The 71,626-nt window shown below is 45.0% G+C and overlaps 1 protein-coding gene and 1 long non-coding RNA gene across 4 annotated transcripts; one reads left to right on the plus strand and one right to left on the minus strand.

Annotated features, from left to right (window-relative positions):
- Positions 1-2,060: 2,060 nt before the first annotated feature.
- On the minus strand, positions 2,061-30,393 carry FBXO28 (F-box protein 28). Of its 2 annotated transcripts, XM_040636144.1 has the most exons (6): positions 30,094-30,393; positions 18,475-18,584; positions 15,116-15,254; positions 8,570-8,765; positions 7,700-7,778; positions 6,514-6,750 (listed from the first exon to the last, which is right to left on the minus strand). In XM_040636144.1, exons 1-6 carry the CDS (start codon positions 30,358-30,360, stop codon positions 6,657-6,659), a joined length of 885 nt encoding a protein of 294 aa, XP_040492078.1. In that variant the 5' UTR covers positions 30,361-30,393; the 3' UTR covers positions 6,514-6,656. The 2 variants fall into 2 exon arrangements, with proteins under 2 accessions (XP_040492077.1, XP_040492078.1); XM_040636143.1 differs by lacking the exon at positions 7,700-7,778 and having other exon boundaries at positions 2,061-6,750.
- Positions 8,792-15,106, plus strand: LOC121103998. Of its 2 annotated transcripts, none has more exons than XR_005836344.1 (3): positions 8,792-8,901; positions 9,721-9,817; positions 11,146-15,106. It is a non-coding gene; the product is annotated as an uncharacterized LOC121103998 (long non-coding RNA). The 2 variants fall into 2 exon arrangements; XR_005836345.1 differs by having other exon boundaries at positions 8,792-8,885.
- Positions 30,394-71,626: the final 41,233 nt, after the last annotated feature.

Here is a 71,626-nt window from a genome sequence, read left to right on the forward strand (position 1 = left end):
GTCAAAAATGGAAAGAAATTTGGGAAACTCATTTTTTGTGGGAATTAACCAACACAGTCCTAAACAGCCAGTGGGTCAAAGACAAACTCACAAAGAACATCAAAAAATATTTGAGATGAATGGAAATGAAGACACACTACACCAAAAGTGGTGGGACACAGCAAATCAGTCCTTAGAGGGAAATCAAGCTGTCGGCCATCACCACCAGCCATTTTCTAAACCGTTTCCCTCTTGCAAAACTGAAACTCTCTGCCCCTCACCCCTCTAGCCCCAGCCCCTGGCAGCCATCATTCTACTTTCCATGCCTGTGATTGTGACTAATCCAAGTGTGTTATGTAAGCACAATCACAGCACTTGTCTTTATGTGACTGGCTTATTTCACTGAGTAGGATGCCCTCGAGGTTCATCCATGTTGTAGCAGGGGTCAGAGTCTCCTTGCTTTTGAGGGCTGAATATATTCCATGGTACGCACACCCCACGTTCTGCTTCTGCACTCATCTGTCAGTGGACGCTTGGGTTGTTTCCACATTTCAGCCCTTGTGAATAGCTTCTGTGGACATGGTGTATGCATCTCTCTTGAAGACCCTGCTCTCCAGTTCTTCTCTATACCCAGAATTGGAAGTGCTGGATCGTGTGATAGTTCTATTTTTAATTTTTTAGTGTGTGCTAGCTTATTAAAGGATATGACGAAGGATAGGAATCAACAGCCAGATGGAATTGGTGCACAGGGTGAGGTAGGGGAGAAGGGCTTGGAACTTCGGGACCCCTCCAGGCACGTGACGCTCCCCACATCTCTACGGATTCATGAGCCCAGAAGCTCTGATTTTTAATTTTTTGAGGACTCAACACACTGTTTTTCACAGCAGCTGTACCATTTTATATGACCGCCAACAGGGCAGAATAGTTCCAGTATCTCTACGTCTTCGCCAGTGCTGTTACTTTCTGGGTTTTTTTGTTTTGTTTTTTAAATAGAGCGGCCATCCTAATGGTCGTGAGGCGGTATCTCCTGGTAGGTTTGATTTGCATTTCCCTAACGGGTGGTGATAAGCATCTTTAATGCTTCTTGGCCGTTCGATTATATCCTTTGGAGAAATGTCTATTTAAGTCCTCACACAGTTTTAAATCGGGTTTTTCGTTTTTCACGGCTGAGATTCAGGAGTTCTCTCTACGTTGTGGATATTAACCACTTATCAGATACATGATTTGCAAATAGTTACTCCCATTTTGTGGGTTGTCTTTAACTCTGATAGTGTCTTGCAATGCACAAAACTTTTAAATTTTCATGAAGTCCGATTTGTGAGATTGATTTGTATGTTTTCATTTCATTGAAATTCTGAACATTCCGTTTTAGAGCTGGAGGGAATGTTGAAAAGCGGACTGGTATTCGTCCCTGACAGGGCAAAAGAACTGGTGGTGGTCACTCTTGTGAATTGACTGGCAACAACTCTGACAGTAAGGCAACTATGGACTTGTCTTAGTGGCCTCAGACCCCATCTACTGTTAGGACTGCCTTATATAGGATTACAGGTCCTAGGAGTCTTAAACATGTTTTACCTGCATGCTTAGGGTAAATCCATTGCCAAAAAACTTCAGGACAAAAGTCGCCTTCTCCAAGTGCAGCCTTTTTGTGTGTTAAGTTCTGTGTGTTCCTCAGCATCAGCAGCTTTGTCATTGACTACTTCTAGTACATGTATGGAATGTTCATCTATATATTTATTATTAAACTTAGAATTAATGTAAGCTCGAGTCTCAAAGCTCCCAGCTGGTTCAGAATGTGGTACAGTGTAGCCGGAAGCACCCAAGCTTTGGAGGCAGGCAGGTCTGTGTTCAAATCCCACTTAGGCACTTGGTTGTCTAATATGGTACATATGCTGCTCGACCTGTGTGTAAGTTCCCTAGCTAGGGTGCACCTGCTTCCCAGGGCGGCTGTGAAGGCCTGAAGAGCAGATAGGAAACACACCCAGCACGGTGCTTCCGGCGGTGTAGCTAGTAACACAGGGTTCCTTAGAAGTGGAGCTCCGCCGTCTTTTGTGCACGAAATACAAAGAAAACAAGTAGCACTGGTTACAACACATTTATTTACGTACCCTGTTGTGTGAGCGGGAGGTGCTTTTCACTTCCAATAATTGAATTAGGTTATAACAATTAAAATTCCAGAAGGCAAACTAGGAATTTATTGGTGCTCATGAGCATAAGTAAACAGACACGGTACCACATAAAGGAGTTTCAAACACTTCTAAACTTTTGGTATAGCTTTGAATATGGACCGGTATACTTTGGCAATGGACCTAATAGATTTCCAATAAGCTTCTAAATCCCATGGTTCCCTTCAGACACAACAGGACAAATTTGGACTTAACTTTTGAATTTTAGGAATTTAACAAAGATTCTTAGGAAGCTGGAAAAGGCCAACGTTACTTAAGCCTATACTTACCGCGAGTACAAAGTACTGCTATTAAAAAGGAAATGGTGGGTAGCAGTCAACCGATTGCTAGTTTCATTTTTTAGATTGCTTTAGTATTTTTGGAAAAGAATTGACCTCAGATGGAGGGCTACAGAAGCTTGTTATTTCCGAGGAGTTTTAACTTAGTAACCTTCCGTGGACTAGTTTAAGGGACTCAGGTCTCAGGAAATTGGACGGCATTATCAGATCGGACTTTATGTTATCAATAGCCAGTTCTGAGAGACTGCATCATACAGGACGTTTACTTTTCAGGATGCCTCTATTCCTGGCTTCAGATCATACTTCCGTGATATTTTGAGAGGTTTGGATAAGTGTTAACAAATGGGTACTCACTGCTAGGGCACGATGTAAGAATGTGCTGATCACCAAGGATGAGATTTTACATTACGTTAAATTAAAATTTTATACTGTTGGAAACAGACAAGATCAGGAGTTCCTAGATCCTAGAAAATATTATGGCTAAGGAAATAGAGAACTCAGGAAAGGGATCCACCTCCAAGAAACTCTTTCAGTAAAACAGAATTAAGTGCCCTGTCTTAGGAAACACATCATATGTCGTTTCTTTGGAGATTAAAGTGCAGGCTATGAAATGGCATAGAAAACAATGCATAAAATAGTGCAATCTCAAGGTGCCATGGTTTTTGCTTCTCACACATAGCCTCTGTTCACATGTCCATCTTTTCTTAAAAAAAAAAAAAATCCAGCTATAGTGACACCTTTAGCTTATTTATTTAGGCATGACTCATACTGTTTTACCCACCTTTGGGGCTACACAGAATATGTCAACATTTTAACAAGTAGAATGATAGCGCATACACCTTGAAACTACTAAATAGAGATTAAGGCAAGCCCCTGTAAAGTTCAGTACTCCAAAAAACACGTTTTACAAAAAAACCAAAAAAAAAACAAAACCAAAAAAAAAGCTGCTTCTAAAACCAGTGGCTTTGGACCAGATGGCACCCCAACAGTTTTTAAAACAGTATGATGCATTACTGTGACTGTGCGTCTGCCCCGGTATTTCCAGGCTCTGTACAGAAAACAAGGAGCTTGAAAAGCCGCATGTCCTGAAAGAATTCATATCTCAGATTACGTGGAAACTGAGCCGAGTCCGTGTGGGAGAGATGCGGGGGGCCCTGGGCAGTGAGGCGGGGCAAGTCCCCGTCCTTCCTGACGCCTCTTCCCCGTGGGCGCTGAGTCATCATCGATTCACAAGTGGGAGTGACCCGCTAACAGAGAGAAGTCTCCTCTGAGAAACGGCCCAGGAAGAGGACCCGAGCAACTCATGCCATCTCGTTCCAGGACAACAGAACGCTTGCACACGGCGCCAAAGCCGCCGGTGTCTAACCCCAAGCGAGACGGTTCCCATTAGGGAGGCTCGTCTGCAACATTCCCGTGGCGTGTCGGTTTCAGCTGATGGAAGGGATTGGTGATCTGTCGAACCCTAAATGCCACTATGCTATCCAAAAGCAAGTGTAACAGCTATCACATTGGTCAAGGCCACAGCCTAACGTGTTTTTTAGCAAGATGTCTTAGGTAAGACTTTAACAGAAAACTGAACTGTAGTGCTTTCTTCACCTACTCTTGTGGAACATTCGTGCATGGACAAGAGCAACTCCTGGGCCTTACGGACAGACAGTTACGAGCGAATCCTGTAGAAACTGGGATTTTGAAACAGAAAATCGACCTTCTGACAGTGTGGATGCTTCCTACAAAAGCCAAATGCCCATGCTAACTAATGGAAGACTCTACACACGTTTAGGGTGTCTAGGTGTAGTTTAAGAAGAAACCCAGGAAACTTTAAATAATTAATGAACAACTGCTAATCATCTGAGGTTGTATCCCTTTGATGCATAAGGATCCTACTTTGTAAACCTGTAAACATGTTACCTGGTTAAAGAGTCTTCCTATTACCAGGAAGGCAGACTATTCACGGCCATGAGTACTCCAGGAGGCCTCCCCAGAGTTAGGACAGTATGGCTGAATCCTAGGATTACAAAAATGACACCTGCCGAGAAAACAAGTTCCAGACGGGGACTTTTATGGATGACCTTGGCTGACAAATGTTTTTTGGAAATTGTTTATTTTAAAATTACCTTCCCAACAAACCATGAAACACTTGGATGTTATATGGTGGGTTTTTTTTTTCATTGAAAACATACTACATTGTAAATGGAGTTTCCAAGTCAGACAGAGAATTGATCAAAATCTAAGGACAGTATTATGGAAGGACAATCTTAAAAATGGGTAAGAAAAAGGTTCGTTTGGTGAGGTTAAAGGATGCATAACCATGTCACGGTGGACGGGTAAAAAGGGCGATAACCTTGTGCTTTTATTCAACTAAGGTACTTACCAAAACCTTAGGTTTTATGCAGGTGTCCGACTCCCACCTGGACAGGGATCATTTTTTATATTACACCTAAACCTATTTTAAATAACTGAAGCCCAAGGCAACAGTTGTTAAGAGTTGATAAACGAACTTATCAGTCAAATAATAACTACATAATTTAGTACATTAAAATAAAACGAGGACAGTAATAGCTGAAGGTCTCAAAAATATACAACTGGGGAAAGTAACCACTGTACACAATTTGGAGGTTGTTAAAGTGACCGCTTAGAAGGGTGAACAGTGCAAGACATGCTTTTCCAGTTACACGCTCAAAACAGGAGTGCAAACGAAATTAAAGCTTTTGTTTAAAGTTGTAGGATAAGGAAAGCTTGAAATTAACATTTAAAAGCTTCCCTCAGGTCATCCCCCAGAAATGAAATGATCGAAATGCTTTTTCATAGGATTTTCTTCAATGAGCCTTCTTTCATGGCAAAACTGCACCCCACCAGTGGGTCCCCCGCTCACAGCCGTGGTGATCACCACACTGATCCACGAACACACACGGTGGTGAGGAAGGGCCACTGCCAGTCCCCAGAGGTCCGACACTGAAAGAGCCTTGGAGTTTGGGGTTCTGCCATGGCCACTGTACCTGAACCCTACAGAGAACAGAGAAAGCGATGGGCTTTAATGCTCCCTCGTTCCCCTAAAACTGGAGGACAAATGGACTAATTCCTCCCTGGAGGCAAGCTGTCGTGGTGGTGGAAGATGTTAGGCTCTCAAATAAACTAATGCTGCTCTAGAAAGTGGAGAAGTAGAGAGGTTCAAGGTCAGTATCAGTGCAAGAGCTTTTTACGTGAGCTGACTAGGCGATGCGTGCATGCATCCATGCAAATGCAGGGCGTGGCCCCAGAAGAGAACTGAACACATGTGGAGAACAACTGGATAAGTCCCTTGCCAGTAGTTTATAAAAATATATAGTCAATACTGTAGGGGCCCCTCCTACAGTCAATACTATGGAAGTCCGTGTTAGTTACCCATTACTTCGATACCAAAAAGCATTTACTACTTTTCAGACATTCCAGACAAAGGTCACTTATAACAAAAAGTCAACTTTTTTTTTTTTTTAAACAAGATACTGTCCATTTAAAAAGTAGGTCTTTTCTTTCAAGTGAAACAGGACATTTTCTGTATTCAACTTAACTTCTAGTCTGTCCAGACTGGTTTGTTTCAGATCCTTCTGTAATAATGTGCATATATGCAGGAACAAATAAACTTACTTTAAACATTATCTGCACAGAAAAAAAGTTAACTCCTCAAAACATGATAGGACAGGTCTGGTTAGTACAAATCTATTGCAAAGTAAAAAGATTCTGTGCATCAGTTCAACCAGGAGAAGTGGGAGAAGACTGTCCCAACCGTGAGAGTCCGAGTTGAAGTTGTGTTCCTTCTGAAAGCCCAGGAGCCTCAGGGGTGCCGTGTGGCCCCTGGCGTCCTGATGTGCGTGAACTGCTTCAGCTGCTAAGCCGCGTCTTCCTCCGGAGCTAGAAACAACCCCCTCTCCCCCTTTACTTTCTATTCCGGAGCCGCTTGGATTTCCTAAGGGAGTCTATGGCTTCTGCTGCCTTTTTCCGTTTCCGAGGAGACTCTTCGTTCTGCCCAGCCCCTGAGGAGTTTCCCACCGCGCTCTCCATGACCTCCCGCAGTTTGCGCTCCAGCTCCGCCAACCGCGCGTTCTGCTCGCCTATGATCTGGGTCTGCTCTAGCAGTTTCTGGTCCTGGTCTTGAAGCTGCTTCTGCTGTTCCTGCACTTTGGTGCGAAGCTCGGAAATTTCACGCCTGAGAACAGTCACACCGGCACCGTTTGTCTTAACCTGCTGCTGGAGTTTGGTAACCTCTTGTCTTGAAGGGTTTTGCTTGGAGAAGAGCTGCATTGTTGTGAGGGCTGCGGAAGGTCCCGGAACTGCGGAGAAATGGTTTTAAATGGTCAATTCATCACTTAAAATGTCTCATTACCAGTAATACTTGATTAAGCTTCTTTTGAAACAAATATTATAATATCACTTCCGATAATTTTCTCTTGGCAATATACTTGGTTGAACGGATTAATCAGACACCCATGTCTTAACAGTAAATGAGTCTGAATTCTGATGCTCGGGTTCACATGGCAATGTGTGATCACCAGGAAATAGAGAAGGGCATTTAACAGCATAAACCTGTACTAAAATATGAGAAGACATTTTAAGACCTACTAAGAAAATGCAAGCAGTAAAACTAGAATAGTTCTATTTTCTATGTTCTTTCACAAGAGCAAATGTTAACATTCGAGTTCTAAAAGTACAGGCCTATCATATTTTTAAGTTCTCTCTGCACTTAGTTTTATGCAAGAGCTCCCACGTTAGCCAAGAGGGATACCACCAAAAAGTGGGTCATATCACACACGATGATCATGAAGAATTTCTGATGTGATGTAGGAAGATGGCTTTGGAATCATTCTGTTTTAGGAATACTGTTAAGGTAATATTGGCATAAAAATCACTATCGTAAACTAATAACCTCCTTTTTAAAAAATGTTATCTCTTAAAGGTTTTCTAAAAGGCCTAGATGGATACATTCCTACCCTAAACTCGTCATGACTATTTTCTCCTTGTACATACACTTAATAACCAGAACATTTTCCTGGACTGATGCATTCTTCCTTCTCTCTCTGCTTACCTTTATCTAATTTCCACTAACACATCAAGCCTTAGATCAATTCTTACCTCTTGTGAACTCTCAGGCAGACCAGTCAACAATGGTTCTATCCTCCTTAAGATCCTGTCTCTGCTACTCATTTGGCATTGCAATGGACCCTTCTTTAAAATATTTCTCTTGCCAACGATAATTTAACTGTGAGTCTGGATATGTCTTACCTTTTGACATAGTAAGATCCTTGAGAGCAGACACCACGTATTACACTTCCTTTTAGTCTCCACAGGACACAGTACAGTGCTGTGCGCATAATAGGTACTCAAATAAATAATTGATGTATTAACGCTGAGATGTCGTAGGCTTTATGATTCAATTACAGACAGCCACTCGGTTACCCCACTCAGCACTCCAGGGAGCTAACTCATCCGAACAGAACAAAACGTCTTACTAAAAATGCTTTCCTGATTTAAAGTATTTGCAAGGGTTGAAGATACATGGAACAATTTGGTCTTTCAGCAGATAAGGGCACAAATCTCTCGGATTGGATATGATTTTGCAAAACAGCTACCACAGATGCAGTGATAGGGTTCAAAATAGCCTTACGCACCCTGTTTTTTAAAGTAGTAGCTAGATATTCTAGGGGCTGAAATAATTAAGTGAATATTCCATGGAGAATTTTTTGGGTTTTATCTGGTATTTATTTCATTCTGTTTTAGCATAATGGATATTAACTGGTCAGAAACATAAAACAAAAACAAAAACAAACCCCCACAAACAAAAATACGGCATTTTACCCAGGAATTCTAATACACTTATTGTATGTCAACAGTTGTGGGTACGTACAAAGATGTGCTACCAGATTGTTCTTCAAAGTGTATTTAAATACTGCGGAACGAGAGACAAATGTGCTCAACAGCAGTGGATTAGTTATACAAGTTATGGTCTGTGATCAATGTGCCATTAAAAATCATGTCGCACATACTATTTACAGACACTGAAAAGGTCACAATGTAGGATTAAGTGTGGGGGTGGGGAGCAAGTTAGGGAAGGGGGTCTGGGTGTTACTTTACACTGAGCGTATGAAGAGCTACCTGGAGGAGAGCCCATGAGTCTTCCAGACACATCTGATCCTGGTAACTTCCTCTTTAGAATGGGCACGATCTTCTCATCGAAGTACTCCATCGCCATGGACGAGATATCCCTTAACTCTTGAAGTACTTCATGAGCTCGCTGAGGGGCTCTGGTAGAATTGACGTATCTCAACACACGGTAAATCTCATCAATCACCTAAAATAAGGAGTTCTCATTAGCACTTTCCATTTTGTTTTTAAAAGAAAACGGCTCAACGGAGAGAATGACCACCTGTTGTGCAATCTGGGTGAAGACCTACGGGGCGACGGGACTGAGGTGCTGGCCGCCGGTGGTAATACCGTCTGTACCGCATGGCTTTGGGCTTATTACAATCCTTCATGTGTTTCATACGCACATTTATTAAGATTTTCTGTACCAGGTGCTAGGGCTAAGGAATCAGGATTAATAAAATACAGTTCTTGCTCTGAAGGCAACCACAGGGCAAAAGACGTGTAAATAAAGGCTAGGAAAAGGGATATACAAACTGCTAGAGAAACCAGAGGACTAAACTATGACACTGAATCTGTCCGCGAGGAGGGGTAGAGGAATTGACTCAAACCCACTTCACTCCAGCCTGACGGTTTCCCAAAGCCCTGGGGACCCAGCCTGACTTCCTGCTCTGGGACCAGGCGCTCTGTCCTCAGAGCTTTGGTTTCTTCTTAAACCTACTATGGGTTGGGATGAGGTGTCCTCGGATCCCCCTCTCCCGCTAAAGGGTAGTAAGAGACCCTTTCTCACTTTAAGTGTAATTGCAATGGAGAGACACAGACCTAACATACATGGTGAAGAAAAAAAGTTCTGACCACCCTAGCTCCTAATCCTCCTGCTGGAATGGCAGCTGAACCTTCTTTAGGCATTTAGGGCCTCAGCTCTAATCCCTAGAACTAACTGATAAATTGCACCTGTAAACTAACTTGTACTACATTACCACCTTTACTGTTTTTGGTCTTTGAGATAATAGTGTGAAAGCAAGGTCTCTCTCTCCATTTGCTCAAGTCTTCCATTAGGAAAGGTAACATTTCTAAATTTCACTATAGAGAGATTATGTTACTCAGTGGGATAATCCACATTTTCAATAAATTAAAACCATTCTCTTTCCTCTGTCCCAAAGTTACGTGCGAAGGACAAGATGAAGGAGAGACGACTCACACTGCTTCTACCATTCAGAGTGACCGGTGGCTGCAATGGCGCATATTAGGAAAAGCATGGTATTGACCCAATTTTCAAAATATTCCACCCTCCAAGTGGGTTTAATTACTTTCTGAAAATAACTTTAGCAGCAAGAATGTAACAGCATGAGAAGTCTTGAGGTCTACTGGAAAGATCACAGGCCTTAGGCTGATCACTTAAACTTTTATTTTTTAAACTTTTTTTTTTAATAGCTTGTAATTTTCTACTTCTCAGCAGATCATTCCTTCAATCCTTTTTATTTTTTTTTTTAAGTTTTATTTATTCTTTTTAATAATGCCTATACCCAACGTGGGCCTCAAACCCAGGACCTGGAGATCACATGCTCCACTGACTGAGCCCGCCGGGCACCCCTGGTCACTCAAACTCTCAATGACTGTTTATACAGCTTTCAAATATGCTGCATGCTGAATCCCACCTGAGCCCGAGGTGATAAGGTAATATTTTACAAAGTATGGTACTGACCAGATACGGTGCGTCTCTAATGCTCGCAGCATGTGTGAAACTGGCACCGTAATAAATGACACACTCCTGACTGGACTGGAGCCTGTGGACTATTGTGAGAGAGAATTTCTATCTTGTGAAATCTGCGGAGCAAAGTTCCTATTAGAAAACTGAACCTCGGGGTGCCTGGGTGGCGCAGTCGCTGGGCGTCTGCCTTCGGCTCAGGGCGTGATCCCGGCGTTCTGGGATCGAGTCCCACATCGGGCTCCTCCACTATGAGCCTGCTTCTCCCTCTCCCACTCCCCCTGCTTGTGTTCCCTCTCTCGCTGGCTGTCTCTATCTCTGTCGAATAAATAAATAAAAATCGTTTAAAAAAAAAAAAAGAAAACTGAACCTCCACGTCCTAATTTTTTCTCACATTCCTTCTTTTTGTTCTACTTGAGATTTCCTTAACTTTCTCTTCCACCCCTTTTAATTAAACGCTTTTTCTATATTTAAAAAATTTAAGAGCACTTAAAAATTTCTGATTATTTCTATGTGGCATGTGTTTGACTCTTTTTTTATTTCTCTCAGAATATTAATCATATTCTTTTCTAAGTCTTATATTTTCATGTGTTTTCTCAAAGGTATTTTCTCCCATTTGTTTTATTCTGTGTTTCATATTAGTCTGATGAGTCGCTGCTCTCCGCTCATATTTAGGAACCCAGCACGCAGACAGCTCACCAGAACCCCCCTGCTTAGCCCAGAGGGCAGGAGGGGTGGGGGGGAGGGAAGAAGGGAGGGGAAGGGGGGAGGGGGGCCAGGAAGGGGGGAAGACAAGGGGGGGCAGGGTGGGGACACCAGGAAGGGGGGGCGGCCACAAAAGTCAACGCAAGAACAGATTGCTTCTTTTTTCATTTTAAAGGTTCAAGGACCATATATACTTATTTTGGGACAAGCACATAAAAAGAAGAAATGTTCCCAAATAATACTGATTTCTAAGAACATCGTCATTTAGAATCGATTTTAAAAGAAACAAAAAGCACAACATTCTGGAAACATTCAATAAACTCAAATTGAAGAATATTTCTCAAAATAAGAGACCCATGTTCTTCAAAATTTAAGATCAAGATACACAAAGGAAGCCCGGAACTGCTGCACATTCAGGCGGTTACAGAGTCTAGCGTGACCATGGACTGGGCTCTGGACTGAGAAAAAGAGCAGCGAGGACGAGTGTCACCGCTCAGTGGTGAAAGCTGATGTGGGCTGTCAGTGAGAGAGGCCACTGCACCAAAGCTACATTACCTGATTTGGTTAACTGTGCTGTGGCTCAGAGAATGCCCTTTCTCAGGAAATACATCAGAATATTTCAGAATAAAGGGTCACAGTATCGCCACTATTTTGAAATGGTTCAGGAAAAAACAAAAAACAAAAAACCCACCACATACTTAGAGAGTAAAAGCAAACGGGACAAAAGGTACATAACTGCAGGATCTGGATAAAAGACCTACGGAAGATCCTTATACGATTCTTGCAACTTCTGTGCAAATGTTAAATTGCATCAAGACAGGAAGTTACCAGAAACAAAGAGATTACAAAATGCCACACCGCCATTTCTCCCGCCGCCTTCCTGGCCAAAACATTAAAAACCAACCAACAAAACCTAATTCGAAGATTTTAAGTTTGTTCAGAAAAATCTAGCATTTACACTGAAAATCCTGACTTCTGGGAAGCACTGGGTTTCAATAAGCACAGAACCGTTACCAGGGCCACTAACGACACCTTAATTAAGAAGAGGGACTCAACCCATGTCTTTCTTCATGATTATATTTCCAAGAATGGTCAGTTGGCCTCTGTTCACCTGTGTGTTTCAGTATGTGTGAACTGCCAACATGGACCCTGAACTTACTGTATAAAGTGTGACTTCTCTATGTCAGAAGACTTGGAAAGTGTCCAGAGGAGTGAGCCCGGCACCTACAGTCTCTTAGTTCTGACAGAAGATGGACGGAATATCAATACAGTGGTCAGGGTCGGCAGCTGGGGCTGTTTCTGTTCATAAAGTTTTATTGGAACACACGCGTGTATTTCCCACATGCTGTCCGTGGCTGTTTCTCAGAGCTGAGGAGCTGAGAGAGACCACGTGGCCTGTAAAGCCAGAAATGCTTACTATCTGGCCCTGTTTGCTGATCCCTTTCCAGGATTGACAGTGGCAAACTACCAACCAGTCTGAATTCTTCAGATTTTAATGTCCTTGTGATCTGTGTGGTCTCCCTGTCCAGAGACCCTTTAAACCCCTTCCGTGAGTGACCTAGTTTTTCACTCAGTAGGAGGGCAATGACCTAGCTGTTTGAAGTTGGAAAGGGGGCCTGTAGGTTTAAATCATTTTTAAATACAGAGCTGCGACCCACCGCCTGTGTCAGCCCCCCTCTCTGCAGTGCTTGGAACTTTCTAGAGGCCAGCCCTGCAGAGGACGCTGCCTCCCAGCTCCCCCGCGGCCCGTCTAGGCTTTAACTTCCTCAGCTCCGCTAAACCACCTACCACTTTCCTGTGCACTTTCCAGCTTCCAGAATTTTGTTGCTGCTGCTCTCCTGACTTCACTCTCATGGATCTCGGTATTTTTTTTCCTTTTTAAAATCAGCTCCTTTACTAGAAGAGCAAGCTTTGGGAGGAATTCGAGGTAAACATGTATTCAATCTGCCACCTTTAACCTACCACTTGATTTTAGGAGTAAATTTGATTGCTCTTTCAGGAATAATTTTATTTTTATTTTTAGAGGGGGGAGGGGCAGAGGGAGAGAGAGAATCTCAAGCAGGCTCTGTGCTGAGCGTGGAGCCTAACATGCAACTCGATCCCACGACCCTGAGATCACAACCTGAGCCGAAATCAAGAGTCAGATGCTTATTAAGCAACCGAGCCACCCACATGCCCCAGAGAATAATTTTAAAAATGCTTTTTTCCCAAGTGTTAGTTTAATATTCCAAAATTTTTGATATACATCAGGCATTCCAATTTAAACTATAATGCTGATATTATCCAGGTTCACTTAAGTAGCTTGTGAGAGTAATCTGCGAATGAAATGTTTACTACAGACATGAATTCTAACAAAACCATAAAAATGAGTTCTTTTATGAAGTATGAAAGTTCCTGAACTTTTAAGTAAAATCCAGAAGCAGGATCTAGGGGAATATAAGAATAACCTAATATAGGGGTGCCTGGGTAGCGCAGTCGTTAAGCGTTGCCTTCGGCTCAGGGCGTGATCCCAGCGATCTGGGATCGAGCCCCACATCAGGCTCTTCTGCTGGGAGCCTGCTTCCTCCTCTCCCACTCCCCCTGCTTGTGTTCCCTCTCTTGCTGGCTGTCTCTCTGTCAAATAAATAAATAAAATCTTAAAAAAAAAAAAAAAAGAATAACCTAATATAGCATATATTCCAGATCAAGATTATATGTTATACTGCGAGAGAATTATTATTATTTTTTAAAGATTTTATTTATTTATTTGTCAGAGAGTGAGAGAGCACAAGCAGAGGGAGCAGCAAGCAGAGGGAGAAGCAGGCTCCCCGCTGAGCAAGGAGCCTGATGCAGGACTTGATCCCAGGATCCTGGGATCATGACCTGGGCTGAAGGTAGATGTGTAACCGACAGAGCCACACAGGCGTTCCTGAGACAGAGAATAATTTTATAGAATGTACTCACTTAGGCACGTGGGGATTAAATGCCACGTCCTTCAGTTCTGAAGACAGACTGTGAGGAGTTTAAGGCTGAGAAGTACAAAAGGGGAGCAATCATAAAACAACCCCAATACTGCAAAGTGTGTTAAGTTAGTCGTTTTTGTCTAAGCAAGCTAAAAAGTACCAGCTACATGAAAATAAAAAGTAACATTCTGAAAAAAAAAAAAAAAAAAAAGTAACATTCTGGGTGGTGCCTGGCTGGACTGGTAGGTACAGCAGGCAACACTTGATCTTAGGGTCATGAGTCTGAGCCCCATGCTGGGCTCAGAGATTACATAAATTAAAAAAAATAATAATAAAGGAAAAAAGTCATAGTCTGAGGATACAGAGTGTTTGTTGTTTTAGGCAAAATATAAGCTATAACGAAGGCACTTTTAAGAAACAAAGTAATTCAAGAGGAATTAAGTGTGATAAGAAAAACAAAAATCATTTCTGGTTTTTTGTTGTTTTTTTTCGGTGGGGTTGTTTTTCAGGTTTATAGGAGAGAAGTTAGGGTGAGTTTTTGTGGAGACACGGGTACTATTAAGGAAAAATCAGAAGGCTGGTGCGAAGCTTCTGTCAAACACTGAGCCTCAGCGTTCTTATGAAGGGCACAGGAATAGACCTTGCACAGCCGTGATGGAAAGGAAAGGTGTTAATCTGTGTTCAACAGCACTGTTCTTGTGCTGCCATCCAGGAACTACCTATTCTCGCCAAATCTGGAAGTATCTGTCTTCATGAAACGCTTCTCACACAAAACAAAAACCAGCTGGTCCCTCCCACTCCACCTCCCCCAAATCAGAACAATCTTGAAGGCAGGGACGGTACCTATCTTGTTTGCTGTTGATCCTGAACAAAGAGTAAAAGCCCACATATGTGTTTTTAAGCAGGAACTCCTTTTTTTCTTCCTATTTATGGAACTAGTTTGTTAACTCGAGCTGAGGATGAATTCCTAACAAGCTTTTCTGAGCAACAGCAGATCTCCTACTGTATGTTTTCAGAATGAGACTGTTCGACATGGAGATCACGTGTGATAAGGATTTGTATCAGTTACTGTACAGAAGCTGAACAAATCCACTCACAGGACTCATTGCAGAGAGGCGGGTCCAACTCTGACATTTAAACAATCGCTTTATCATAATTTAAGCAACTCGATCCAGCTGTCTTGGCTAAGCAGTTCTATTTTACCTTTCCTGGGATGAAGCAACAGAGATTGGAATCCACATACTTCATGAAAGTCATGTTTAACAGTGAGAGCCTTGTTTCCACAGCAGCAAGGATGTCTGCGTGACGAGCTAACGAGTGGTTTCTTCTTTCCGACTCCCTCCTAGAATAAGAAGAAAAGCAAGCGTGAAAGAAATACTGTGAACTAAATGGTAAGCACTGAAAATGCCTCAATGGGATTTCTAACAGTCTAACATTTACCTGTTAATTTGATATCTACAATTGGGTCAGAATTTAACCATAATCATCAATGAATTGCTATGTCCAGAAATCCCTGCCAAGGACTAGTACTCACTGATAAATTATTTGGAAGAAAAATCAGTTTTTTTTGTTTTGTGTTTTGGCTGTATCAAGCCTAATGGCCATTTGAATCAAAAAAATCAACAGAAATGAAAGAATTACACAGGGACACGTGGACAAGGGGCTGTGTTTTTACCCATAAAATCAGCTCCCTTAAACTTTTATTTTAAAAATATTTTTTAAATTATTTATTTATTTTAGAGAGAGAAAGAGACAAAGAGCAGGGGTTGGGACAGAGAGAGGGAGAGAGAAACTCAAGCAGACTCTGCGCTGAGTGGGGAGCCTGACACGATTCGATCTCACCCTGAGATCATGACCTGAGCCAAAACCAAGAGTCAGGGGCTTAACTGAGCCCCCCAGGTGCCCCTAGCTCACTTAAACTTTTAAAGTTTTATTGAGAAATAATTCATATAAAATTCACTTTTAAGGTATAGTAACTTCATGGTTTTTAGTATATTCACAGAGTTGTGCACCCACTATTACCATTTAATTTCTAAACATTTTCACAACCACAAAACGAAAGCCCATAACTATTATCAGTCACTCCCATTCCCCGCCCTTGGCAACCACTAGTGTAGTTTCTGTTTCTATGGATCTGCCCATTCTGGACACGGCAGATAACTGGAGTCGTATGGTATGTGGCATTTCGTGTCCGTCTTCTTTCATGTAGCACAGCTCTCAAGGCTCGTCGTGTTGAAGCATTATCAAGGACTCCATTCCTTTCTACTGCCCACTAACATTCTATCATATAGACGTGGCATCATTCTGATGATCCGATCATCAGCGATGACTTTTGGGCTGTTTCCACTTTCTGACTATTATGAAAAATGCTGCACAGAACACTTATGACTCATGTGCAAGTTTTTTTGTGTGGCTCTATCTCCATTTCTTTTGGCTATATACCTAGGAGTGAAATTGCTGGGTCATTTGGTAATTCTGTGTTTAGCCTTTTGAGGAACAAAGTGTTTTTCTAAAGTGGCAGAACCACTTTATAATCCCACCAGTCATTTATGATGGTTACGATTTGTCCACATCCTTCCCAAGATTTTCTGTCTTCTTTACTCTGGCCGTCCCAGTGGGTGTCCAGTGCTCTCTGTGTTCTGCTCTGCAGTGCCCTGGGGACCACTGATGTTGAGCACCCTGTATATGCTCGCTGGCCTTCAGTTCTTCTTCTTTGGAGAAACGTCTATTCAAGTCCTTTGCCCACTTTTAAACTCGGTTCTGTGTCTTTTTATTGTTGAGTTCTAAGAGTTCCTCACATGATCTGGATCCAGGTCCCTCACCGGGTATTTGAGCTGTTAACTATTTTCTCCCTCGTGTGGGTTGTCCCTCTGCCGTATTGACATCGTCCTCTGCGGCACAGAAGTTTAAATTTTGATGAAGTCCAGTCTGCCTCTTTTCTTTTGTTATTCATGCTTTTGGTGTCATAGGCAAGGAACCACTGTCTAATCCAAGTTCCTGGAGGTCAGTACAGTTTCCACGTAAGGGTTTATGGTATAGCCCTGACAATCACACTTCAACCTATAGTCTATTTTGAGTTAGTTTTTGTAGGTGGTATGAGGAAGGAGCCCAACTTCATTCTTTTGCATACAGACACCCAGCTGTCCCAGCATCATTTGTGGAAAGCATTATTCTTTCCCCATGAGTTGTCTTGGCATCCTGGTTGAAAATCAACTGACTAAATATGTAAGGATTTCTTGTCCATACCCTTGGTTCTACTCCCTCGGTCTACACATCTGTCTTTACGTCCACACCATGCTGCTTTGATTACAGTAGCTTTGCAGTTAGTTTTGATATTGGAAAGTGGTAGTACTCTACCAACTTTCTTGCTCTTTTTCAAGACTGTTTTGATTATTCTGAGTCTTCTGTATTTCCTTAGGAATCGTAGGATGAGCCTGTCATTTTCTGCAAAAACCACAGCAAGGATTTTGACAGGGATTGCACTGAATGTGCATATCAGCTTGGGGAGAACTGCCACCTTCAAAGCAAAAAGTCTTCCCATTCATGACCATGAAATGTCTTTCCATTTAAGAAGTCTCTTTAAATTTCTTTTACCAATGTTTTGTAGCTTTCAGCAGACCAGTCCTCTGTTATAGTCATTACTAAGTATCTTACTCTTCTTGATGATAGTGTAAATGGAATGGTCTTTTTTTTTTTAAGTAAGCTCTATGCCCAATATGGGGCTCGAACTCACAACGCCGAGATCAAGAGTCACATGTTCTCGTGGCTGAGCCAGCCAGGCCCCAGCCCCCTTTTTAAGTCCAGTTGACACACAAGGCTACATTAGTTTCAGGTGTACAACAGAGTGGTTCAGCATCTCTATAACTTACGCCATGCTCACCCCAAGTGTAGCTGCCATCTGTCACCATACGATAGTATTATACTACCATGGACTGTATTCCCTATGCTGTACTTTTCATCCCCGTGACTTTTTCATTCCATCACTGGAAGCCTGCATCTCCCACTCCCCTTCACCCGCCCTGCCCATCCCTGCATCCTGGAACTGCCTTGTTTCTGGGTTGTATATACAATTACACAACTCCTTTAGGCATATTGATCTTGCATCCTGCATCCCTGCTGAGCTTATTTATGGGCTCTAACAATTAAAGGACTCCTTATGTATATGATCACATATATCTGAGATCTTGTCATCCATGAAGAAAGAACACAAATTCTTTCCTTCTAATCTGGAAGCCTTTTATTTCATTTTCTTGCCTAACTGGTGTGGCTAGAATCTCCAGTATAATATAGAACAGAAATGGTGAGAGTGGATGATCCACAGTCAAAATCACCTATTGTGATCTGGGTACCCTTCCCTATAAAAACTTAGAAACCATTTAATATGTAAACTTACCCAAATTAAAAAAAACAAAACCAAAAACAACAGGGGTGCCCCATGTCGGGTATAGCCATTACTTAAAAAACAAAAAACAAAAAAAAAACCAAAAAAGCAAAAACAAAACAACCAAGAAACAAAGAAACTTCCCATTTGTAAATTATTGCCACCACTAGACACAACATACCTTGGAAGTTGTGCTTTAACTTGTTTCTGACATAGATTGTGGTATCTCTCCACTTTTAGAAATCCCTGATTCAACATTCTCTGGCAGACCAAGTCCATTCTTTTACAAACCTACAGGAAAAAGGAGGAGAAAGGAGAATTTTAACACGTAAAACCCAAAAAACAACAGACAATTAACTTAGACTCCTGTTAGCTGAAAGTTGTCAGTACTGTTCCCCAGCCTGCTGTCTGAATCTCTAAACCAGTACACACAGTATATGTGTATATATATGAGGTGAACCCCTCATGCTCTATAACTCTTGCAGCATTACGTTAAGAAATTAATACTATGTGTAGGCAAGGAATACTCTACCTTTATTTTAGGTATCAGTTGAATGTTCTGAATGTATCCCCACTACTATGGTCAGAAAATGTGGTGCTGAAGATCAGTACAACAACATATTCAAAAAGGTTTTTAATGGTTTGGGAAAAGAAAATTCTCCGTTAGCTCAAAATGTGTATTCAAACTTAAAGCCCAACCTCTCACAAAGTTTATATGGATCTATAACCAGAATGAGAATCTTATTTATTTCTACTAGTCAGGGTTAACTACAGTTACTCTATACTAGATACTGTCCTATCCTCCACAATATAAAATATTTTAACATATGTAGCAGAATCTGGACTATTTTGAATCTTTAAGGAATACTGTTTTTATACAGTAAAAGTAGAGGATAGTAAGACAGAACACCTGAATTTGAACCAAACTTACACATTCTTGAGCAAGTCAGCTACCTGAAAGCCTGAGTCAGCCTTCTGTAAAATGTGGATACTAACTCACTCATAGGGATATCATTAGGATTAAATGATACAATACACACTAACATCACCTTGATAAACTCTAAAGTGCTCTGTAAAAATTATGTTAAATAAGTTGTTTAACTTAGTACTAACTGGAAAACCTTGCTCCATGGGTGCTCTATTGCTGAGACATGCCAGCATCTTTGTTATCTTAATGAAACCCAGTGCACAAAATCCTTTTGTTCTTTGATCCCTGAGAATTCTGCAGTGACGCAGAGGCGTCAACTTGAATGTCAGTGCTCACTGTACAGATGTGGATGTTGAAAGTGCAAGACAATGAAATAAATCTAGATCAGGGCCAAGGCGGTGATTAGGCGGGGGTTGTCCTATGCTTCTATCTCTCCTTGCACCTAAGCACAAATGCTTGACAAATACTTGTTGAAATTGAAATGCTGATGAAACTCTTAATATAGTTGCTTTCTCCTGAGAATACACAGACACAAATTCTGGCAAACTGGATTGAGGCTAATGAAAGCTGTAATACTCTAGTATTAAATACCATGTACTTCCTAAATCATAGCATGCCAAATGAAAGGTATTAAGGAAAACACTTCTTTCCCATTTGAAAATAAAAACATAGCCAATTTTAAGTAATGAAACTAAGAGTAATGCCTAACGATATTTTAGCATTTAGTGGGATCTATTTCTAACTGAACTAAAGCAGTTGTCAACATATGCTCAAGGTCTATTAAAAAATAACAATAATAAACTAATACATACCAACATAATTTTTAAAGTTTATTTATGTTTTTTAGTAATCACTACACCCATCATGGGGCTTGAACCCACGACCCCAAAATCAGGAGTTAGAGTTGCACACTTCCCTGCCTGAGCCAGCCAGGCACCCCAACATAAATAACTTTTAAAGGAAAAATAACTCTTCTAAAAATATTAAGTTACATTTTTGCAAATATCTTTGATATGTAGTATTAGAGAACAGAAATGAATTGCCATATCTGCTTTTGCATTCAATCTACTTAAGTATTACCTTAGAAAGTTCTAGAAAAACATAATACACAAGTACACATTTCATGAGCTATTGGTATGCTGACATCATCACATGTCACAGAGCTCCTGGAAAACTCCACTGTCCACTTGTGAAAGGCAGAAATAACAACTTAGAACTAATGAAAATACTTTAGATCTTACAACTCCCTGAAAGGGCATTGGGAACTGCTCTGGGAGCCCGAGACTAAACTTTAAGAACCAGTGCCCCATTCCTGAATAAATATGTTGTCACAAATACTGGTACTGAAACTTTTACGTGAGGAGAAAGAAAAAACCTTTTATTATGTTACTGAGTTATTATGTCTATATGGGTGATGACGGGAAATACTCATCTTTCACAGTAGAAAGTCAACAGATAATATCGAAATAATATCAGCCCAAAGACTTGAAAGTGGCACCTCTGGGGAATAAGAACTGAAGGCTATAAAAACAATTTTTTGTCGTTGCCAAAATTATTTGAGGTGAAGCACGTTCTAACACAATCTGGTAGGAAACACATCTTGTCATTGTGGACTCTGCAACCTTTTTGATAATTTCTGAGACGGAATAATAGAAATAATTTCTTAGCAGCAATAAATTTACAGAGAAAAAATTAAGGTCAAATATTACTGTAATAGTTTCGAAGGTACTGCCTAAATTACTTTATTATTATACTAACATTTTGCTGCACCAAATCCACTAACTACTAGGAAATAGCCATCTTCCAATAATCCAGAAACTCAGCTCAGTGCCTGAGTAATGACCAGTACGAGTATCTGAGTAGTGGGTGATGAGAATGTGAATAAATAAGCAGATAGGGTCAACCAAGGAAGACTTCACATGATACAAGATTTGAATTAGCTTCACAAGGAGTACAAGGACTGCCAAGTTAGAGGTGTGGCCCGTGCAAAGGCTAAGAGTCTGGAATGAGTAAACCACTGGCAAGCAAACTACTTCTGAGCATAGATCAGATGAGCAAGCAAAGCTGAGTGGAATAAAATCTCCCATATTTTAAGCAGGGAAATCAGATGGTAATGAGAAATAACTTTAAAAAGATCACCAATTTTTGAAAGATCTCATATAGAGAGTTGGTCATTTTTCTGTAAGAAACTATAATATTAGGACTAAAGACTTGGTTCTGGAAATTTCACATGGGGATAGCTGAAATCAATGTAGATGAACCCCCAAATGAACAAGTGTAACATAAGAAAACAAAGGCTTATAAACAGAGTCTCAACTGACATTATCGTTAAAAGCTGGTAAAAAGAGAAAACAGGAGGTCACAAAGACAGACAAAAGAGACTAGCACCATAAAAGCTGAAGTCAAAAATATTTAAAGCATTAATCAATATTGTAAGAAAAGAGCAGCATCTAATTTGGTATTCTTTCTTTCCTGGATGTTCAGTAAACATTGATTGACCAATAGCACAAAAGCAAAGATATGATAGGTCATATATCTTTGTTTAGAATTCAGAAAGAAGCAAAGTGACGCCTGAAAACAGAAGTAGTTGACCCCTGAACAGCACAAATTTGAACTGCACGGGTCCACTTAGAATGTGGACTTTTTCTGAAAACAGTCCAGTTCTGTAAACGTATGTTCTCTTATGATTCTCTTTCCTCCAGCTTCCTTTAAGAATACAGCAGATAATACATAGAACATACAAAATATGTTAATTCACTGTTTAGGTTATCAGTAAGGCTCTGGTCAATAGTAGGCTGTTAGTTGAATTTTTGGGGAGTCAGGAGTTCTATGTGGATTTTCAAATGCATAGTGGTTGGTGCCCCTAACCCCTGTGTTGTTCAAAGGTCAACTGCTGGCACGCCTGGGTGGCTCAGTTGGTTAAGCGTCTGCATTCAGCTCAGGTCATGATCCCAGGGTCCTGGGATTGAGTCTCATGCCGGCCTCCTTGCTCAGCAGAGAGCCTGCTTTTCCCTCTGCCTGCTGCTCCCCCTGCTTGTGCGCTCTCTCTCTCTCTCTGACAAATAAAATCTTTAAAAAACAAACAAAAAACCCCCACAAACAACAAAGGTCAACTCTACACTAATTTTCCCAATGGTGAGTTGTTTGTTTTTTTTTTTAAAGATTTTATTTATTTATTTGACAGAGACAACAGAAGAGAGAGAGAACACAAGCAGGGGGAGCAGCAGAGGGAGAGGGAGAAGCAGGCTCTCCACTGAGCAGGGAGCCTGATGTGGGGCTCCATTCCAGGCCCTGGATCATGACCGGAGCCAAAGGCAGACGCTTAATGCCTGAGCCACTCAGGAGCCCCCCTATGGTAAGCAGTTTAATGATAGCTGCTGATGATGTATGCTATCCTGCAATGTAAAATTATCTCATTTAAAATGTAGCTTTATATATCTATAGGTATTTTAAGAATTTCCCAAAGCTGACAGGAAGAAATTTTATTTTCCTTGTTATTAAAATACAACAAAAATCCTAGCAATTTGGTCATTTATCCAAGATAGTAACATAAAATTCTGGAGTCAAATATACAAAGATGATGACTATGTCAAAAACTATCATTGCATTCAGAGATTAGCAAAAATAGACACTTATCAACATACCAGGGAGCTGATGGAATACATCAGTCTCCAGAGGAGACGTTTAGCTTGGGTTCCTGTTACTGCTGTTCTAGTTAGAAGAGATGTGGTTTTTCTTTGTTAATTACTTCAAGAGTTAAATTGCCATGTTTATCCTTTTCCATCGTTTTCTGACATAAGTAGTAATGAAAATTTTTCTTCGCTTTGTTTAGGAATCTTTTCTGATTTCTTGTGTCACCATGGTCCTTCTTAACAATGCAAGACGCCTATGCCATAAATTTATGAAACCTGCAATTTTCCTGCGAAACCTAATCTTAGTATCAAATCTTGGTTGATTCTAAGATGCACGTTTTTTCAGATTTTAACATTTGACATCGGAATGGTCTTACAGTTATAACTGGCAGCATTTCTTTTTCAGATGGCTTAGATGCTGTGAAATACAAAGGGGTGGACTTCTTTGATTTTATTTAAGATGCTGCAGAGACTTAAAGATATTACTAAATTCAATAAAAGCTCTTCTGGGAGAAAAAAAAGCGCTGCTAGAATAATACACATCCAAGTTGATCAAGATGCATTCTGATTTCAAGACTGTTAAAACACAAAACTGTATCTTAGAATCAAGGAACTACTGTAACGGAACCAGATATTTGATGTATGTATTTAGTGCTCTACAGTTTCCAATGAATTGAATACTTGATGTTTTTCTCCAATTAATCCAGAAGCTATTATCAAAAATTAGGCTGCTTATCAATTACCCTCAAACTGGAAGGAACTTAAGACACCAGAACCTTTCTTTTTACAGTGAGAACATGGAGGCCTTAAGAAATTATGTAATGTGTACAAAGTCAATCAAACTATTCAGTGGCAAAAGTGAAATTAAGAATTCAGGCTTCTGATTAGTATCTTTTTAAATTTAGTGATCTGCAGCTCTATAAAGTGAAACCATTATCGTAACTATTCTCAACTGATTACAGTCTCAACTAATACTTTGCTGCTACAGAAAACTGTTGGCACAAGTCTCAAGTAGGACTTCTTGAGGCAATATGAAATTTTAAGGACATCAGTGGGTGTTCTCACCACATTGCTAAAGTTCAGAGAGATGGCGCTAGACCAAAATCTTTCTAGAATTCTTTCAAAGTTCAAAAATCAGAAGTCAATCATGAGGAAACGATGAGACAAATCTGCATTGTAGGACATTTTATAAGCCATCTGCCCAACTGCACTGAAGAATGAAAAAAGTAGGAAGAATGTTCTGGATTAAAGAGACAAATGTTTTACTAGATTCAAAAGCCTTATCCCCCACCAAAAAAAAGCTATAAAGATATTTTTGGGATAACTGAGAAATTAGAATATAAAACGTAACATTAAATCTCTGGGAAGTGATAATACTGTGATTACGTAAGGGACAAAACTGTCATTATATTTGCATTTTACTTTCAAATGGTTTAATGAAATAAATAATCTGTGTGAAGGGCATAAAACACATTTAGAGAGGGAAAGAATGAGCATACAAGTGAAAGAGATAAAGCAAATGTGGCAAAAAGTTAATGATGGGTGATAAAATCACTTAAAAAATTCTGTCTACGCGGTGTGGATTGTCTAATATGTAATACCATATACAGAGAGACACAGAGTTAATTATCTGCAGGTAGAATTACAACAAATTTTAAGACTCTGGACTATAGGTAACAAACAGGGTTGCTAGAGGGGCATTGGGTGGGGGGGATGGGGTAACCGGGTGATGGACATAAGGAGGGCGCTTGATGTAATGAGCACTGAGTGTTACACGCAAACTGATGAATCACTAAATTCTACCCCCGAAACTAATAATACAGGATATGTTAACTAAATTCAGTTTAAATAAAAAATTTTTAAAAAAGAATTACAACAAAATTTAAATTCTCTGGGTATCCCCCCACCAGATGTTCACTTGGAAAGAAAATATAAATTTATTTTATTTTTAAAGATTTTTATTTATCTATTTGAGAGAGGGCAAGAGTGAGAGAGATCACAGGAGAGGGACTGGGAGAAGCAGACTCGCCACTGAGCGGAGAGCGCGATGCAGGGCCTGATCCCAGGTCCCCAAGATCATGACCCGAGCTGAAGGCAGACAGACGCTTAAGCAACTGGGCCACCCAGGCGGCCCTGTAAATTTATTTAAATATTAGCCTGAGCAAAACAATTAGGAAGAAAAAACTGTTCCCAGGATTTCTATAATACAGCCCAGAAGCCAAACAGAACAGCTTTTCTGATTATTCTGCTTTTGATGATCTGCACCATCACTCTCCTCACTAATATGGGGATGGAGTGTTACTTACAATGCAGCCGGACGCACTAACGCACACAGCTACTCTTACTCATCACAGACGAGCTTCACATCACCTTATCAATTTTCATTCTCATTACAAGGATTTTTCTAGTCACCCAAGCTTCTTAAAATAGTCTTAAATTAAAAAAATTCTAATCTCCTCTGTTGGAGGTAAATATGAAGCAGCGCATTTTCCAGCACTACCATAATGTATACAGAAAACACATTTATTTCGCAATGACATTTCTTTTCTATCCTTTACTTGGAGTAGTGTAGTGTTTTTAAGAACTACTTCGTTTATTCAACAAACACTGAATACTCCTATTGAATCACAGACTATGGAAGGCCATCGGGATTTCTGATGAAAGGGTCCAAGGAGCCTATATTCAGTGCCCAACTGGCCCCTCCAAAGACAATTCCGATAGAACCTGGAAGTACAACCACGTTGCACGGAAACTCAGAAGTACTACCCAGTGAGGTTCAGAGTCACAGAGGCTACAGTGACGTGGTGACACTGAAGGTGTATCCTGAAGGAACAGATACTCTCTAGGAGGGGGAGACAAAGGAGAGGCTGCACGCAGAAGCAGCACCTGCTGTGAGAGGCCTAGGATGTCTGGGAAACTCAACAGCTTGATGATGCCAGTTTCGATCAAGCTTAGGTCCAAGATGCTAGAAGTAGGTGGTTGGGAGAAACCTCAATCAAGGGTTATCTTTGGCTCTAGTCTCAAACATCGTGAGACTGGATCATATGCACAGGCCATCCTTGGAAGCTAGGACCTTCTCCGGCACCATCTGAACCCTCACTGCTCTGCTGACCAGGGGATGCAGGCGCATCTGGTCTGTTAGGAAATGATGATGACATTAAGAGGGGGAAGTTGTTTTTTAACATCCTTACTTGCTCCCCCCAGCAAAAGATGTCAACCCTGTAGGTTCTCAAAACAGTTTCTTAAATCTGGCCAGTCTGAGAAATAAAAAAAGGTGGAAAGGAGGGAGTCTGAGCACTGATCTAGGACATCTGACACTTCAGACCATCACCTCATAGCTCTAATTAGTCACCCTGCTCCAATCCCTGCACTACATTATGCATCATTTCTTTTCTGCTGGGAATGTTCTCTTGCCTTTACTAAGGATAAACTGGATAAAAACTCATTATCTTGAGGAAGCCTCTCTGATTAAATGCTCCCAATTAACCTCAACAGTCTTGTATTTCTTATCTTTGTATTTGTTATCCTGGTGCTTTCTAAGTGTGCTCAAGGAAGGTGTGTCCATTCTGTCTTCTTGACATTCAGGGCAGGGTTACTGGTTGAACCCCTTCACTTTAGGACTAGAATCTGCAGGAAAAATGAATTGTCCCCTAAATATTATAATCTCCTACCTGTACTTACATACCTGTTAATAAAAATAACCCAATGATGAGATGGTGGGGAAAAACCACAAATCATCAATGCAGAGAATATATTCTCCACCGCAACAAAGAGCCGTGGTTCTCAAAATGTGGTCTAGGGACCCTTGGGATTCCCAAGATCCTTCTGAGAGTCTGTGAGGCCAAACTATTTTCATAATACTAAGACGTTATTTGCCATTTTTACTCTCATTCTTCCATAACATACAGTGGACTTTTCCAGTGGCAACGTGAAACATAACATTATTTTTCTGACAACTAACGAAGTATGTACTGTCTCTTCCCGTGTCTTCTAGAATTTTCTAAGGTAAGGTCTTAGGGTCCTCAATAACTTTTAAGAGTGTAAAGATGTCCAGAGGTAAAAAAAATTTTTTTTGAGAACTACTGGCATAGAGCAAGAGATACAAGGAAGACAGCTTGCTTACTAAAAAAAATGGTTTCTCATTTTCCTTCATATTTCCTACCAAACTTCTCTATAAAATTTTCTAACATATTTGAACAAAAAATGTAAAAGGAACTATAAATGGGTAAGAGATTTAACTAGCTAGAGTGCTCTAGAGAAATATCTTGGGATGAAAGTATGTATGTATTTTGTTACCTACCAGAAATTTCATTCCAGATAATGAGCAAGACTTCTGAATTTAACCTTCAGTCATATTTATGTCCTGAACTACTAACAGGATTCCATTAAATTTATAGAAGCTCCACTCAAACAACAGAGGAAAAAATTTGATTGGATCCCTCTTAAACAGCTTTTAAAAAGCCTTCCACACTCATTTTTCAGTGAGTGAGACCACCATGCTCACAAGTCAAAGTCAAACGCTCAAACTTGGCTTAGATACACTCCCGAACTGGGGGCAGGACCTCACTTCTTAACCTTTGCCACTTGTTTCAAAAACTCTCACCCCATCAAGAGGGCCTAGGTGACAGTCTAACGCTGCATCAGCACAAATTTGTCTGATTTACTGGATAAACAACTCAAAGTACAAGTTTTGTCACTTCAAAAGCTGTGTTCCACCAAATAACTTTAAATACATTGAAAGAGTTAAATATTTAAAGAACTATTTCTGTGGAACCAGGATTTCTAGGCTCTGGGTACATTTCTGGAGCAATAGTCAATGGCAGGAAAAACAAACCAACCAACCAACAATTCAATAAGGCATTTGGACAATCCCTTAGAAAGAACTGGAGAGTCAAATTTCAATTATTCATGGCAACAGGAAGCAAAGACTATCATCAACTAAACTGCACAAAGAACTGAAAAATGTTATTTTAGCAATTTCAACCAAGAGCAAATCTTTTAAAGAAAACACAGAGTAATGAGTACATGGCTTGTGTGCCCGTCCTCTAATTTAGGGGCTAACCACTAGTTACAACTGAGGTCCTAAGAAGGCAAGTAAACCAGGAAGAAAGAAAAAACCCAAACATCCGAACAATACGTAAACTAGTTCATCAACCACTGAGTAGTTGATATTTTTAGCTTTACAGAAACTTAATTCCATTCTTAATTAATAATATCACTCTCTTCCAAGCAGATCCAGCCTTAATTCCACTAGGAAAAAAAAACCAAAAACTTAAAATGAAAAGAGCTGTGTAATGTATACTCCAGAGAGCAGCATACATACTGAAGTGGCTTGATTTTTTGGCAAATAGCCCCTTAGGTATAAGTAAGCACCTGCTGGGCACTGTTTCTACCCTGCCAATTTCATTAAAAGACCACAATTAAATTAATGCTGACATCTAGTGGCAAGAGAGAACATCTTTCTTTTATAATGGTACCTGAATTGAATTGTACCTTATGACACCAAACCAATCAATCTGAAACCAAAGACACTTTCAAATGACCACAAAATTATCCACTTAAGAATTATCTGTTAACCTTAAGCAAACAAAAGAATAAGAAAATAGTTCCCCATTACTAAACCTGAGGGAAAAGACCCATTTTGAGACATAAATTTGATTGCAGAATCTTTTGGGGGGTGGGGAGGGGAAGAGGGTGGTGGAGCAGGGGATGGTAAGGGGCTCCTTATGAAAAATCTCTTTGAAACTACAAATCTGTAACCTAAAAGGCCAGAATAGATGACTGCTTTAAAATTAAGAGTGCAATGGAATATTTCACTTGAAAGAGATGTCGTTTATTAATAAACTGTAGGATGTCCTAAGAAGCTCGTTTTCCCCCTTAAAAAATGTTTTTAATTTTTAAAAAAGTAAACGGCTGACGAACAAAAAACCAGTTTTCCCCAACACTTACAAAACAGAACTGTGAATATTCCAAGCTTTACAAAGCCATTGTCTGGCCGAGAGGCTCAATTCAACAAATGTTTTATGCCCAGTTTCCAGACACTGTGAATGTACAGCATGAATCTTGATCAAAAACCATCCTTTATAAAAATCGGAAGGAATATTTAAGATTCTATACGGAATTCTAGGATGCCATGTTTGGGGAATTCAGGGACAATCAATTTTGAAATATGACTTTTCAACTGAAGAATCTTCCATTCTGCAGACTGGCGTGGTAGAACTGCTGGGCTGACTAGAAAAAAAAAAAACCTGGTCATCAGTTTGAATCAAAATTCATAAACTTTCTTTTAAAAGTATGATTTCCTTTCCAAAACGCAATTAGAATCAAATTGAAACCGGAGGTGTAAACCTAAAACGTGGCACATCAACGAGAAAATGCTGTACACACTACATTCAGAAATTCGTCTTTGTCTTCTTAAAAGCAATCCCAAGCACAGATTTAGCTCCTGCAGAGTCGCTTGCAATCACTTCAAAATGTCCACCTCCTTCAATTTCCTTCCCACTTAAAGATAAATTCCCCGACAGGAAGCAAAAGATCTTACTGAACTAAGACATTCATCAAACCTTCAGTCCACGCTGTGGAGCGAGGTAAATTCCTCCTTTCTATAAATCATTAAACTACTGTGATTTGAAGCTGGCGGGTGGGCGTAAGTCACTAGTTAGAAAATGAACTGCAAGAGAAACCAACCCTGTCCAGGGGCGAGGTGCTCCCCGAGGGTGGGAAGTGTCGGGGCGAGGCCGAGCCGGACGCACTCTCGGTGGGCTCTACTTTACTGGTCACCTGGGGAGCTGGGGCCACCAAATGGCGTTCACGCCCCTCGGAGCCCCCACCGGGTTTGGGGAGGCCTCCCCGACCCTACTTCATCTTCTCCAACCGGGAAACCTGGGTAGGGGGTGGGGGGGACTCAGTGCGTGATTCCTGCAAACCGACCAAACCTGGCTGGGCCCGGCCGGGGTCTTGGACGCTGGTGCACAAAAGGCGGCGACCGAAGCCGCGGGGCCGGCGCTCAGGCCAGGCGGCCCTGGGACGCCCAACTCCCGCCGCCGCCCCGCTTCCGGGCCGGGGCAGCGAGCCCCCCAGCCCCGCGGCAGGAAGGGGGGGACAACCCCGCCGCCCGGCGCCGGGACTCCGCGTCCTGGAGCCTGCTGCGGCTCCCTCCCCGGGGGACGCGCTCCCCTTTCCGCCCCTCCCCAGACCTCGGCCGGCGGAGGGGGCGGCGGGGGTCCCGCGGGGGCCTCACCAGGCGGAGCTGGCTAATTTCGTCGTAGGACATAAAGCTGAGGATGTTCTCGATGGCTACGATGGGCAGCGCCACCAGCGTGTTGTTTTGAGGCAGCTGGTCGGGAGCCAGCGCCGGGGCTGGGGGCGCCTGGGAGCCCGGCTGCGGGGCCGGGGGCGGGGGAGGGGGGGGCAGTCGCTGGGCAGAGCCGATGGCCGAAGAGGGGCCGCCGTCGCCGTGGCCGCCGCCTCCTTCCTCAGCCATCCGCTCCTCCGACGCCGCCGCCATCTTGGGGGTTTGATTCCTTCCCCCCACTCCAAGGGGACCAGGGGCGCTTCCGGTGCGTCACTTCCGCCTCGGGCCGCGGGGCGGGGCCCCGAAGGGGCGGAGCCTGCGCCGTGGTCCGCGGCGGGATCAGCTAGGGGTGCGAGTTGTCCCAGTAGTGGTGCGACCCGGAGGTGTCCATCCCGGACAGGCGACCTTTGGAGGCCCTCTGACCCGAGGCCGGCAGGGACCGGAGGGCGAGGGAGCCCTGTCCGTTATAGTGCAGTCCGCCGGCGCGGTTTTCTTGGCTCGCCTTCTGACGCGGGCCGGGGAGAGTAGTGTTGCCTGGCGAGTGTGGACGCGACGTGTTTCAGAGCGTCGTCGTTTGTGGAGAATCAGGTAATGGTCCCTTTGGGCGAATGACGAAGAGTGAGGTACTGAATAAGAGTACCGTGTGCAGGAACCTTGAAAACTTCGTGCTAAATGAAAGAAGCCAGACCCAAAGGACAACATTCGTCTGGGGACCTCTGCAGCCGCCTAAGAGGTGGAGGGCGGAGGGCCGAGGCGCGGTTTTCGGGGCTCCCTGGGACGGAGGGGAGGGAGAAGGGTCCTGCTGCGGTGCCGGGGTCCTGCTGGGGGATGGAGGGAGTGAGAGGCGTCCTGCTGCGGGGCTGGGGGATGGAAGGAGGGAGAGGCGTCCTGCTGCCGGGCTGGAGTCCTGCTGGGGTGGTGAAGCGGAGGGCGGAGGTTTGGTGGGGTGTGTGGGGGGGAGGGCATCCTGCCCGGGTGAAGATGCTTGGGGTTAGAGAGCTTGCGTGCACAACCTTGTGAGTGCACTAAAACCAGTATGTTAAAGTGGTTGTTACACTACGTGAATCGTATCTCAATAAAAACTTTGATTTAGGCAAGAGTCATGAAAAAAATGCTAAAAGGAGAAAGTAACGGTATGATGTGAAACGTAAAATTTAGGTAGTCTCAAAATAACTCCCCACAAATTACATGTTAATTACAAAAATAAATTAAGTTTTCAGTAGAGAAATTTGGTGGACAACTACCATGATCAAATCATTAACACTAATATCAAGCGTTTTAAGAGGAAGAAACATCATGTACCTTCTGATATGATATGCTCAAAAGAACCTGACACAAGATAGTATTCCTGAAAGAAGAAAAAAAAAAGCATAACCTTTATTTGAGGTAGGCAAATCTGGTTAATTGTTCCATGCTCTTCAAAAACATTATTGTCATGAAAGACAAAGAGTAAGGATTTGTGCCAGATTGGAGACTAAGTAGGTAAAATAACCACATTCATGAGTGATCTTGAACTGGATCCTGGATTAGGAAAAATAGCGAAAAAGAACATTATTGTGACAATAGGCAAAATTTGAATATGGATTATATATTAGATAATACTGTAATCATTACATTTTTTGATTTGGATAATTTTGTGCTCTTGTAAGAGAATGTCCTTATTCTTAAGAAATACACACTGAAGTATTTAGAGGTAAAGATATCTCAATTTGATCTCAAATGGTGCAATAGATAGAGAATGAGATTAATAAAGCAAATGTGATAAATGTTAACAAGTGGTGAATCTGGTCGAAGAGTATACAAGAGTTCCTTGCACTATCTTGAAATTATTTCAAAATAAAAACTTCTTAAAGGTTGTGTTTGTGAAAATCAGTAAAGGGAAACCTCACCAGAGTGGATTCGGGATGCAGAAGGGGAGGCTGGAAGGGGAAGCTGCATCACTCAAGGTCAATCACAGACCCAACAGAAAAACCCGCCACAGGGAAGAATCCCGAATTACAGGCCCCCACCGGGAAATATGGGCACCGTATCTCCTGCAGGAAGTGAGCACCCCAGCAGCCTGGCCGGTGACAAACCACCATCACCCCGAACTCCCGTTTTTCTCCAGTGGACTTTGCTTCAAAACAACCCTCCCAACTTCCTCCTTCTTGTCCATAAAACCACGTTCCTCTCCTTCGTGTGTTGGACTTGCCTGTGGTCTTGTCATTGCTTGCATGTCCCAAACTGCAATTCTCTGCTATTCCCGAATCCACTTTTGCGGGGAAAGTAACTAACTTTTATTTTTAAGGTTAACACTTAATATTTCCATATTTTTATATCCTCATAATATCCTATAACAAAGGTAATAGTGCACAGATGACTAAATTTTGAAGCTTTGTCTTCTTAGTCCTGGGTCTTAATCTCAGTCTCCAGTGTGTCCCTTCTTTTGCAGGTCTGGTTTGGAATCTAAGGGTTGCAAAGTAGATGCAGAAACTGCAGGAAAAGCTAAGCGTGAGTAAGGACTATGGCAAGGGGGCAACTAACGCAAGGAGGTTAACTGGGAGTGGGGGTTCGCTGGTCAGAATGGGCACACTTTCAGGTGACGGATATTAAGGAGGGCATGGGATGTAATGAGCACTATGTGTTATATACAACTGCTGAATCACTAAATTCTAACCCTGAAACGAATACTTCACTATTTATTAACTAATTGAGTTTAAATAAAAAATTTTTTAAAAAAGAATTGGCACACTTTCCCCTTTCACAAGCTCTTAAACAACTGGATGCTTTACCTATCTTGTTGCACACTGTGAAACCCTTTGAAGTTATTTCTTTAGTTTTCCTGCCCTCCCCCCATATTTAGCATTCCATAAATGCTTTATGCCTAAATGTTCGTGATACACTTGCAGATTTATGAAATGTTTGTTTCATCGCCTCTAATAGATTGTTAAGTTCACTTTTTTACTTAGGGTATTATTCTCTATAAAACCTATTACAGTTTGGTCTGAAATGAAACCTCATTTTATTCAAGTTTGATACTTTTTTTTTTAAAGATTTATTTATTTATTTATGTATTTATTTATTTATTCGACAGAGAGAGACAGCCAGTGAGAGAGGGAACACAAGCAGGGGGAGTGGGAGAGGAAGAAGCAGGCTCATAGCAGAGGAGCCTGATGTGGGGCTCGATCCCATAACGCCGGGATCACGCCCTGAGCCGAAGGCAGACGCTTAACCGCTGTGCCACCCAGGCGCCCCTCAAGTTTGATACTTTAAAAAAAAAAAAAAATTTTATTTATTTGAGAGACAGTGTGCCTGCATGCAAATAGAGGGGGGTGGGGCGAAGGGAGAGACTCCTCAAGCAGACTCCCCACTGAGCACGGAGCCCCTAATAGGGCTTGATCCCACCACCCTGAGATCACGATCTGAGCCAAAACCGAGTCCTACGCTCAACCGACTGAGCCACCCAGGCACCCGCAAGTTTGATGCTTTCTTAATAGACTAGATTGAAATCGGACTTCTATAAATGGAACTATGCTTTATTTTTTTTTTATTTATTTTTTTTAAAGATTTTATTTATTTATGTGACAGAGAGACAGCCAGCGAGAGAGGGAACAGAGCAGGCGAGTGAGAGAGGAAGCAGCAGGCTCCCAGCAGAGGAGCCCGATGTGGGACTCGATCCCCGAACGCCAGGATCACGCCCTGAGCTGAAGGCAGACGCTTTAACGACTGCGCTACCCAGGCGCCCCTGGAACTATGCTTTAAATACATTATGTAACTCTCATTATAAAGGAAACCCATAGAAAATCCTTTAAAAAGTGAATCATCACTCCCTAACTTAATTTGTTTGTTCTGTAAATCCACTGGTTACATCCAGTTTTGTTTCTCTTGAAATGGGTGTATGAAAAGCCTTTCTGCTCCCTTATCTCCCCATCTGTGGTCAACTAGTTAACCTAGGGCCCACTGACCATGGATCTGCACAATGGAATACAACTTTGGAAACAATGTAAGCCACTTCCTGCCAGTAAGCTCATTTAAACTATCCTCTGTTTATGGATATTGGATCTGGTGTTCTTATAGTCCCTATACATTTTTTTTTTTTAAAGATTTTACTTATTTATTCGACAGAGATAGAGACAGCCAGCGAGAGAGGGAACACAAGCAGGGGGAGTGGGAGAGGAAGAAGCAGGCTCATAGCAGAGGAGCCTGATGTGGGGCTCGATCCCATAACGCCAGGATCACGCCCTGAGCCGAAGGCAGACGCTTAACCGCTGTGCCACCCAGGCGCCCCCTTATACATTTTTTTTTAATAGAGAAAATTCCAAACACATGATTTCTTTGTTTCAATTATTGAAATCAGTGCTTGCTTTGAAGAGCTTTCCAATCAAAACAAATACTTGTCAGTAAAGCAAATATTTGAACTTTCAGGAGTTCTGGGTTCTAAATGAGGCTTTATGCCAGCCAAGTACTGTAGGACCTTTGCAAGATAGCGATCTCTAGTGTAGGATGGAAGTATGGATCTCAAGATCTATGTGTTTCTGGTTTCATATTTATATGAGAGGATAGCATTACCTTCTTTCTTATATCTCACAAAGATGAGGATGAGCTGATAACAGCAAATGGGTGGAGTTTTGAATGCCTCTGATTAAGTCAACTTACTACAATGCAGACACTGTACATTATGTACGTTATTTTGGTCCCCCTTATCCATCGGCCTTCCTGGTCAGGGTGTGTTGGCTTGGGTGCAGTCAGGTGTGGTGAAGAGTGGTCTGATCTATGGCACCTCCACAGGAAGTTTATATACGAAAAAGAGGAAACCCAAACCAGACATTGATTCTCCTATTTGTTAGTAGGTTTATAACATATAGAGAAAGAAGGATGAGCTCATAGAATAACTAAAAAGAGGTTTGGGGCACCTGGGTGGCTCAGTTGGTGAAGCATCTGTCTTCTGCTCAGGTCATGATCTCCGGGTCCTGGGATCAAACCCCAAGTTGGGCTCTCTGCTCAGTGGGGAGTCACCTTCTCCCTCTCCCTCTGCCCCTCCCCCCCGCTTGTGCTCGCCCTCTCTCTCAAATAAATAAATACAATCTTTAAAAAAAGAGATTTGAGAGTTTCTACAGATTGTTATTAGCTATGTTTTTCTCTTTAATTAGAGTAAGAATGACAATACCATCTTAAAAAAACAAAACAATTTGCCATTTTAACCATTTCTGAGTGTTAAGTATACTCACACTGTTGTGCAGCCAATTCCAGAAGTCTTTCATCTTGCAAAACTGGAACTCTACACCCATTAAACAGCACCCTTCTCTGCTGCCCCCCACCCTTGGCAGCCACATTTCCACTTTCTGTTGCTACAAATTCGACTACTCTAGATGCCTCATCTAAATCATACTAGTATTTGTCGGGTTTTTTGTTTTTTGTTTTGTGACTGGCTTATTTCACTGAGCATAGTGTCCTCAAAGTTCATCCATGTTGTAGTGTGTGTCAGAGTCTCCTTCCTTTTAAGGGCTGTATAATATAATAATCCTTTGGAGCCATACACAGCAGTGGGATTCCTGGATCATGTGGTGGTTCTATTTTTAATTTTTTGAGGAACCGCCATACTGTTTCCCATAGCAGCTACACTGTTTTAGTTTTATGTTCCCACCGGCAGTGCGTGGGGGTTCCAATTTCTGGCTGTCCTTGCCAACACTTGTAATTTTCTGTTTTTTGGATAGTAGCCTGTGGTTGTTAATGTGAAAATGTTGGGGTTCAGAGTGAATGGTCAAGAAAGAATTCTCGAGATGTCTTCGGTGCAGAAAGGTGGTTTTATTAAAGCATGGGCACAGGAGCCAGGGCCAGAAAGAGCTGCCCTGCACTTGAAAAGAGTGACTGATTATATACTTTCAGGTTGGGAGGGTGGTAAGGACGTAGGGATGACGTCAGTCTCTAAGGGATTTGGAAGCAAGGTTTCCAGGACCTGGTGGGGCTAGCTGTTAGGAAAAGGTCATTTTTTACTGTCTAGTAAAACGTGAGTCATGAGACCCTTCAGATGTATATCGGAGGCTCATATGCTTGGGGGATGATTGCCAACATGTACCTTGTGGGGCAGAGATAAAGGAAGTCTCCAGGGGAATTTTTATATGTTACAGTAGACTCACAGGATCCTGAGGGTCGGGCCAAGATTGCCTTTTGCCCTTAGCAAAGAATTAACATCAAGCAGCTGAGCTCCTAGAGAAAGGTCACTCTGCTTGTCTCAAGGATTTGTCAATGGGTTGTAAATTGCAAGGAAATTTAATTTTTTTAAATATCTCTTTTACCTTTGTTCTCCACATCAGTTTTGATTTGCATTTCCCAAATTATTAGTGATGTTGAGCATCTTTTCACATGTTGGCCATCTGTGTCATCTCTTTAAAAAAAAATGTCTGTTCAAGTCCTTTGCCCAGATTTTTTTTTTAAGATTTTATTTGTTTATTTGAGAGGGAGAGAGAATCTCAAGCAGAGTCCCTGCTGACCACAGAGCCCAAGGCGGGGCTAGATCCTACGATCGCCAGGTTATGACCTGAGCTGAAACCAAGAGTTGGATGTTCAACTGGCTGAGCCACCCAGGCGCCCTGCCCAGTTTTTAATTGGGGTATTTATTTTGATGTTGCTGAGTTGTCTGACTTCTTTATATATTCTGGGTTTTAACCCCTTATCATATACATGATTTGCAGATAATTTCTCCCATTCTGTAGGTTGCCTTTCCACTCTGCTGATGTCTCCTTAGATGCACAGAAGTTGTCAAGTTTGATGTCGCCCCATTTGTCTGTTTTGTCTTTTGTTGCCTGTGCTTAGGTGTCATATGCAAGAAATTGTTGCCAAATCCAGCGTCATGAAGTTTTTCTCTATGATTTTTTTAAGGAGAGTTATAGTTTTAGATCTTTCATTAAGGTTTTTGATCCATTTTGAGTGAATTTTGTATATGAAGTGAGGAGGGGTCCAAGGGACGCTTCAGGCATCCACGTGTGTTTGTCCAGTTTTCTCAGAGCCATTTGTTGAAGCACCTGCCCTTTGTCCCTTGGTCTTGGCAACCTTGACAGAGATCATTTGACCATATGTATGAGAGTTAATTTCTGGGTGTTCAGCTCTATTCCTTCAGTCTGTATGTCTTTGTTTTTTTTTTTTTTTTTTTTAAGATTTTAAAAACAAGTGGGGGGGTGCAGAAGGAGAGAGAGAAGCAGACTCCCTGCCAAGCGCAGAACCCAACTTGGGGCTCGATCCCAGGACCTTGAGATCATGATCTGAGCCAAAGGCAGATGCTTAACCGACTAAGCCACCCAGGCTCCTGTATGTTTGTTCTCACACTTGTACCACAGTCCACGATGTTTTGATTATTATAGTTTTGTAACATTTTGAAATCAAGAAATGTGAGGCCTCCCAACTTCGTTCTTCTTGAAGTATCTTTTTTAGGACCCATCCTGTGACCAGATGAGAAGTTCCCTGTTATGGCCACTGCCTGAAATGCTGTCATTAGATGCTTTCTTTTTAGTTCGAAGCTTCGACTCTACGGAAAGATAGCCCACTAACCTTCAATTCAGCCAGTGTTTATTGGTTGCTAAACCGCTAGGGCGCTGGGAAGACACCAAGATAAGTATGTTTCCCACCCTCAAGAGGATGGGGATCTGGCTGCAGTATTGACCCCACCAACCAGGCAGGCTGGCCCGGTGCCTCCTCATTTCCTCATACACAGTCTTCCTAAAGCTGTACATTCGGAAAGATGAGCTGAATTTCCTGGACTGTTCTGCAGACCAAGAGACTCTGCGAGCTGTGCCCTCCCGCCGCTCGCCGAGCACGCAAACAAAACTGATGGGAACATCTAAGTAGGAGTTGTTACTTCCCAGCTGAAGCGCCAGGGAACACTTCACAGCAGAGGTTACGGGTCAGCCTGGCCTAGAAGGATGGTGGTGTTGGGGTGCTTGCAGAGGCGTTCTTCATGAACAAGCGAAGGAGGATGTGAGGGCATTTCAAAGACAAGGACCAGTAAGAGCAAATAGTGTGAACCATGCAACAGGGGAAGGGTTGCTTGCAGGCTCCTCAGGGCACCAGCTCCTGTGGTGCACGGTCATCGTCGGCACCCAGTAGCCAGCGGCCTCCCCTGGCACCTCCTGCTCCCTTGAGTGGTTTGTGCTGAAGTGCCTCTCATGGGACCCCTCCCCAAGAACAGCCTTCCGTGGTGCCCTGGAGAACAGGCTTCGGTAAGTTCCTGAGGGCGGATTTCCAGCCCGCCCTACCAGCACTGCCCCCCAGCCTCCGAGCCACTGCTGTGCCCTGCAAGGCTCAGGTCTCAGCCCTGAGGGAGCCTCTCCCTTGGAGGCTGTATCTCAGCTCCAAGGCTGTGGCTGTTCCTTTTATTTGCCATGCCTGCATTAGAGTCCTCTTTGCTGCTTACTAGCCAGTATCTGGTTCCCATCCACTACGATGGTTATGAAATCTCAGTGTTTGTGTGAACCAACTGCCGCCATCTTGAACAAATCCCCCCCATCATGGCCACTCTCATCAGAAACCTTCCAGAGCACAGTCCCCACCCCATTCTTCCCTTTTGTTTAACCACACCCGTCCCTCTGCCCTCGAGGCACAAGTCCCTGCTCTCTGGAGGGATCTGTGACACACACTGATTCTTTTTTTTTTTTCTTTTCTTTTTTATTATGTTGTGTTAGTCACCATACAGTACTTCATTAGTTTTGGGTCAGACACTGATTTTTAAGCCCCTCCCCCAGGTGGTCCCCAGGCGTACTCCCAGCCTCTAGGTCTGTAAAGGCAGGTCCTGAGGCATCTGGGGTTTGGAGATCTTATCTGGGGGCAGCCCAGGAATCGCTTCTTCCCTCAGTCCCCTTAATAAGCCATTTCTGGTCAAGCTGGACTTGTCAGCCCTTGGTTTCCATCTTACAGCTCCTTTGGCCTCTGGAGGTCATTTTGCACCTATGCTCCCCTCCATGGAAGGATATTAAACTCTCCCTGTTCAAATTACTGTATGGTTTCTTTCTCTCTATCGGACTCCGACTGATACAGTGGTGAAATCCTGTTTTTACAGTGAAAATCTTTCAAGAACTCTACTACAGACCTTGTCTGGTAAAGCCAGGTGGACGGCCCAAGACTCGCCCACTCAGTCTCCCTCTTGCTCCTTGAGGCAGCTTCTTTAAAACCAAACGCCATTTGGAGGTAGAGAAGTGGTTGGGTCAGTTGTGTGTTTTGGGGGAGTAATTCTGGTGATAACAAGACTAGCCTGGAAGGCAGCTGGTGCGGAGACATGCCAGTTAGGAGGGTGGTCAAGGAAAAATAAGGCTTCAGATTTGAATTAGAACAGTGACTTTTAGAGTGGAAAAGAGAAATGCACACAGTTAAAACTTATTACAATTGACAGGCCTGAAACCAACAGTACTTAATGACTGGGTGCTGGAAATACTGTACTGGAGGAGTTAAAGACAACACTGTCCTACAAATTCAGCAACAGGATTGTTGTAGGAAGATGTTGGGGTCCAGAGCCATCGGCCAAGAAAGAATTCTTGAGATGTCTTTTGTGTAGAAAGGTGGTTTTTTTTTTTTTTTTTTTAAAGATTTTATTTATTTATGTGACAGAGAGACAGCCAGCGAGAGAGGGAACACAGCAGGGGGAGTGGGAGAGGAAGAAGCAGGCTCCCAGCGGAGGAGCCTGATGTGGGACTCGATCCCGGATCGCCAGGATCACGCCCTGAGCCGAAGGCAGACGCTTTAACGACTGCGCTACCCAGGCGCCCCAGAAAGGTGGTTTTATTAAAGCATGGGCACAGGACCCATGGGCAGAAAGAGTTGCTCTGTGGTTGTGAGGAGTTCTGATTATATACTTTCAAGTTGGGAGGGGGTAGGGATAACATAAGTCTCTAAGGAGTTTGGAAGCAAGGTTTCCAGGACCTTGTGGGGCTAGCTGTTGTTAGGAAAAGGTCATTTATTACTGCCTAATAAAACCCTACTCATGAGACCCTTCAGGTGTACATCAGTGGGTCATGTGCTTGGAGGATGATCGCCAACGTGTATCCGGGGAGGGGGGTCCAGATAAAGGAAGTCTCCAAACAAATTTGTACATGTTAAAGTAGACTTACAGGATTCTGGTGGTTTGGGCTAAGATTGCCTCTTGCCCTTTGCCAAGTATTAATCAAGGCAGTTGAGTTCCCAGAGGAAGGTCACTCTGCCTGTTTCAAGGACTTGTCAGTGGGCTGTAAGCAGTAAGGAAATGTAATTTTTTCTTTTGCCTTTGTTTCTCACATCAGGATGACTGATGTGCCATTGAGGGAGGTGAGGGTGATAGGAAGGGGCTCAGGTTGGGGGTGGGAGGAGAGAAAATGAGTCTGATTTGGGCCATCCAGAGAATGATAACCATAGCTCTTATTTATCCAATAGTCACTATGATTCCCTGATTCTCTCTTTATCCTCTGTTTTTAAATGTGCCCAGGATTTTGTGTTAATCAGGTAAGACGACAGACAAAGAGACAGCCGGTTAAAGGAAGCCTTTGCCACCTGTAGTTCCCAAGGGCAGTGCCACACCAGGCCAGGCCATGTGGGGGAGTAGGGGAAACGGGGAAAGTCTGGCTCAGAGCCTTCACGCAGCTTTCACAGGTGAAGCAGGATGGGCAAGTTGACCAAGTGTAGGGTTGCCTAGTTTGATTAATTTTGGTGGGCTCTGCATTACAGGAGGGTCTAGTTGTCGAGTACCAGCCTGGGGGTGATTTAGGGCAAGGGGACAGTCTTCCCAGCCGCCAGAGGCTGATAAAAGGAGGTGGGTGGAGTCTGGTTTGGTCTGCGTCTCAAGGACAAGTTCAAGGGCAAGTTATTTGCGCTCTCTAGGAACGTGCTGACCCTCCCCCAGATTGGCGAAGCGCCAGACACCAAAGCATCATAAATCTAGAAACAGAGCACATGACCTCACGTCCCTCTGCTCTCAAGGATCCTCTCCCTTCGGTCTTAGCTGCTCACACCATGGTCACTTTCTGCTTGCAACTTTCTGTCAGACATGTTCCAGGTGTCTGTCTCTGGCCTCCTCGGTCTTTGCAGTTCACTCTCTTACCTCGATGCTAATCATCCTCTAAACCCCAGACCTACCCTCACTGCTCCCACTGGCTTGTTTACTGCCCCTCGTCTGGCTCATAGCGCCTTTCTAACCCCATACTTCAAGCCCCGTGGACTCCTTACCACTTCTCCAGGCAGGGGACCTCAGCTCTCTTGCCCTTCTTGCTTTGGCATGCTTCTAGCTCAAACGTAGTTAGTATGCAGTCAGCGCCAACTGTCTACTTACCGCTGCCTGCAGCAGCGGGCTGAGCATGGCTGCCACCAGATACGCAACTGTGCTAACCGTTCTCACTTTAACTGTGCGATCTCCACCCTCAAGTGGGCCTGCTGCTGCTCTGCAGTCACTGTACGTTTCCCGCGTTCACTCCGCCCACCGTTTTCCTAAGTGATTATTTCATACTCTCCCTTCTGTTCTCAGATCTTCCATACTACTCCCCCCCCAACCCGACTCCAGTGGTGACCTGGCTTCTTACATCAATGACAGACCGGATGCAGTCAGGAGAATCTCCACCAGTTCCCATCCCACCTTGGTCTGCTGACCTGCACCTGCCCGTGTGCTCCGCCTTCTTTGTTTCTTTAGCGCACTCGGCTGGCTCCCAGCGTGGCTGACCTTCCGCTTACATGCCCCATCTCACCTTCTCTCTGCTGCTCCAGGACTCACTCCAGCAATCCTCCTTTCTCACCTTTACAATTTCTCTCTTTACCTTATATCTCTGTTTGGGTATGCTCACGCTGCCGGTTTTCCCATCTTTGAAGACTCTCACCACCTCGCCTGCCCTTCCAGCCACTGCTCCACCTCCCTCCTTTCCCTCCCCGCAAAATTTCTTGAATGAGTTGGCTGTGATTCCGCCCCTAACTTCTCATGTTCTCTCTTGATCCTTTTCCAATTGGGCTGTTACTCTGACCATACACCTCCAAAATTGCTCTTATTAATGTCTCCGGGACTGACACATTGCCAAGTCCAATGGCCGATTTTCAGTTCTCATCTTATTTGACTTGTCAGGAGCATTTGATGCACTGATGGCTTTATCTCTTTGGGACACTCTGTGTACCTGCCTTCACGTCACCTGCCAGCTGGGTTTTCTGTCTACCCACTCGTCTCTTTTCGTCCCCCTGATCCCTTAACAATGGAGTCCTCAGAGCTCAATCCTTGGACTTCCTCTCTTTATTGTCTACACTCGCTGATCTCACCCAGTGCCTTTAAAATGAGAGTATCTCCAGCCTAGTCCATGTTGTGAATCTGAGATTCAGATATCCAACAGCCTAAGGAATGTCTCCATCTGGATGTGTAACAAGCATCCCAAATTTAGTAAGTCCCCACATTGCCATATCCGCAGCTGAGCTCCATCCAGACCTGCTCTTTTCACAGACTTCCTCATCTCCAATCATAAGACTTCACTCTTCCTATCACTCAGGCCTCAAAACTTGAAGTCATTCATTAAAAAAAAAAAAAAAGAATTTTATTGAGATATAATTTGAGTATCATACAATTCATGCATTTAAAGTGTACAACTCAGGGGCTTTTAGTGTATTTGCAGAGTTGTGCAACCAACACCAGTCAATTCAGAACACTTCGTCACTCCAAAAAAGAGACCCTGTGCCCTTTGTGGAAGCCATTCTTGACTCCTCTCTCATGGCCCACATGGAATCCGTCCGCAAGCCCTGTGGGCTCTGCCTGCGGGATCATTCTGAATATTCCACCCCTCACCACCTCCACTGGAGTTCCTGCACCCTCCCTGGCACCCCTTCAGAATGTTCTAAACAGCAGCTACTGCGACGTCCCAAGGCAAACTACATCCCTCTCTGCTTAATGGTTTCCACCCCACTCAGGAAAGCCAAAGTCCTTGCAATGGGCTGCAAGACTCTGCAACCTTGGGCTGTGACAGCTCTGATGTCACTATTATCACCCCCCCCCCCCGGCTTCCATCACTCTGGCCCCCACCCCAGTCCACACTGCCCTCTCACGGTCATTCTCTCTGCCTGCAGCGTCCCTCACCTAGATGCTCCCATGGTTCACTTCCTCACACAGTGGACTTGCTGGAAAACAAATGCAGCTCAAACCTCACCCTTCACTTGCTGCTTCTCTCATGTTCCAAGAAGCTTCTAGTGAAGGCGGATGAGGGAGGAGGGGTGGATAGCAGGGCAGCTGGTTATTTGAATCTCAACATTCCAGGTACATCTTGCGACAGCTAGGCATGGCCTGCCCTGGCGCCTGTCACAATGGGTCAGCACATCTCCAAACTGGTCAGAATCCTGGATTGGAAAAAGCTGGAGCATTGGATAAAAATGAAGATTCCTAGGCCCTACCCAGGATCTGCCAAATCAGAAGCTCTGAGAATCTTTATTGTCAATATGAGCTCCACACCCATTTCTTTTTTAAAAAGTTTTTATTTTAATTCCAGTTAGTTAACATACGGTGTAATATTAGTTTTAGGTGTATAATATGGTGATTCAACACTTCATACATCACCCGGTGCTCATCATGACAGGCGCTCTCCTTCATCCCCATCGCCTGTTGCACCCATCCTCCCACCCCCTCCCCTCTGGTGACCAGCAGTTCATTCTATATGGTTAAGGGTCTATTTCTTGGTTTCTCTCTCTCTCTCTCTCTCTCTCTCTCTCTCTCTTCCCCTCCTCCCCTTTTCTCCCTCTTTGCTTGTTTGTTTTACTTCTTAAATTCCACATGTGAGTGAGATCATATGGTATTTGTTTTTCTCTGACTTATTTCACTTAGTATTATACTCTCTAGCTCCATCCCTGTTGCTGCAAATGGCAAGATTTCATTCTTTTTTTATGGCTGAGTAATATTTCATTATGTATGCCGGTTATTTATTTATTTATTTATTTATTTGCAGGGGGGGGCGGCAAAGGGAGAGGAAGAGAGAATCCCAAGCAGGCTCCATGAACAGCACAGAGCCTGACACAGGGCTCAATCTCACAACCCTGAGCTGAGATCATGACCTGAGCAGAAACCTAGAATTGGATGCTTAACCGATGGAGCCAGGTTTCCCAATACACCACATTTCCTTTATCCATTCGTCACTTGATAGACACTTGGGCTGCTTCCATATCTTGGCTACTGTAGATAATGCTGCTATAAACATCAGGGTGCATGTATCCCTTTGATTTAGTATTTTTGTATTCTTTAGGTAAGTACCCACTACTGCAATTGCTGGATCATAGGGTAGTTCTATTTGTAATTTTTTGAAGGACTGCCATACTTTTCCAGAGTGGCTGCATCAGTTTGCATTCCCACCAACAGTACACGAGGGTTCCACTTTCTCCACATCCTCTCCAACACCTGTTGTTTCTTGTGTTGTTGATTTTAGCCATTCTGACAGGTGTGAGGTGGTATCTCACTGTGGTTTTGATTTGCCTTTCCCTGATGGTGAGTGATGGTGAGCATCGTTCCATGTGTCTGTTGGCCGTCTGCACGTCTTCTTTGGAAAAATGTCTATTTATGTCTTCTGCCCATTTTTAATTGGATGATTTGCTTTTTGGGTGTTGAGTTGTATAAGTTCTTTATATATTTTGGACACTAACCCTTTATTGAATATGTCATTTGCGAACATCTCCCATTCTGTTGGCTGCCTTTCAGATTTGTTGTTTCCTTCACTGTGCAGACACTTTTTATTCTGATGAAGTCCCAATAGTTTATTTTTGCTTTTGTTTCCCTTGCCTCAGGAGATATATCTAGAAAGAAGTTCCTATGTCTGATGTCAAAGAGGTTACTGTTTGTGTTCTTTTCTAGGATTTTATGGTTTCAGGTCTCACATTTAGGTCTTTCATCCATTTTGAATTTATTTTTGTGTATGGTGTAAGAAAGTGGTCCAGTTTTATTCTTTTGGACATTACTGTCCAATTTTCCCAACACCATTTGTTGAAAAGAGACTGTCTTTTCCCCCATTGGATATTCTTTATTGCCTCGTCGAAGATTAAATGACCATTAGTTGTGGGTTCATCTCTGGGTTTTCTATTCTGTTCTAATGATCTATGTGTCTGTTTTTGTGTCAGTACTATACTGTCTTACTACAGTATACTTAGTATACTTAGTATACTGTAGTATTACTACAGCTTTGTAATATAATTTGAAGTCTGGAATTGTGATGCCTTCAGCTTTGCTTTTCTTTCTCAAGGTTGTTTTGACTCTTCAGGGTCTTTGGTGGTTCCATACAAATTTCGGATTATTTGTTCTAGCTCTATGAAAAATGCCATTGGTATTTTGATAAGGATCGCATTAAATCTATAGATTGGTTTGGGTAGTAGAGACATTTTAACAATATTTGTTTTCCCAATCCATGAGCATGGAATGTCTTTCCATTTCTTTGTGTCCTCTTCAGTTTCTTTTGTCAGTTTTCCGGATACGAGTCTTTCACCTCTTTGGCTAGGTTTATTCCTATGTGTCTTATTATTTTTGTCCACACCCATTTCCTGGGCATGTTATAGGGTTTGATTGTGAGGAGCTGGTTTTCAGATTGTGTGAAGTTCAGGGTACTCTGGAACTCGGATTTTCTGGTCAGTTAACTATTTAAGAACTCTTTTTCCTTATTTTCCTCTGAGGCACTGGCCTCTACTTTAGTGATTTTCCTACTTTTAGTGATTTCCCCTTGCGGGGAATAGGCCATCCAACTTTTTTTTTTTTTTTTTTTAAATACTTCTCCTTTTTTTCTTCCTGAATTTGCATCTGCGATTCTTTTCAAGACAAAACTTGTCTCATTTATCTCCGTGTACTTCGAGTACCTGGCGTGGTACATTGGCACAGGAGATGCTGACAAGTCTCTAAGGAATTCGATTACGTGATAATGATGCAGAGCGAGGGCTATTAATAGCTATTAGTCATTGGAATGGGTGGGCGGCAGCTCTTTAACCTGCTCTGTCTGCAGGGGTGGGCATCAGCAGTGTGAGCCGTAGCAGGTCTGCAGTCTGAGAATCATCCTCCAAATCAAATCCTGATCTGCCTAGTTTCAGGGTCAAATGTGGTTCTGATTCAAGACTAACCAGAGACTCCTGCCTGCAGGGTCTTTGGCAGAAATTATGCAGATGACGTGGCTCATTAATAACCGCTTTATATTTCTCCAGTCTTCGTTGGAATGTGGTACCCTGGTCTGGAGTCCTGAGCCATAAACAGCAAGACAGGATGATTCTGCAGCTTTCAAGAGAAGAAAGGCCTGCAAACTTCGTAAGGAAACAACATATGGCCTTTCAAACATCTCTATTGTCCCCCCTGGTCATTGTCCTGTAGGCACAGGAGGGGGCACATTTTAGGGCATCGGTAGTGGAAGCAGGTGTAACAGGAGTACAACACGACCAGATTAGGAAGTTCAGGGAGTCGAGAAGCAAAGCCGATTTATCGTATGTCAGCAAAGAAGATGCCAGCAGCGGAGGGTGGACCACAGAACCAGAGGCATGGAGAGGGGGCCAAAAGGAGATGGCAAGAGCCGCAGGCTTGGGGTACCTGGCAGACTCCTGAACTAGCATTGTGGTTCAGATCCCACCTGCTGGTTTCGAATGCATCGCAGAGAGCTGGAGGCCAGTGAGAAGGGCTTTTAAAGAGCAAAATGCTTGTCTTCCTGCTCAGGTTCTGAGGCTCTCAAGGCATTATGGTGTCTGAAGGAAATCAGAAATTATCACCTCTTTGAAGGTGTCTTTGTCCTTGGCCCTGTTGCAAAATGTCAGGTGCATGCAAGTAGCCAATGTCCTTCAGCGTCATTCAGATACCCTTTGAGTATCAGTCATCTGTCCTGCTGACTCGAGTTTAGTGTTGAGGGCTGGGATGAAGGACACTAGGTGGGACCAGAGCTAGAGAAACTGCCCCCGGAGACGGGATAGCCAGCGGCCCATTACCCCAAGCTTGGCGAACTGTGCCATGAGCTTCTCAGCAGAGGACATTTTGTCTCGTGGGCTGGGGCAATATGTGGCAGAACTGTGGTTCCAAGAAATCATCTCAGAGCAGGGGGTGCGTGGTGAAGGGCTTGTGCAAGGCAGCTGTGTGTCAGAATCTCTAGCTGAGCGAGTAATGTTCTGAGCTGGACTCTGATATGAGTGTGGACTTGCAGAGCTCAGTGGGAAGCCAGGGCGACCAAGGACCTGCTCTTATGGGCTGATGGACGTGATGCACAGGAGGAGGAGGCTCGAGTCCAGTGCGGTGCAGGGCACTGAAGAACTCTGCTCCCCTCACCATCAGAGTTGTGCTGCTGCCAAAAAGAGAGAGCACATCCATTTAAGGACCAAGCCTTGAGCCAACACACCTGTTTTGTGTTTTGTTCTTTCTCTTGACTCCTCTGCTACGTATCCCCACAGTTCATTTGACACATTGGGAATGAATCCAGGAACACCACCTCCCCCTGGGGAACGTCTTCATGGCAGTAAGCCTAGTAAAACATGGGCTGCATCCCTGGATAGGGGACCACCTGGGCCTCTTGCCCTTAGCCTGGGCCCAGGGTGGGGAGGAAACGAAGAAACAGGGGCACCTTTCCTTCCAACCATAGGAAGCTCTGTTTTGTGTTCCTATTCGGTTCCTCTTCCATTATCATCCTGCCCCTGAACTGTCATCCCAATCATGTTAACGCCCCCTGAAAATCATGGCTTCCTCACCCCAATGTTTACTGCAGCATTATCTACAACAGCCAAAATATGGACACAGCCCAAGTGTCCATCGACAGATGAATGGATAAAGAAGATGTGGTGTATACACAGTGGAATATTACTCAGCCATCAAAAAGGATGAAATCTTGCCATTTGCAACAACATGGATGGAACTAGTGCGTATTATGCTAAGTGAAAGAAGTCAGACAAACACAAATACCATATGATCTTACTCATATGTGGAATTTAAGAAACAAAACAAATGAGCAAAGGGGATAAAAAGAAACAGAGAGGCAAACCAAAAAACAGATTCTTAACTCTGGAGAACACACTGATGGTTACTAGAGGGGTGGGGGGTGAGCGGATGGGGATTGAGGAGTGCACCTGTTGTAATGAGCACCCCGTGTCCTATGGAAGTGTTGAATCACTATAGTGTACGCCCGAAGCTGGTATTACACTATATGATCACTAACTGGAATTAAATAGAAACTTGAAAAACCATTATATCTTGAAAAACAAAACAAGACAAAAAAACCCCAACAAAATGGGGCACCTGGGTGGCTCAGTCAGTTGGCATCCAACTCTTGGTTTCAGCTTGGGTCATGATCTCATGGGTTGTGGGATCAAGCCCTGCATCGGGCTCCATGCTCAGCAGGGGGTCTGCTTGAAAGATTCTCTCCCTCTTTAGCCCCCCTGAAATAAATAAATAAATTTTTAAAAAACAAAAACCAAAACTCCATAGTTTCCTTTCCTCTGTCTCTGGATCTCATAAACAACGCACTGGTCTACTTTCTACCTGTAACTCACTCAGTGACTCAAGTCAGGCTTCCTATTTCTTTTCTGTTACCATGTATGGCCTGAGAACGTTGCTGCTTCATGAGGTCACAGAGCAAGTAGCTTGAGAGGCTTGTTGAGATGGTTCTCTGAGGCTCCTTAATGAGAGCAGATGAGGAAGGATGAGCAACATATACTTATGGATGGGACAAATCAATTAGTGGCCTGAAAACTACACTGGAATCTTTTATGTCACAATGATGCTATTCTCTGCCCTAAATTAGTGGTTGCCTAATCATCAGTTTTAAAAATACAGCTCCCTGGGCAACTCCTCTGGAGACATGGGCTCAGTGGACCTGGGCACAGGGCACCTGCATTAACAAGAACTCAGCGTTCCTCAAAAAGCTGAAAATAGATAGAGCTACCCTCCGACCCAGCAATTGCACTAATAGGGATTTACCCAAAGATACAGATGTAGTGATCTGAAGAGGCACCTGTACCCCAATGTTTATAAGAGCAATGTCCACAACAGACGGTGGATAAAGAAGAGGTAGTATATATATATACAATGGAATATTATTCAACCGTCAAAAAATGAAATCTTGCCATTTGCAATGACGTGGATGGAACTAGAGGGTATTATGCTAAGCAAAACAAGTCAATCAGTGAAAGACAATTATCATATGATTTCACTCATGTGGGATTTAAGAAACAAAACAGGAAAAAATAAAACAAGACGATATCAGAGAGGAAGATAAACCATAAGAGACTGTCAGCTATGGGAAACAAACAGGGTTGCTGGAGGGGAGAAAGTGGGGGATAGGGTAACTGGGTGATGGGCATTAAGAAGGGCACGTGATGTGATAAGCACTGGGTGTTATGTATGACTGATGAACCACTGACCTCTACCTCTGAAACTAATAACACACTATATGTTAACTAATTGAATTTAAATGAAAAAATAAAAATTAAAACAAGCAAACAAAAACAAAAAAACACAAGAACTCAATGGTTTTCTCAGGTTCAGAAAATTTGGAAGACTGTCTTCAGGCGTGTGCTGCCGAATAGTGTCCACAGGCTCCAAGGATGTGTACATCATTTTGCTCTGTATCCAAATCTTCTTTGAAAAACTTATTGAATCAACATTAAGGAAAAGTTGAAAACATAAACTATGTTTATTTGTGCCGTTCGAATATAGTGATTCCATGTCTCTGCAGTTCCTTATATGCTACACTCACATTTTATGTTCTTGTAAATGTAAAAATACAAAAAGTTTTATTCTGCATTTGTTTTGTTTTGTTTACAAAACATGTCAGAAACATTTTCTCCTTGGTGTTACAGGTTGGTAATTGTAATGTTAAACGTCTGTAATTTACCTATTTACCAAGTACTGGATGTTTTGATTGTTTCTAATTTTTCGTTTATAGCACAGATGATGTAATAAGCATTTTGCGTATATAGGTTTTACCTTCAAAATTTTTCAGAATAGTTTTTCAAGAATGATATTCTTGAAAGAGTTTGCACATTTTAAGGCCGAAGTGATTAATGTTGGAATATAAAATATTTCCTCATGGGTAGAAATCGGTTAACTAGTTTTATGTTTAAAATGCTTACAAATCTGTAATACATTTCCTTCACTTCATATTTAAAAGTCCATTTCCCTTTATTTGCATCATGATGGTTTAGTGGGAACCCTGTTTATACAGAGATGGCCTCTCTGATGAGGCCTTAAGAATGTCACTGAAGGCAAAGGAGCAAGTCAAATGTCCTGAGGTAGGTGTGTGCTTGAGGATACGTGAATGTGGGGGACGAGCTGGGGCAGATCTCAGAAGGTCCTGCAGGCCATGCAGGCATGTTGGAGGATATACTGGGTGAGAAAGGGAACGCAGGGAAGTTTTGAGGAGAGGAGTTGTGTATAGGTCATGGGTCACTGGGGAGAACAGTAGAGCAGTCAAGGATGGAGGCAGGGAGGCCAGTCAGAGGCATTAGATGCTAACCAGTGGCACTGACCTGCTACAGGACATCCTGAGAGGACATCGTGCAGCACGGGCCTCATCCTGCCTCACTTCCGGTGCCTTGTCCCTCCTCGCTTCCGGTGCTTGGCCTACTGTGGACACCAAGCATGGAGCAGTCACAACCCAGGGAATTACTCATGACTCTGTTTTATATCCCTCGGCTTCCTGACATTATTTTTAATGGTTCTGCCACAATCATATAATAGCGTCTGAGATCATGGCGATCCAGGGAACAGGGAGTGTCTAGGGCGGTTGGGCAGAGACTGGACAGAGCTGCTCGAGGCAGGACATCCCCAGGGGGCTGCTGAGGGTAGTCGTGGGGCTGAGGTCTCACAGCGGAGAGATGAAAAAGTATCGTCGCTGTAACAGGAGATGTCAGTGTTGGAATCTACGTGTCCTGATGGCACATTTAGCATTTGACCCTCGGGATGGCAGAACGCAGGGCACACGTTTACGGAGGAGGGCTGGTTTGTCAACATGAAGGAGCAGTTGATTTATTCAGGTAGTGACACCCTCCTTTTCTTCTCCCGCCCCTCTTTATGACAATAGTGACTGTCACAGTGATAATGCAGTTGGTCTTCATTTTCAGCCCAAGACCTCACAGCTTCTCCACTAATGCTCAAAACACGAAAGAGAGGAGAAATTTGAAAATGTTGCAAAGGAAAAATTGAGAGAGAGAGAGAGAGAAGCTAGGCGTTGCATCCATCTTTCTTGTTCATCTGGAATCTGTGTGTGCGTTGAGCCGCCAGCAGGAAGCTGAATCACCTGGTTTGGGCCCCTACAGATGTTTCTGGGGCTGTCGATAACTATATGACACAGGACTTCCTTTGTGAGCACCTGCGGAAAAACATTTTCCCTGTTCTCCACCAGGAACTGTTGCTTCAATCTCCCAAAAGCACACTGTGCATCTCGTGGTCGAATCTGCTTTCCTCTATCCTGGAGTCTTAAACACTCGGAGCTTGGAACCCCTGGCTCCCGTCTCTACCCAGGAACAAGCCCGCCCAGCTTCCTGCTGTTTCTCCTGTCCATATTCTTTACATTCTGATCGCTTCACTTGATTTTACTTTAATTTTCATTACAGTGTTTTGTAGAATTTTTGAGACACTTGATAGCCTCTTTGGAAACAGTGGCATATAAACAAATCGTAGTTAAAAACTTGAGGGGAGAAGCCTTTGATAGTAAGGACCTTGGGCAACTATCCTGTGGTCTTGCTGTTTGGTTTTTCCAGTGGGTGTGTAAGGTAGTGTTTTAAGTCACAGGTTCTGGAGTCTGGCTGCTGGGGGTTCAGGTCTTCACTCTACTACTTACCTCCTGTTTGAGCTAAAGTAAGTCACTTAATCTGTCTGTGCTGGTAGTTGGCTGCTCGATGATCCACCCCATTTTTTGATTTACTTAGCATAACCACGAGAAGTCCATTCGTTTGATCACATCTTCTGGGTTTGCTGTATTCAGGACATCCCTGAATTTTAGTCACAGTATAGTCGGTGTATTGCTGTGTAACAAATTACCCCCAAATCCAGCAAATTAAAACAGCACACATGTTATTTCATAGCTGATTGTTCCCCGTGAGTTAGGAATCTGGGAAGGGCTTAGCTGGGTCCTCTGCTTCAGACAAGACTGCAATAAAGGGTGTTATCTGAAGGCTCAGCTGGGGAAGAGTCAGCTTGTAGCGTTATATGGCTGTTGAGGCGATTCCATGCTTCAATGGTTGTTGGACCCAGGTCTCCCTCGGCGCCTTGCCATTTGCTTCATCAAAACCAGCAAGAGAGATGTTCTGTGAGCAACATGAAAGCCGAGCTCTCTCGTACCCTGATGCTACACAGTAAAGAATAGGTCTGGTCCTGGCTCCCTTTAAGCGAAAGCCTATAAGTCCTGAGAATTCCCTGAGCCACATGAGTGTCTTGTTACTCAAGGCAGCCCCTCTACCACTTTGAGTTTCTGTTGATGAGGTGACCCAGGGTGCACAGTCTGGAAGACCAACCCCATGACAGGGGGTTGGGACTTTGGCTCGACCTCCTGTGAGGGAAAGGTTGGAGATGGAGTGCAGCCACACACCCAAGGAAACTCCAGCAAGAACTCTGGACACGGAGGCTCAGGGGAGCTTCTTGGCTGGTGAGCCCATCGATGTGCCGGAAGGTCTATGTGTCTTGATTCCACAGGGAGAGGACGTGGGAAGTCTGCATTTGGGACCCTCTCCAGCTTTTCCCTGTCCTGATTTGTATCTGTTACAATAAAACAGTAATTGTAAGTACTTTCCTGAGTTCTGTGAGTCACTCTAGTAAATGAGTGACCCTGAGAGGTAGTGAGAATTTCTTGGGTGTGGAGCCAGTTGCTCAGAAGTGCTGGTGGCTCAGGGACCCCAAACTTGTGGCATCTGAAGTGGGGGCGACCTGGTGGTGTGTGCCCTTAAGTGCACAGAGTCTGAGCTCCCTGCAGGTGCCTGTCGTCAGGGGTTAGAAGCAAGGCCCCAGCCTCAGTCCACACTGCAAGGCAAGGGGATTGCGTGCAGGCATGGACAGCAGGAGGGGAGAAGTTCAGAGCCGCCTCAGAAGCTTTCCATCCCAGTCACCGTGGCCCACGGGGCGCGGTGACTCGTCTGAGAACACACCTGCATTCATTAGATGCCATGACATCATAGATAATGGAGTTTTCATGGGTTTTGTGTCGTCTAGTTTCACTGTCTTATTTTTTTTTTTAAAGATTTTATTTATTTATTCGACAGAGATAGAGACAGCCAGCGAGAGAGGGAACACAAGCAGGGGGAGTGGGAGAGGAAGAAGCAGGCTCACAGCGGAAGAGCCTGACGTGGGGCTCGATCCCAGAACTCCGGGACCACGCCCTGAGCCGAAGGCAGACGCTTAACCGCTGTGCCACCCAGGCGCCCCTAGTTTCACTGTCTTATTTCACAGATGAGAGGAAGCAGATGAAGTGAGTGCAGGTGTCTCACTTGAGAGCGTGCAATAAGCTAGGCCCAGACAGGACCCAAAGCTCTTTCCCAGTAGCACGCACACTCTGATTTCATCCAGCCACTAGGTCAGGTGCAACCGCTGTGGACACATAGTCACACCCCTTCAAGCACCTGCACGAGGCTTACAGAGCCCTTGACACAGTAAAACACCAAGGATGCCAAGATTCAGGTGAGGGCCAGAGGTGTGGAAGGCAAAGCTTTTAACTGGCAGAAAATTGTAAAAGCTCTTCGTTTCCTGCATGTGATGCATTGATTTTTTTTAAATTAGAAAATCAAATTAAGGAAGCACAGCATTTCAGAGGCTAGAAAAACACTGTGCAGAAGCAAATGGGCACAAAGCTTCAGAACACGAGCTTAGGGAGTGTTGGCGGTATTCTGCAGACTGGTCGGCACATGAATCAGCTTCCTGATTAGCGCCACGAACAGTGGCGGGAGCTCTGCAACCGGTCCTGACACTGGTGTCGTGTGGCCCACAGCGCACTAGCAGATCGCGCGCGGTGCGCTTCATGTGCTGAAGCGGACTGACCTCACGCGAGGGGGGCAGGGAAACTGCTTTCTGGACAGAGTGCAGGCGCTGCTTGCAGCCACTCTGATTGGTTTACAGAACAGCATCAGCTGACTCTAATTGGCTTATAGAACAGCACCAGTTGACTCTGATTGGTTTACAGAACAGTATCTCTTGATTCTGATTGGTTTACAGAACAGTATCCCTTGATTCTGATTGGCTTACAGAACAGCATCCTTTGACTCAGATTGGTTTACAGAGCAGCGTCGGCTGACTCTGATTGGTTTACAGAGCAGCGTCAGTTGAGACCTCTGTGCTGACTGCAGGACCCTGCAGCCCTTGGCGTCGTGGGGCTGGATCGTGGGGTCGGCTGTGAAGTTGGACTTGACAGTGTGGTTAGGACTGGCGGGGGCTCGGGTTGCCTCAGGCCTTGTTGGTGGACAGGTGTCCGGGCAGCGGGGTTTCCAGCGCCAGCGGTCGCCAGTGCTCGCTGTCATGGTCCGAGCAGCTGCCGTGGGAGTCACATGCTCTCCCTGAACGACGCTCTCACAGCAGGACAGACCCGATAGCACGGACTCGGGCTGTCCATCTGTCCGTCTGGCAGACCCTCGCTGACACGGGCTGTGCGTCGTCCAGGAGAACTGGACTCCCTCCCGGAGCCAGCGGGCAAGAGCGGCTGAGCTTGGAGTCCCTCGGCGGAGGGACGCGGGCTGGAGGCCCCGCCATGTGCAGACCAGGTAACTGGGAGGATCCGGGAGGAGGGGAAGGAACGGAGCCCGGGACTCAGGCGGTGTCCGCCTCCGGCTGCCCGCGGGCACAGCGGCCGGTGAATGCCCGCTGGTGCCGGCCGCTGTGAGCTGGACGGCAGTCCCTTGTAGCCCGTGCGGTCAAGGCCAGTACGGGGTGCGGACCGATGTTGGCGCAGCTCTGGCGCAGCCTCTGTGTGCGGGAGCCGTGCGGACACCAGAGTAAGGCTGCTGCCCCGGGGTGCATGCGGGGAGCCCGGGGTGCGTGAGGGGAGCCGGGGCGCCGTGCGGGGACCTGGGAGGGCCGTGCGGGGAGCCACCCGACTCAGGTCAGGGATGCTTGGCAGAGCTCTCGTCCTGAAGGACGTGTGCGAACTAGGCGACAGGGGCGGGAGTGCGAGGTGACACGGACGGAGCCTCCTGTTTCCGTGTTAGCTGGAGGCAGCAGTGAGGTTGGAGAGGCCGTTTGAACGCATGGAGTCCCATCAAATTACCTGGTCTCGTGCAGGGAACAGCAAAATGCCGTTACAGCCATGTGTCAGGGGGACGACGTGATCAGACTGTTCTAGAACGGCTGTGCTGTGTGGGGGTGCGGTGCCAGGGCTGAGAGCTGGAGGCAGGGAGGCCATCGTGGCCCCGGAGGCCGAGGCTGGTTCCTGGGCCGGAAGGCGGGAGCGCCTGAATCAGCAAACACCCAGGAGCTGGGATAGACAGGCTTGGTGACTGGTGTCCTCTGTCCCGCGTGTCGGAGGGGTGGCCTTCATGCCCTTGCCCCTCTTTTGCCCCGTGTCTGTCCCCGCTTTGCGGTGTTGGAGACCCCCGTGGCTTTCCCACCGGCTTTCCTCACTGTGTCCGGGTTTCCCTGTGCTGCAGTCATGCTGCGAGGCAGTGTGTCGCCCTGCTGTTTTCTGCCTCCCAGGCCTCAGCTTTGAAACCCCAGCTGGTGTTTCTGGCATTTTCTTCTTGCTTGGTCGTGCTCAGGTCCACCCCTTGTTTGGGTGGCTCTGGGCCTCTGGTAGCTTCCCCAGAAACTACTAGGAGCGACATTTTGAGACTGTTGGGAGATTGTCTTCATCTTCATGCATAACTGATACGTGAGACAGAGTTTTGGGCTGATAATCATTTTCCCTCAGAATTTTGGAAGCAACGGTCCATTGCCTTCTGTCTTCTCAGCATTCTGACTCCTGACTCTGGATGTGTGGCCTGCTTTCTTTCCAGAAATCCCCTATGGTCTTCCCTTCGTCTCTGCTGTTCTGAGACCTCGTGTTTATGTGTTTCCCTGTGGTTCATTTCCTCACATCGTGCTGGATGTCAGCCGGGGCCTTTCCATCCGAAAACTTAGGCCCTACAGTGCTGGGAAATTTTCTTCAATTATTTTTTTGATGATTTCCATCCTTCTTTTTTTTTTTTTCTGTCCCTTCTTTATAAAACTCTTGTTTTTTTGTTTTTTTAAGATTTTATTTATTTATTTTGACAGAGAGAGACAGCCAGCGAGAGAGGGAACACAAGCAGGGGGAGTGGGAGAGGAAGAAGCAGTCTCCCAGCGGAGGAGCCCGATGTGGGACTCGATCCTGGAACGCCAGGATCACGCCCTGAGCCGAAGGCAGCCGCCTAACAACTGCGCTACCCAGGCGCCCCCAGAACTCTTGTTATTCCAATGCTAGATATTCTTTTTTTAACTTTATTTTTTTTTATTTTAATCATAGTGTAGTTAACATTTAGTGGTTTTTTTTTTAAAGATTTTATTTATTTATTCGACAGAGATAGAGACAGCCAGCGAGAGAGGGAACACAAGCAGGGGGAGTGGGAGAGGAAGAAGCAGGCTCATAGCGGAAGAGCCTGATGTGGGGCTCGATCCCAGAACGCCGGGATCACACCCTGAGCCGAAGGCAAACGCTTAACTGCTGTGCCACCCAGGTGCCCCAACATTTAGTGTTATATTAGTTTCAGGTGTACAATAAAGTGATTCAACAATTTTTTTTAAGATTTTCTTTATTTGTTTACTTATTTAGAGAGCATGAGTTGGGGGGGGGAGAGAGAAAGAGAATCTCAGGCATACTCCCTGCTGAGCACAGAGCCTGACTTGGGGCCTGAGATCATGACCTGAGCCGAAACCGAGGGTTGGGTGCTTAACCGACAGAGCACCCAGGTGCCCCAGTGATTCAGCAATTCTCTGCATTATTCCATGCTCTACATGATAAGTGTGCTCTTAATCCCCAGCTCCTATTTCACCCATGCCCCCACCTCCCCCGGTGACCACCTGTTTGTTCTCTTGAGTTAAGAGTCTGGTTTTCTGTGTGTCTCTTTGTTTTGTTCCTTAAATTCCAGATATGCGTGAGATCATATGGTATTTGTCTTTCTCTGACTTATTTCACCTAGTTATACCCTCATATATCTTAGTAGGATACCCTCAGGATCCATCTGTGTTGTTGCAAATGGTAAGATTTCATTCTTTTTTATGGCTGAGTACTATTCCATTGTGTGGAATATTACATATTCCACATATTCTTTATTCATTCATCTATGTGTGGACACTTGGGCTGCTGCCATATCTTGGGTATTGTAAATAAGGCTGCTAAAAACATCAGGGTGCAAGTATTTCTTGAGTCAGTACTTTTGTATTCTTAGGGAAAGTACCCAGCAGTGCAATTGCTGGGTCAGAGGGTAATTCTATTTTTGACGTTTTGAGGACCCTCCATCCTGTTTTCCACAGTGGTTGCACCAGTTTGCATTCCCACCAACAGTGCACGAGGGTTCCCCTTTCTCCGCATCCCCTGTTGTTTCTTGTGTTGTTGATTTTAGCCATTCTGACTGGTGGGAGGTGATGTGTCACTGTGGTTTTGATTTGTATTTCTCTGATAATGAGTGATGTCGAGCGTCTTTTCATGTGTCTGTTGGCCGTTTGTGTGTCTTCTTTGGAGAAGCGTCTGTTCATGTCTTCGGCCCATTTTGTAGTTGGATTTTGTTTTTATTAGTTTTTCTCTTTTTTTAAAGTAATCCTAACACCCAGCATGGCACTTGAACTCACCACCCGGAGATCAAGAGTTGCACGTTCTTCTCACTAAGCCAACCAGGCTCCCCAGTCTCTAAATATTCTTTCTTTCTTTCTTTCTTTCTTTCTTTCTTTCTTTCTTTCTTTCTTTCTTTCTTTCTTTCTTTTTTAAAGATTTATCTATTTAGTTATTTGACAGAGAGAGACAGCCAGCGAGAGAGGGAACACAAGCAGGGGGAGTGGGAGAGGAAGAAGCAGGCTCATAGCGGAGGAGCCTGATGTGGGGCTCGATCCCAGAACGCTGGGATCACGCCCTGAGCCCAAGGCAGACGCTAACGACTGAGCCACCCAGGCGCTCCTATTCTTATTTCTTGAATGCATGGTCTGTCCTCTCATCTTTCTGAGGTTCTTAGTCGTAGTTTTGTGCTGTCTCACTAGCTCTGTGATCTCTGTGGTCTCTGTGTCTTCTGAGTTGTTTTCTTTTCTTTCCATTTTTTCCCCCATGTGTTTGTTGTGATCTGTTTCTCATGCTGGAGATTTTCCTCAGCTGCCTGGTGGGCCTTAGACGTCTGCTTGTGTTTCAGACGGTCACCCGGGCAGGCTGTTGGAGACTCCGTGCGTGTGGACGGGGCTTGCTCATGGGCTCCACCAAGCGATGGAGGTGGAGCCACGTCACCGGGGAACCCCTCAGCAAGAGTCTTAGGTCTTTCCTTTTGGACTGGTTTGATTCTGTACAGAAGGATCCAGTAATATGTTCCCAGTAGGAAAGGGGTTGAGCTGAAAGTATTCCCTTACATCCGTGAGCACAGTGTGCCAACCGCCCAACAGAGCCCTTCGTCCAGACAGTGTGTCTCCTACTGATGGGGCGGGGTGGGGGCTGGGGGCCTTCTAGGGATCCCTTCCTGCCTCAGGCTTTTCTTATAGGCTCTTCCAACCTCAACAAGATGAAATCCAATGGGGGCAAACTCTAACGTCCTATACTTGAAATGAAAATTCCAATTAACCCAGAATGTAAGAGGAGGTGCTTCCTGCCCCCTCATGGGAAAAGGACTGAGAGCGATGTAACCGATGATGTAATACGACCGTCCTTCAGATGCTAATCCGTGTGTGGGCTGCATTAAGGGAAGTAGAGCCCTCCCTGTCTCCTCATCCTTCTGTGCCCTGGGGTTGTCTGCTCACATTAGGGCATTTGAACGGACCCTGAGTCCTCGACTTGTCTGCCCTCATTAATCGTGAACCCTGGGCTCGGGCATTTCCATCTAAGACCATCACCACCCTGGCCAGGCTGCGAGGACTGACCCCGTCCAGGAGCCCAATAGTCAGAATTACGGATCAGGTGGAAGGCAGGGATCCATGCAGGTAGAACAGTGTTAAGGAGCATGTGTTGCCACAGGTGGAGACTGGGTCAGGAATCCGGGGAGGCAAGTCACCCTCAAAGGGGCAGGCAAGTCCCCAAACCCAGGCAGATTGAGAACTCAGGCCCAAGGCCAGCACTTGGAACACCGTGACCCTCCTTGCAGGGGCAAATCAGAAATCGAAGAGTGCGTGGGCGTAAGCTTGAAAGTCACTTGTCACTGCAACTATACCTGGTCAGACAGGCTCTGACTCCAGAGAGGGGGAGTTCTGCTTGACCGAATTGGAGAGAGCTTCTGGAATGTCCTACTTCCTCCTAACTGACCATCTAAGGGAAAAACTGGTGATACGCGATACTTTGCAGTTACAGAGCACTCCGGCCAGAGACACCAATCCATTCATTCCCCCTAAAATTCAGCGGGGGAGAAGTTTCATTCATGGGCGATAGATAAGAGGCAGTTATGATTACAAATTCCCACCCTACACTTTTGGGAACTGATGGGGCAAAATTCAAAACAGCCTCCCATGTCTGACCATCGGAAACGAGCCTCCGCCCCTCGCGAGGTCCTGTGGTAGCTTCCCGCTCTTTCTCTGTAGGTCAGGGCACCAGTCTTTGCGGCGGGGTGAGGGTCAGGAGGCTGCCGGGGAGGTAACACTCGGTGAGCAACATGTTCAGCGCGTAACCACAGTCGACTACCTGTCAGCGTCGCGTGGCGGGACAGGTGACCCACGGCCAGGCCACCGAGTCCCATGGCTGGAACGGCTGCTGCTCTTACAGTGAACCGCACGGGGATGAAAGGAGACCAGAATGGAAGGCCGACCTCGCCCCCAATAAACCTTCCCATCCCCTTCACTCAGACTCATTTTATTTTCGGGAAGATTGTTCCTCTTGATCCAACCACACAGGAGTCTGTCCCTTAACGTTTTTTGGCAAGACTTGAACGTAATCACCTTATCCTGGGAGCCTCCCTGATTAACCAACAGAGCACAACTGGAGAGAACAGTCAGAGGTCCCGTCATTTAACTGTGCTGAAGAGCAGGCCTCACTTGGAGCCCTAGTTCAGGAAGCTGACCTTGTTTTCTTGAAGATTCTCGGGGAAGGACGTCTGGTAAGCGTGTGAGACGGGCGCTCCAGGATTGGGCTTCGGCGGTCCATCCCCGGGGAGCCTGCCTCTGGAGAGGGTGAAGCCTGGGGCGATCTGCAGAGTCTTTCGGTCTGAAGCGATCCCAGGGACATTCGTTCCTACGGGGGCTGAAGCTGCATGTTGTCCCACTCAATCTTACTACATTTGCAGGACGCTTTCCAAACCAGCACGAGCACATCCGTACAACCGAGGACGGCAGGCGCAGGTGAGGAAACTGAGGCACAGAGCACACTGTCAGACCGTGTTTTGCAGCAAGGACGGGGCTTGTCTCTGGGTGACGAGTTGTCTAGACAGTGGTTTTTGCCGATGGAAGATGCGTGCAGGGCAGCCCTCGGCCCGCCATCGCTCCGCGGGGTGGGAGGGTAAGGTGTGAGGCCGGGGGGCCTGGGGGGGCTCCGTGTGGGCTGCTGCCTGGCAAACAGAGCTATTGCAGGGAGGTTTTTTTTAAATGTTCAGTTAGCCAACATATAGTACATGATTAGTTTTTGATGTATTGCAGAGAGTTTTTTGTGAGAAAGCGTTGTGACTCAGCTTGAACAAATTAAGTAAAAAAAAATAGAAAGAAAGAAAAGAATGAAAAAGAAAGAAAGTTACCTTTAAAAATGATCCAACAGCAGCGAATTTTCACATGCACACTGCTGTTGGGGGGGGGGGGGCGGTTGCTTCGGCCCTAACTTCCTGCTCTGTTCCTTCACCTTCTACTTTTCAACACCCTCTGGAAAAGGTGTTGGTTGGGCTCTCTGGGGAGCGAGAATGGACCCACCGTTTGGTCTCGGCTGTCTGCGTCTCCCAGGGGATGCTCAGACTTCCTTTCAGACTTCTGAAGTAATTGCCACATGTTACCTTTTTATCTCTTGACCAACCAATGTGCTTTTGCTCCAATGGGTGTTTGCTTGATGGGTGTAATTTTGGGCCTTATGAGTCAAAACCTTAAAAAGTAGATTTACTGAAATGTCTCTCTCCTTTGTGTCTTAGTCTGTATTCTGCATAGCATATTGTTGGAGATTTAAAAAAAAATCATGATCTAAAAGTCTTGTCCTAAAAGTAAGATTAACAGTAATAACACGAGATAGACTTTCTCATCACTGTTGAAAGATGCGTCCAAATTTTGCAAACAAAGCCAAGGTTGCTGCTCTCGTTGTCTTGGGAAATGGACCATCAGAGCCTCCGTGCTGGGATGGGATGTCCGCCTTTGCTGGGCGTCATTCAGACCCCAGGCTGAACCTCACTTCGGGTCTCATTTGTCCCAGGCCCCTCGCCTCGGTTCCTTGACCTGTGCGCTTACTGTAGACGCAGTTGGCTTTGAAAGCCTGCAGGACTCTCTCTCCTTAGCACAAGCGCCCAGATGATTTCCTATAATACTTCTTGCAAAAACGAAATTAGACTAAAAAGCGAACCCGCCTTTTTCAAAAATGAAAGACTGAAATCCAAGTGGCTCACAGCGGAGAAACGTTTATGAGCTGCGGACAAAGTTATGTAACAGCCAATGAATGTTAGTGGACATGAGTCCCTAGATTCTCCGTGAAAGTCAAGGAGTTTGCCCCTGGAATCAGGTACCCAACACCCCAGATGAGATGGTTTGGAACAGGAAGGCCTCCAGTCCCCCACAACAGGAGCTGAGGAAACAGCCTTCCCTTCTCCGGGTCCAGGCCTTCACCTGGCAGCTTCCCTGTCCTGTGAGTTGGTTTCTCACTCTTGGAACCCCCGCCACATGGGGAGAAAGCACAGGCCACGCGGAGACGGTGCTTCCATGTCCCAGCGGTGGTCCCAGCTGATGGCAAGATCAGCTGCCAGACTCGTGAGGAGGGGTGACTGCAGGTGATGCTGGCCCCACTCAGCGATCCTTCCAGCTGACGCACAGCCATCATGGACAGACACAGATCCTTCTTCTGGGCCCTGCCGGAATTTCTGTCCCATGGACTTGGTCTGTGTCACGAAATAGTCATTTTACGACCCATGGCTTGTGAAGTCCTGGATGACTGGAATCAGGTGTTCAGTGCTGGCTGGCAGGTGTAACTTCCTTCAGGGCCTGGACTAGAACTTTCTGTGATGATGGGAGCGCTCCACATATGTGCTGTTCCCCCAGTGTTGTCCAGCACATGAGATGTGGCCACTGCAATGGAAGAGCTGAATTTCAAATTATTATTTTTTTAAAAGATTTATTTATTTATTTGAGAGAGAGAGAGGCTGAGCGTGCATAAGCAGGGGGAGCGGCAGAGGGAGAAGAGGGCTCCTAGCTGAGCAGGGAGCCTGACTCAGGACTCGATCCCAGGACCCTGAGATCATGACCTGAGCCGAAGGCAGTTGCTTCACCAACTGAGCCACCCAGGCGCCCCCCCATTATCTTTCATTTAAAGTGTAAGAGCCGCACAGAGCTAGTGGCTAGCGTATTTAGCAGTATAGGTCTACACATCGGCGGTGAGCTGCTTACAGCAGGATCACACCTGCCTGATTAACATTCAGCATTTTTTACTTTTTATACAAAGTAGATTCTATGCCCAACGTGGGTCTTGAACTCACGACCCTGAGATCAAGAGTCATAGTGCTACTGACTGAACCAGCCAGGCACCTCCTGCTTTAGCATTTTTTAGATCAAGCTTTCATTGCCCCTAGATTTAAAAATTGGCATGAAAGACACTGAAGCCAGCGGACTCCTGCCCCGTCTTAGTCTCCCTCCCCGAGGTACCCACGCTCCCTTCAGTTAGGCGATGCTTCTGAGGTTCACCTCTGTATAAAACGAGCATTCTAAACTGTTAGGTTTCGGTTTATTGATTTTGGACCTTCTCTCAGGATTTTCTGTGATGATGGATGAAAGTCAGTGAATATAGGGAATGGAAGTAGAAAGATAGGATCCAGTCTTTTTAGCTTCACAAATCATGGTCCCATCTCCTACTGTGTTCAATTTCTATTACCACACATTTGGAGGCTTCAGACAACCCAAATGCATTCTCTTACCGTCCTCTGGATCAGCGGTCCAACAGAAGGCCGAGTGGGCTGCCATCAGGGTGTCCGCAGGGCCGTGTCCTTCCTGGGGGCCTGGGGGGGAGCCTTGCCCAGCTTCCCGAGGCTGCTGGAATTCCCTGGCTCGTGGCCTCTCCTCCACCTTCAGAGCCAATCAGAGGGCATCCCTCCCCCTGTTCTCCTGGGGGCCCATCCCCCTCGACTCTACACATGCTGGAGAAATCCTCTCGGATTTTGAGGGCCATGTGATGAGATCGGGCCCACTCAGGTAGTCAAGACGTCTCCCTGCCTCAAGGCCCTGACCTCAGTCACATCCTTTTTTTTTTTTTTTTTTTTTAAGATTTTATTTATTTATTCGACAGAGATAGAGACAGCCAGCGAGAGAGGGAACACAAGCAGGAGGAGTGGGAGAGGAAGAAGCAGGCTCATAACAGAGGAGCCTGATGTGGGGCTCGATCCCACAACGCCAGGATCACGCCCTGAGCCGAAGGCAGATGCTTAACCGCTGTGCCACCCAGGCGCCCCCCTCAGTCACATCCTTGAAGTCCCTTCGCTACGTCAGGCCCCTGCGTTCATGCACATGTTGTGGGGCATAGGACAGGGGCATCTCTGGGGGCTGCTGTTCCTCTCCCTGGTATGCGGGGTCGGTGTGATGAGTAACTTAGAGAGACTCTGTGCCGGTGAGTTTGTGGGGTGACCACGCTGGTTCCGTAAGGCCTGTGCACCTGGCTGGGTGTGGATGTGGCTGCGTGGCACGGGTCAGGCGGCTGCGGGCCCCGCGGGGAGGCCGGTCTCCGCTCTGTGAGATTTGTGCCAGACGTGCTGTAAACAATCCTGCTTCAGTGGCTCCTCACTGACGTCAAGCGAGCCTTGTTCCCACATCGTGACCCAGTGCTTGGTACACACCAAAGGCTTGTTGACTGCGTGAGCTGAGGATCTCGCCCTGACCATGGAGAGCCCGGTGCAAGCCTCCTCCCTGGGGTTACAGACGCAGGAGTGACGGTCTCTAGGGCCAGTCCTGACCCTGTGGAGGGGCATTTGACCTTGAAGATCAACACTCCAGGCCCGTTCCCGAGGCACCCTGGCTTCTAGGCTGCAGGAGCCCGTGAGCTGGTTTTGCTGACTGGTTCCATGTGGTCGCTGATGTGCTTAAGTCTGCCTGGCATCCTCGCCATCCTGACCTGGGTATTTGCCTTCTCCCTGTCAGTGCTGTCCTACCCCAGGGATCCAAGTCTGCCCTAGAGCCACACTCTGGTGACTGGTGCCCCAAAACCAGCGACACCACCTGATGCTAACTCCCTGGATTTCTGGGTGTCCCAGGTAGGGCTTCACCTGCTTTGCGGGGCCCCCGTGGCATCGTGTGAGTGCCTGGTTACTAACTGCGAGGTCGTATCCCACCTGAGCCGTCGCTCTGCCCTTCCTGGAGGCTGTCTTCTCTTAGACAAGACGCCGCCCTCCTGCCTGCTGCTGGTGACGTGCCACGCACCTGTCACATTCTAGCTGACGGTCCAGTGCAGGTCCCTGGAGTGAGCGATAGAGGGTCCAAGCTACCTATCCTGCTGCTGCGCGAAGCCTACACTGCAAGGTCAGGCCTCCAAGTGAGAGAAGTGTGGTCATACTCAAAACAGGTGCAGCCCTGAGCACAAACAGAGCGTGACTCATGCGCACGGCAGCAAAGGGTACGTTTTCTGTTTCGGTGAATCATTTATGGGTTCTCCATAATGACAGAACAAACAGAACAGTGTCCAAAGGAGTGTGAACCTTCTGTAAGGCTGGTTTCATGTGCTTCCAACAGTTTTATTATTTTCGGGCCACTGCGAGTTTCTCGGGGGGTTGCAGGGACCTGGTCTCCGCTCCCTCCCACCCCCCCTTGCATTCCCTGCATTTTGCTTCTCCACACCTGGGGTGGATCTGGTTTTGTTGTTGTTGTTGTTTTGTTGTTGTGTATTTTTTTCTGGAGCGGATTTTGAACGGTATTACTCAGAAAGCAGCGCAGGCGTCCATGTGTCTGACATAGAAACCTACTTTCAGCCTGGACTCCCGTCTACACCTTCGTTTTCCTCTCAAAGGAAGCAGAGTATACAGTCTCCTGCCATCGCCCCAGCGGGGGCCCAGCAGGGAGCAGCAGGGCTGAACCCCAGAGGATTCTTGCAGAGACACTCGAGTCGGGGAGGGGGTGGGGGACAGAAATGGTAACTAGCTGGGGGTATTTTGTATGGCGGGTGTGAGGGGGGGACTGCCCTATTGGGGACCTCAGTTGAACTTCAAGTTGGCGTTGAACAAAGTGATTAAAGGTAGCGCTCCCCCTGCCGTGGACGAGAATCTCTCTCCCTCTGCCCCTCTCCCCCAATAAGTAAAATAATAAAGTCTTTAAACAAGTCTTTAAAATAATAAAATAAATAAAAGTTTATTCTTTTTTGTTTTTAAGCCCCAGATGTGGGCCTCAAACTCACCACCCTGGGATCGAGAGTCACACGCTCCAAGGACGGAGGCGGTCAGGTGCCCAGACACACCCGATTTTAGCTCCTGGCCCCTCCACAGAGTAGTTTTGAGTCCTCGTGATGTTTTCCCTCCGTACCTCAGTTTCCTCATTTGTAAAACCATGGGTGTCATAACAGCACATGTCTCGGAGGATTGTTACTAGAATTGTGTTGGGGTAGCATGAGAAGCTTCGCTCCCTGCTTCCTGTGTAAGCACCCCCGTCTCATCAACTGTGTTTGTGAGTGCAGACCAGCAAGCCTCCCCTGGCCCGCGGGTCCGGTGCTCGGGGATGACCTGGGAGAACCCGGAGGCACGTCGACACCTGCATTCTTGGAAGAGCATAGCCTTGCCGGGTCTGCACGGACAAAGACTCGAATCCTGACAGCGAGTATGACCGCGCCACCTGAAAATGAAAACTCCTGTGAGAGCTGCGGGCAGACTCCCTCCTTGCTCACTCACGTGAAAAACCCATCAGCACACAGAAGGAGAGGGCCTGAGTCTTGAATGTTCTCCTATTTTTGCTCTTTCTCCTTTCTTTCTTTTTTTAGAAATAATTTCAAACCTACAGAAGAGTCACGGAACTAGCGCACAGAGGGGCACCTGGCGGGTTCCGTCCGTGGAGCGTGCGACTCTGGATCTCGGGGTCATGGGTTCAAGCCCCACATTGGGTGTTTGTTTAACTTAAAAAAATAAAAACGTAAAAAAAAGAGTAGTGCACAGAAACTGCACAGTTGACCCCACTTTTGAACATTTTGTGCATTTGCTTTATCACTCACTCCCTCTCCCTCTCTATATTCATATCATGTTCTCCCTCAACTACTTGTGCTCCTTTACTTCAAAATACCGTGGCAATGACCTCCGAGAACAAGGACGTTCTCTTGTATAACAGGTCAATTCTAAAATCCAGGCAATTTCACCGTGATGCGATATTGTTACCTCCTGTACGGTCCCTAATATAAAGTCTGCCTCTTCTGTCGACAGTGTCCTCGAATCTGGAGCAACAGCTCTGCCTTCGCTGCTCTCCCATGACCGTGTTGTTTTTAAGAGTAGAGGTCAGTAGATTTGTAGAATGTCACTCAGTTCGGGTCTGGTTTTTGTTTCCTCAGGATTATATTCCTGTTGTGCGTGTTTGGCAAGAAGAGCGCGTCCTTCCTGGTGCGTTCCCCCTGCAAACTCAGGTTACCCGTTTGTCCCGCTACTGGTGACAGTAACTGTTGTCTGGGGTTTTGATCATTGACGAGCACAATAAGAACGGAGGGAACAAAGAACAGCCCATGTGTTGGAATCCAGTTAAGACTTTTATTTAGACGAATGCCATCCATATTCCTAAGTGTTTTGTGTCTCTGTTCTCAGGGTGTTTTGTTAATAACACCTTAATAAACGTGTGTTGCACGTTTTCTAATTTTCAGTGAGTTTGGAAAAATTGGGCAGTTGTCATGCTGGCACATATGGATTCAGAGAATTTAGACAGTTTCCTGACTGGGCGCACACAGACCCAGGCTGGGAGAAGATGGGCTGGTGGACGGATGGGGGCCCCCCTTGGAGCATGCGGGTGCCAAGGCCGATGGGGTGGCAGAGGGGCACTCTGGTCTTGGGACTCATCAAAGCCAGAGATGGACCTAACGGCTTCCCCTCTGGTGTGACTGGTCCCTGCCATTCTGTCCCAGACTTCTGGTCTGCTGGTCTAAACTCACGAGAAGGACAGGTACTAGGGGCCTGCTAGGACCCACTTACCGCCATGGCAAATCGATGAGCAGTGCTCAGCTGAGTAATCGGGAAGCTAAGTTCGGCAGAAAGGTAGTCAAAGGGGAGCTAGGGGAGGCAGGAGTCAGCACCCACAGGTCCTCCCGAGAGACACGTTCCTCACCTTTGCAGTGACACCCGGGTCATGCCAGGGGGCGTCACCTGGGGCTCTTCCTTCAGGCAGCCAGGTCCCCCTGTGAACGGCACTAATAACAACACTAGCAAAAACAGACCTGAAACTGAATGATATAAATTGCCCAAACTCCCCCAGAGGACAATCAAGAGTTGACTGAATGGTGGAATGAACAAGACATTAAATAAAGAGACAGTGAGACATAGTGTGTGTTTATCTTTGTGAATCAAGCACCCCTTTATTTTTTGTTAATAATGATCTGCATCTCTGTGTTCCTGGAGAAGCATGAGGGGGTGTGTGCCGGGGTGTGGCGATGGTCTTCCAGTCTCTAGGCACTGGGTCATGATCACGCACATGCCATGGTGACACACCCGCAGCTGGCATTTCAGAGGAAAGACGGCGATATCCTGTTGATTGGGGGGGGGCTGAGAGGAGGCATGACCGAGAACCTTGGCAAAGACGGAGAGGAAGTAATAGAATTTGCAGGAAACAGTGAGATGAACCAGGAGCCAGTGAAGGTGCTTTTGTGCGCATGCAAAGCTGACTAATGAGAAGTGGGGGTCCTTGCCAAGTCGTGCACCTGACTTCCGGAATCGAGGCTGTACTTCTCAGCGTAGCCAGCAGGTGGCCTTAACTCCCTCGCGAGCACCTGGCAAGAGCAAGTCTAGGGCCCGGCCAGCTGGTCTCCCTGCGAGGAAGGTGGGGACATCAGTAATCCTACCCCCGTGTTCTTTCCTGGGCCAGTGCTGACCTGCTCCTGTGCCGGGCTGCTCCTCCTTGCTGTGTTATAGTGCCTGCCAGAGGGAGCGGCTAGTTTCTGAGCTCTGGGACACACCAACGCACACTTTGTTACAAACAGCTGCCGCTCCCCCAAATTCATTTTCTCCTTGTGATAATGTCTCCACGTAGACTTTCTATAATTGTAACCAGTGTGTATCTACTATTGGGTATTCTGCTTTTCATTCAATGTTATTTCACCTGTTAGCATTAGCGTGGTCTCTATCTGTATATTTTATTTTATTTGTTTATTTATTTATTTATTTATTTGTTTTTTATTTATTTATTTTAAAGATTTTATATATTCATTTGACAGAGAGAAACAGCCAGCGAGAGAGGGAACACAAGCAGGGGGAGTGGGAGAGAAAGAAGCAGGCTCCCAGCAGAAGAGCCTGACGTGGGGCTCGATCGCAGAACTCCAGGATCACGCCCTGAGCTGAAGGCAGACACTTAATGACTGAGCCACCCAGGCACCCCCTCTATCTGTATATTTTAGAAAGCAAAATAAAGTTTCAACCTACTTCACATGTTTCCATTATTATAAATAGCATTGATATGAAATGGGGGTTTTGGACACCAAAGTAGAAGGATCAAAGAATGATTTGTTTATATATTGTTATATATTCCCAGGTAGCTTTATACCACTTTCCCTAAAAGCCTTTAACTCCCAATAAAAAATAAATTGCTGGTGCTGGAATCTTGATAAGTTGAAATGCTCCCTGCCCTCCCCCCCCAGCAGGTGCCCCTTGCTCCCTTCTCTGTGAGGGGCTTGCTTGAGAACAGCAAGTAGGATGGGATCCTCGGGGTCTCCCGGCAGGTGCGTGTCAACGTTGTTTGGGAAAAGTGCTCAGACACCATCTGAATGTGCAGAATCATCTCATAAACTCCAGTTTTATCTGTTTTCATCTTTGATAGTGTTATGTTTTCTGATGTTGCGCGAGCCTCTATCTCTTCCATTAGTGACGGGGTCAGTCGTCCCCTGCAACGGGACCTGCGTGTGCTTACGTGTCTGAAGACGACCCAGCAGCTATGACTGCCCGTCAAGGAAAAATGAGCACCAACTTTGTTTTTAATATTTTGTTGGAGGTTGTGTTTTTTACACATATGTTCCCCATTTTTAATCTTCACTTAAACATTTTAAGTTGTGGCGCGCGTGGGTGGTGCAGTCGGTTGAGCATCTGACTCTTGGTTTCGGCTCAGGTCATGATCTCAGGGTCCTGGGATCGAGTCCTGCATACGGCTCTGAGCTCAGCTTGGAGCCTGCTTCTCCCCCTCCCTCTGGTCCTCCCACTCGTGTGCGCGTGTTGTCTCTCTCTCAAATAAATATATAAATCTTTAAAAAAAGTTTTTTAAAGTTGCATTTTTCTTGTGAAGAAGCTGTTTTGAAATTAAATAATTACTTTTAAGTAAGTTAATAAAATCTGAAAAGCTCAGCAGAGCACAAGTAATAAGTGTCCACCTCCATCAAGTCTCCCAATTTCCTTCCCAGAAGCAAACAGTCATTTTTTTTATTATTCCCCAGATCTGTTCGTTGTACAAAGTGTACATATTTTTATATTTAGATGTGCGCTTCTGTTTTAAAGCACTGAGAGTAGTTGCAGACACACCATGTTAGTACCTTGCCTGTTTTTAATCTTCACAACGCATCTTGGAGACGTTTCCGCATCAAGAGGTGTGTGTGGTCTCCTTGTTGTAACAGGTGCACAGCATCTCAGGCGTGGATCTGCCACCACTGGGCCAACGGCCTGCTTTGGGTAGGCATTCCAGTTATTTCCAAACTCTGGTTGCTACAAGTAGCAGTGCAGTGTAATCCTGGTTTCACATCCACTAGTGGGCGTGTCCGTAACGTAAATGCTTAGAAGAGGAATTGCTGGGTCAAAGTATCTGAATTTGGAATTTGATCGCTATTTGCAATTTTCCCCACAGTTTTTAACTTACATGTTCAGCATTATGAATGAGGTCAAACTTTTTTTTCATTTTTTTTTTTTTACGTAAGTTCTTACGCCCGGCTTGGGGCTTGAACTCACCACCCCAAGATCAAGAGTCCCATGCTCCATCGACTGAGCCAGGCAGATGCCCCTTTTGATACATTAAGAAGCCGTCTGTCTTTTTTTTCTGAGAAATACCTGTTTTTGTCCTTTGTGTTTTATTGGTTTTAAACAATTGATATATAGGAGTTCTTTATGTATTAAAGAAACTAGCTCTTAGTCTGTGTGTTATAAATGTTTTCTTCTGTTTTTCCTTTTGTCTTTGTCCATTATATTTTCCTGTGGAATTTTTAAAGATGTAGGGGCGCCTGGGTAGCACAGTCGTTAAAGCGTCTGCCTTCGGCTCAGGGCGTGATCCTGGCGTTCTGGGATCGAGTCCCGCATCGGGCTCCTCCGCTGGGAGCCTGCTTCTTCCTCTCCCACTCCCCCTGCTGTGTTCCCTCTCTCGCTGGCTGTCTCTCTGTCACATAAATAAATAAAATCTTTAAAAAAAAAATAAAGATGTAAAATTAAACGTGCAATTAAAATATGTACACGTGTACCTTCTGTGTGTCACAAGTCTGTGTTATCATCCACATGTGACGTCATGAGTATTTCCTCACCTGCCTGATTGTCCCTCCCTCTTCCCGCAGAAAACCCTGTTCCCGAAACGCTGTCCTACAACACACAAAATAGTCTCATCCCTAGGTCACCAGTGCAACTACTGAAAATGAACCTACCAGGTAAGGTTCAATAGTTCTTTCCAGTTCTTTTTGTCCTTTGAATATGTCCCACTAATTGGTGTGTGATTTATTTGAAAAAATTTATGGAATCAATTTTTTAAATATAATTTCATTTATAAATCTTTTTAATGAAAATGCCATCTGGACTTTGTGTCATACTTAGGATAGCTTCTCCCACTAAGATTATATAGAACTTTCTCCATGTTTCTCAAAGTACTTTAAATTTTTATTTTACATCCAGCTAATGCAAGAAATACAGAATGTAATAGGCCAATAGAGTATTAGAACAGTTTATTTTTTTAGAGGATTTGTATTTATTTCTTAGAGAGAGAGAGAGCATGAGCAGGGCAGGGGGAGAGGGAGAAGCAGGCTCCCTGTTGAGCAGGGAGCCTGATGTGGGGCTCGATCCCAGGACACCGGGATCATGACCTGAGCCGAAGGCAGATGCTTAACTTACTGAGCCACCCACGCATCCCAGGAAGCATGTTTTCTTGAATGTTCTAGGTCAAAACCATTTTGGCATGGTGGTTTAGAACTTGGGCCCTTTCTCGCTT

The sequence above is a fragment of the Ursus maritimus genome, unplaced genomic scaffold (assembly GCF_017311325.1).
Source record: "Ursus maritimus isolate PB19 unplaced genomic scaffold, ASM1731132v1 scaffold_2, whole genome shotgun sequence".
NCBI classification, from domain to species: Eukaryota; Metazoa; Chordata; class Mammalia; order Carnivora; family Ursidae; genus Ursus; species Ursus maritimus.

Excerpts from the sequence above, each read along its gene's own strand:
- FBXO28 (XM_040636143.1), bottom strand. The coding sequence starts at position 30,360 with ATGGCGGCGGCGTCGGAGGAGCGGATGGCTGAGGAAGGAGGCGGCGGC. Across the intron at positions 15,255-18,474 it reads GTTAAAGCACAACTTCCAAG|GAGGGAGTCGGAAAGAAGAA; the intron begins GTATGTTGTGTC and ends TTCTTATTCTAG. Across the intron at positions 8,766-15,115 it reads GTTGCTTCATCCCAGGAAAG|GTGATTGATGAGATTTACCG; the intron begins GTAAAATAGAAC and ends TCCTTATTTTAG.